The sequence below is a fragment of the Corapipo altera genome, unplaced genomic scaffold, assembly GCF_003945725.1.
Source record: "Corapipo altera isolate COAL_440 unplaced genomic scaffold, ASM394572v1 0, whole genome shotgun sequence".
NCBI classification, from domain to species: Eukaryota; Metazoa; Chordata; class Aves; order Passeriformes; family Pipridae; genus Corapipo; species Corapipo altera.
In genome coordinates, this window is record NW_020884872.1 from 57,671,864 (window position 1) to 57,743,952 (window position 72,089).

At 40.2% G+C, this 72,089-nt stretch overlaps 2 protein-coding genes across 5 annotated transcripts; both read right to left on the reverse strand.

Moving 5' to 3' along the window:
* Positions 1-11,495: 11,495 nt before the first annotated feature.
* Positions 11,496-42,603, reverse strand: COG3 (component of oligomeric golgi complex 3). The gene is made up of 23 exons (XM_027649195.1): positions 42,436-42,603; positions 40,167-40,313; positions 39,561-39,622; positions 37,684-37,849; positions 36,803-36,877; positions 36,597-36,689; positions 36,176-36,301; positions 33,858-33,938; positions 33,607-33,650; positions 33,277-33,403; positions 32,696-32,787; positions 30,047-30,186; positions 28,659-28,819; positions 26,293-26,398; positions 24,416-24,540; positions 22,701-22,790; positions 20,729-20,849; positions 18,341-18,429; positions 18,112-18,246; positions 16,845-16,920; positions 15,385-15,512; positions 14,695-14,793; positions 11,496-13,466 (listed from the first exon to the last, which is right to left on the reverse strand). Exons 1-23 carry the CDS (start codon positions 42,601-42,603, stop codon positions 13,437-13,439), a joined length of 2,481 nt encoding a protein of 826 aa, XP_027504996.1. The 3' UTR covers positions 11,496-13,436.
* A 2,511-nt stretch (positions 42,604-45,114) lies between these two features.
* SLC25A30 (solute carrier family 25 member 30) lies at positions 45,115-57,082 on the reverse strand. Of its 4 annotated transcripts, none has more exons than XM_027649206.1 (11): positions 56,962-57,071; positions 56,304-56,393; positions 54,226-54,304; positions 52,590-52,737; positions 51,852-51,946; positions 51,488-51,573; positions 50,046-50,141; positions 49,054-49,178; positions 48,396-48,531; positions 47,346-47,426; positions 45,115-46,586 (listed from the first exon to the last, which is right to left on the reverse strand). In XM_027649206.1, the coding sequence occupies exons 2-11, from the start codon at positions 56,322-56,324 to the stop codon at positions 46,545-46,547; spliced, it is 909 nt and encodes a 302-aa protein (XP_027505007.1). In that variant the 5' UTR covers positions 56,325-56,393; positions 56,962-57,071; the 3' UTR covers positions 45,115-46,544. The 4 variants fall into 4 exon arrangements, with proteins under 4 accessions (XP_027505007.1, XP_027505014.1, XP_027505032.1 ...); XM_027649213.1 differs by having other exon boundaries at positions 45,559-46,586; positions 56,993-57,075; XM_027649231.1 differs by lacking the exon at positions 56,304-56,393 and having other exon boundaries at positions 45,559-46,586; positions 56,962-57,082.
* Positions 57,083-72,089: the final 15,007 nt, after the last annotated feature.

Consider the following 72,089-nt stretch of genomic DNA (forward strand, 5'->3'; position numbering starts at 1 on the left):
TCAGAGGATCTCGGACTCACTGTAACAGGAGACTGGGAGACACCTTTACTGAAAGGTCTGCTGACCCCATCCTTATTGCGTTTCCAGAGGCTTGCAAGAGGAGCTGAGGTCCCTGTTCTCTCTCTATTATGGATGAACAGCTTTGCCCACTTTCAAGTCATCTCTTTTCCTCCACCTTGGCAGCAAACGCTTTTCTCATTTGAATGGAAGAGCTAGAATTGACAGAAAATCTAAAATAAGAAACATAATTAGCACAAAACTTTTAATCCCCCTTTCTAAGCCATTTCTAAATGTGTTAGTGCTTATTTATTGAACTTGGCTTGACATTTAGACAGTTCTTTTAATGCTAATGGGGTTGATTACGGGGTTGAATCCTACTGCTTTGAGGAAATGGCTGCTCAGTATTCAGAGCTGCCAAGTTCCCCCTGCACAGAAATACACTCTTCGCAGGAAATATGTATTATTCAGCACAAATATATTAAAATGAGGCCATCGCAGGAGTGAGGAGCCTGTGCCAGCGATACTGCACCAACAGCCCATGCACAGAGCATATGGCCATGGAGTGCCAGGGCTCTGCCTTTCTGTGGCTATAAACTCCCTCCAGCATGAGCTGGACAGTGCCAGCCCTCGTGATGGGAACTGGGCTGGGGTTTGCTCTAGTTCATCGTTGTGGCTCTGGTGCTGGGGCCACTCTGAGGAAGAGGAAGCCACCCAGTTTCCCCAGGTTGCAGTCAGGACCTGGGGTTTCCTGCCTTTGCTCACTGGCAGTTCCCACTTAAAACCAAGACTCTCATCTTCCTTCTAGAGACAAACCGAGAAGGGATTCCTCCTTCCTAATAGAAATCTAGGGGTAAGAAATGTGGGTGGGGTTTTTTTTCCCATAACAGTCACTATCAGAGTATTTACTTCCGCGTGTTTAATGGGTCTTTTTGTGCTCCCCCTCCTGCAGATCAATGGTCAGGACAGATGTCTGACCGTCCTCCCGTTTCAATGTGTATTATCAGTACTCCTTCAGAGTTGCTGCAAAATAGCACAAATATCAATAAGAATAGAATTTGAACTTAAATTTACTTTAAATTAGGCTTTATAGGTGAAAATGGTAGGTTTTCAGAAAAGAAGCCTCACCACCACATTACTGAGCATGTGATGTCAACACAAGGATGGCTGGGCAATGCCACAGCCTCCAGAAATGAGACAGGCTCCTAAATGCTGAGAGTGACAAGCCAGCCTGGCTTGACAAGCTTTGCCAACGGCTAGCCAAATGCAATGAGATTACCCTGATCTGGGGAACAGAGATACTTGAGCTCAGGAATTTCCCCCTGGGTGTGATTACCTTATAATAGCCACTATCCCTCATTCTCATTTCTAGCTGTAAAAGAGGTGCAGAGCGAGGTTAACCCTAGTTTGTGTCCATTAGCCAGTAAACTGTCAAGGCATGGTTTTTAAGGCAACCTTGGAAAAGTGCACAGGAACAATAATGTCTCTGTCATTACGGTGGTGAGGTTTCAACCAGAAGAGGCACTTGTATACTGTGTCAGTGTAGCATTCAAGTGTTTGCTTTTAATTTACTGGGGGAAATCTTAGTGAATCACTCAGGTCTGGACCGGCCATTAGAGCCACTGCTGAATTTTCTTTTCCCCTCAATTTCCTGCTGTTCAAAACCAGGCATTCTCTTTCCATGATGCCTTGGAACAATAAATCCAGGGTGATCTAGCTCAGGCTGGAAGAATGTGAGCTGACTGCCATAGAACATCCTTGTTCTGAGACACAGCCACTAACAGGTCACATTTTCACTTCAGAGTGAGATGCATATGAGAGGTCCGCACGGAGCACAAGGTTGCATTCCAGAACAACTTGGCCTCCAGCTGAGGACCTGCAGAGAAGACTTGTCCATGCAAGAGAAGGCTTTTGCTTTGGGAGATAAAGGAAAATGGGATGCATCTGCCTGTGAGTCTTGGTGGAAGACTTGTAACACTGAAAACTGGTCCTGGTGTAGAGCCTTGGTCGCTGAAGAGCCACCAAGCAGCTCTACCTCTGTGATGCAGGGGGCTGAATCAGAAACAGTGACAGGCAATAGCACCAGACACCTCAGGCCATTTTGGCTTAGTGGGAGACATGGTCTGGTGTGAAATGCAGGACATAGGGATAACTGCATAGGGTTAGCCCTCAAGATACACCTGGCCCAGTATTCTACCCTGGATGAGACCCAGCAGATGCTCAGGAAGTAATACAAAAACAGAGCAAACATTTGTTTATACTTCCCAGAATACTCTCCATTTCCCTAGCGGTCTGTGACTCAGGAACACCCTGAACTGTAGATGCCAGCTTTACATTTAATAGCCCTTGATGGATTCCTCTTCCATTGATTAGCTTGCACCCTATTGAAACAACAGAAATTTTAAACATCCACTGTACTCTATGGCAAGGAGTGCAGCAGCTAAAAATCCCCTTTGTTTATTTTGAACTTGTCACTTGATAATTTTCTTTAATGTTCACTCTCTTCCTTTGAAGAGCACTGAATAATATGAACAGCTGTTCCCCAGTCACATCGCTCTTCCTTTCAGAAAACTCGGTCGTATTTCTTCTTCAGTCATTTTATCTTCCAGGATAAAAAGTCTTAATCTATTAAGTCATTCCCTGAATGGAGGCCCTTTTGTGCTTTTGATCATCTTCAATTGCCTTCCTCTATAACTTTTCTATTTCTTCTGTATCATATTTGAGATCAGTGAATCAGGACTGCACAATGGTATTCAAGAGGAGGAAGTCCACAGATTTATACAGTAGCATAATGATTTCCTCTGTTTTGCTCTCTCCTCCTTTCCTAATAATTCCTAGTTTTCTGTTTGCTTTTTTGATTGCTACTGAGTCTTGAGCTGACATTTGCATAGAGTTATCTATTATAACCTGAAGATTTTGCTCCCGAGTGAAAATAGCCAGCTCAGAGCCCATTATTTTGTATGTAAAGTTAGGATTGTCTTTTCCCATGTACATCACTTTACATTTATCTACATCAGATTTCATCTGTGATTTTATTACCCTTTTATTCAGTGCCATGTGGGTCCTTCTGCAACTATTCACAGTCAACCGTTTGCCTCAACCACTCTTAATGTCATCAGCAAACTTCTCCTCTCTCTGCTTGCTGCTATTTTGAGATTATTTATGAATATTTTGAGAGCATAGAACAATGTTTAGGCTCATTTAGCAGCTTCCTCTCTCAAATCTGAAGTGATGTCTCCCAAGGAGAAGGAAGAAATGCAGTTTCCCAAGCTCTTGCTGTGTCACTGGAGAACAGCTGGCATTTCTGGGAATAAATGGCATTGTGCCTAACCAGCACGACTACTTTTCCCCTTGCACAGATAGGATGGGGGGGGGGGGGGGTGACACCACTTGCTGGGATGTGTGTCTTCCCCCACCAGACCAGTGGAAGATGGACTCAAGGACAAAGAGGTGTGCAGAAGAAAAAGAGGCAGAGTGGAAGCAATGGATGACAAAGCTTTTCTCTGAGAAAACCCCTGCACACAAAGCTGTGTTGAATGAATAGGAGGTAACTGGCAACTCTTCCTTGCAAAAAGTGATCTGGGAGTCTGTTGAGCTTGCCCCAGGGAGTTCAATGCCAGAGTCAGGCGAGGAGTCTCTATCCATGGGAGGAGAACATGACGATGATGGAGAGTCACTGCCCTCTGCACAGGCAAGGTGAGACCCAGCTGGTCAGTTAGCAAGAGTACCCAGAGATCACCAGTGATGAGCACTTTTTCAGTGGTGTATTTTCCCCGGTAAGCAGCACCTTGTAGCAGTGCAGGGGTCATTGTTGGGGAGCAACAACAAGGGGCACTTCTTTCTGCTGGGGGCATCCGTGTTTGGGGAAAGAGGCTGGAGAGTTGCTGCTGCTACTTGTAGCCAAGAGGAGTCCAACTGAGCATCACTCCAGCACCAGAGGCGAGTATGAAATTAATTCACCTAGGGAAAAAACAGGAGGGAAAGTCAATTGCTCTGGTGGAGGGTTCCTCATCCCTGTCCAGTGGTGTACCTTGGAGCCACAGGTTCACACAGAATGTTTCCCTCTCCTCCTAGAAATGGGGATGCTTTCCCAGATGGCAGAAGATTTTCTGCATCACCTGAGTTATCCGTGCTTTATTGCTGTTTCCTCTTTTCTCCCATCATTTTGATCCTTTGGGGTTGGACTTGCAAGTGCCATCATATCTTCATGGAAGTAACAGTCCACACTGAAATTTGCCTCCAGTTCTGAGAGGCAGTATGAAGTCCAAGTGCAACTCAGGTCTCCAGGTTGGTTCTGTTTTAAGCCCTTTGGGCAGGGTCTGTCTTCTGGCTCTGCAGGGATCAGCAATGTAAGTGGTGTGCAGCACTTGGTCCCACCAGCCACACAAGCGGAGTTTTGCCTTGAGAGACTGGAGTGGCAGTCAGGGACACAACATGCAGGTGGGGTAAGGCAGGACTCCCAGTCACACATGTGATGAACTGTAAGCAGGATGTCCCAAAAGCTGAGACTCACCTCACCTATGGAAGTGCATACACATGCCTTCCCCTATCACCTGCAGCTCCACTTGACCTAAAGGCAGGAAAACAGGCTCTACTCACTTCCATACCATTCACTTCTCTTACCCTCCAAACCAGGCTGCTCCATCCAAACTGCCTAGCAGGGTCAGATCCAGGCTGCTCAGCTAGAAATCAGGAGGGGAGGTACTCCTGGTCCCAGGCCAAGCCCCAGTCCAAGAGTTTAACAGCACAGGTAAAAGCTTTATAGGATACAACTGCCTTGAATTCATCAGTAGGGACATCACCACTGTGTCCAGCAAGGGATCGTGTGTCCTGGAGTGTCCCCTCAACCCAACTGCCAAGAGAAGCAACTCACCAGTGCTTGTTGTCCCAGCCCTGGTGACCCTGGGAGGGTAAGCAAAGACTGGATTTCTGTCTCATCAGCCAGGGGCTGGATGGGATCCCCCTGACAGCTCAGGCCCCTGCAGCACTCTCTTCCCTCCCTGCCTCCCCTCTCCCCTCCTCAGCCAGACAGCATTGCTGTTTCTGTCAGTGTGCAAGAAAATTACCTGTGATTTATCACACAATCAGTGATTTTGTTGGCTTTTTTATTTTCAATATAGAAGCATGTTATACTGCTCTCCCATACTGAAGTATAGGGTAGGGGTAGCAAATCCTCCTGCCTGGGACTATTTGTCTTTTTAGCCCCATAAAAAGCCTGAAAAATAAAAGCAAAACCAAATCTCTGGTTTGTTGCTTTTTTGTTCCACTCTATCCCTTACAACCAGGAAGGAGATTCTCAGCTATTCTGCAGAGCCAAAATGTACATCTTCAGGTTATATACAAATTAATGCCACAGTTACAGCTGGAGTCATACACTTCATGTGTATGAAATGCAGCTACCTGGGAGCCGCTGCAGACAAGTCTCTCGGGTCCCTGAGACAGACACAGCCTGAGCACAGTCCCTTTCTGCGCGTAAAAATTAGCTGATGCATTAATGATGATCTCTTTGCTTTCCCCTCTCCTAGTTGCTCTTCATTCTTCCCAGAGAAGCAGGTGGTAACACTGCTTATTCCTGTTAGACAGCGTTAAACCCAGCTCCCTTGTAACGCTGGGAGCTAACCCGTAGCAAAGAAATGTTTCCATGTTGTTCGTTGGTACCTTGCAGGATAAATTACTTGTGTGTCTGATGGAAAGAGGGCCCTTAGCAAATTATATCCTCAGAGAGCAGCTACTAACATAGCATAAGAAGACTTGAGCTTTGTATATGAAATGTGAAAACACAGAAGTGAAGGATGAATTTTTCTCAGTTATTTGAAGGGGTTTAATTAAAAAGTAAGCAAACAAACAAATAAAAAAAAATCCTAAACCCAGGCTACGTGGAAAGCACAGAGTGTGATGGTCTGGCAGTGTTCCAGGGCTGGTACCGGTGTAGGGAAAAAAAACCTGGGGCATAGCATCCACATCCTCTATGTTCAGGCAGACAACCCTACCACACTTTCCCCACACCCCTTCCTGCCTCTCACCACCTCGGTTTTGCTCCTGCAGCACTGCCATTCTTCTGAGCCCAGAAGACAATGTTATCCTGATGGACAGATGTTTTTTTCTCCTGTTCCAGAATGGAAGTGGTCAGGTTTAGTATCCAGCAGCAACAACACTTGTGTGGGGGAACACCTGCAGGAATGCCCTGCCTCCAGGTGGGTCACTGTGACCCTCCTCCCTTAGATAACTCCCCTCAGCCTCCTGGACTGGCTACGCAACTCATGCTGCTCTTGTAAGGAAATGAGGTCTACAGAGCTGGCTGTCTCGGGGTGGCTGTCTTAAGGATGGTGGAAGCTGGGGTAACTTCCCCTAGACACTCTCCCATGATAGTTTTCTTCCAAAGCCTACTTTATGTGGGCTTTCTGTGGGCTCACCTTTCCTTGATTGTTTGTCAGCTACACATTGGGCAACAAGGCTGTTTTCATCACATTCACCAAGGAAGGCCTGTTCACCTATTGCATGCAGAACTGCAGGTACCCAGGGCTGAGGACTCCTTCTGGGAGCCATGGTCACAGGGTCTGCTCCCACCCTGATGGCCACCTCTGGTGACTGCAAGCCTGGGGGACACCAGGTCCCAGCTCACACCCAAACAGTCCCAGTGGCATCCCAGGGCTTTAATGCATGCCAAAAGCACCTTCAATTTTTTACACTAGTTTTATTTTTTCCTATGTGAAAGCTCATGAAGAGTACAGCCTACTAGAGTGGTCGTTTCTTCTGTTGTGCACCAAGGTTCCAAGTGCAGGCAGGGTGCACAGCACAAAGGCACTTGGGTATTGCCCCATCGCAATTGCCAGTAACATTTGTCCACAGATGACCTCATATCCCCTGGCATGAGGATTGATCCTGGCATCTACTTTACCAGCTTCCCATGGAGCCCCAAGTGACCATGTTGGAAAAACATGGGCCTGCTATCTGCACAAGGGGAATCCAAAATAGCCAGTCAGTTAGCTTGAGGTTAGCATTGCTTCTGGTTTGTTTTACATCTCCAGAGAGTACTTCTCACTAAAAATGACTTAGGTGACCAATTTCACAGAATCACAGAATCGTTACGGTTGGAAGGGACCCCTGGAGATCATTTAGTCCAACCCCCCCTGCCAAGGCAGGTTTATCTAGAGGAGTCTCCTTCTTGCAGTCTAAGTTGTAATATGAAGTGACTGATGGTTTTAGTAAAAATGGCTAGTGTTTGAGCCATCAAATATTAATTTTTGACACTCCATTCCCAGTCTCCAAAGTTTCACTTCAGAAAGCTAGTGCCTGGGGGAATCAGTAAATCCCATCTCAATTTTACAAGTCCGCCCTGTGCTGAGGCTAATTAATGAACATCCTAAATGTCTAACTGGCTATTGCAAATCATTTTAAATAGCTTTTGCAATAATGCTTCCATCAGACTCCTGCGGTCCTACCATTTGCCTGCAGACATGTTGGTCATCCATCACACAGCAGCCAGGTTTTACAGCCTGACACCAAGGCGATCCCTGGCAGCACTAAGCCATTGCTGATCTGCTGTGGGTCTCTCCTGACCTCACAGGATCACAGGCTTCCCATCAGTGTTAGCCATGTACCAGCTGCTGGCTCACCACTGAGCTGGGGCAGGCTGCTACAACCCACCCAGCCTCCCCCACCACTAAAGGGCAATACTAAGAGACCACTCTGATATTTGTAAAGAGAATATTGTAGTTTTGATGAGAGGAAAAGAGAAAACCAACAGCCTGTCCTACTTATGGACTGGTTCAGGCTTGCCCATGGCAAGCACACTGTAGCACATCATAGCAAAGTTAGATTTGTTTTTTTTTCTTGCTGTTTTTCCAAAGTTGCAGCACAAGGTAATGCTGGGGGAGGCCAAGCTGCTTTTGCAGTCCAGTGAGAATCAACTTCTTCATGCTTAGGCAGGAAAAACTCATTGTAACACATGCTGTGAATGATAAAAATTCCCCAAGTGCCACTGCTAGGGGGATGCTCCAGCACCCAGAATCATCTACGCAGATTGTCATGAGATAGGGAGTATTGATTTGTATTTGTATGCATAAATATGGGCTGTTTTCCCTCACACACTGTCTTTCTCTCTCCTTGGTAGTTTGGCAAGGCCATTTCCCTCACCCAGCCACATGCACGACCATACATGTGTGCACAGAAGACCTATTTTTAGCATAAAGGCTGCCAGGGCAAAAGGAATTCCCATGTCCAAGGACTTTCAGAAGATGTAGATACGCAATAGAAGGAGGGGAACACACACACACAACCCACACTCTGCCCAAGGATATTTTCTGCCCTTCAGGGACTCATTGCTCTCCCAGGGGCCATCCAATCTCTGTGGCATGCAAAAACTCACCAAAAACCAGCCCCAGAAGGGGTTGGTCCCAGAAGTGATTCTTGAATGGAAAACTGGAAGTTTGGTCCAATTGCAGACAAAAAACAGCATTTGGGACCAGGTAGTTGTTGGGTCTAAATTCATCTGTGTGTTTCTCCCCAAGACCACCCTGGACCCATGTACAGGGATCTACCTGGACTTGGCAAGGACCAGTCAGAAGCTCTGGAAGTGGCATGACTTCAGACACCACTCTCACAGTCCTCCTTTGCAGTCCATCACCACGAAACTGAACTGCCAGGTCACCATTAAAACCCTGGCTTAAGGTGAAATTGACTTAGTGTTCCCCAGCCACAGCAATCGTGTCTGCTTCAATGTGGGGTCCCTGCTCAAGGCAAGCACTTGTTGTGGTAGCCCAGTCTGGCCAGCTCCTGTTTGCCAGCTCCTCAGAGAGCAGCTGGGAAACCCCCCAGTGGAGATAAGCTTGGGACTGTTGTCTGGGACTGGTCACAAATTTTCATGCGGAAAAATCACTATTTCTTTCAAAACCAAATTTCCTGCCTGTGTGACTCTTAATGAAATTCCGTCTCAGGAAAGCATTTAGACGAGATTGAAATGCTGTCGCTGAAGGGTAAGAACAACAAGACTCACAAATTCATTTTGAAACACTATTTCTTTTCAAAGCATTAATATTAAATGTCAATACAAGCACAAAGCCTCTGATTTTATCTAAACAGCATTTCACTTAACATGAAACAAGCATCTGGGGAGAGGAACACCAGAATCTTCTGGTATTTGTTGTCACTCAGGTTTCCTACCTCTGACCCTTCCTCAGAGGTGGAAATGCTCTTCTGGTCAGGGCTCAGCTGTGCTCGGTGCCACTGTGACAGTCCCAGCCTACTGGTGTGTAATCCTGTCCTTCACTAGATGCAAACAAAACAGGTCACCACTGAAACACAGTGCTTGGTTGGGGGCTGAGGCCTCAGGGTAAAGGACTTAAGTTGTCTTCCCTGCTGCAGGCACAAACCAAATGATGACTGTCCTCACAGCAATAGTCTGTACGTGGCCACAGATGTATCACCAAGGGAAACAGGCCTCTGCCATAGCTGTTCAGAAAGGTGGCAACTACACACTGCCTCAAGTACACAGGACCACAAAGCACTGGCTACTGCTCTTTGGCCCCCAAAACTCAGACTTCTCAGGACCAATTGCCATGTTAGGTAAGGAGGTCATCTTCCTTGCCCCACTACTTCTGGGCAGCCCACTCCCACCAGAGCAGGCTCATGTCATGAGTTTAGCTCCTCAGTCCCTTTGTACATGTACTGGAAGAGGATCAGCTCCAAAGGGCAGCTGTAAGGGTTAGTGTGCTCCATGGCCATGAAAGGAAAGGGCACCCATGACACATTACATGGATAAGTGAGAAAGGCTGGGTTACAAGAGATGCAGGATACTCTCCCACTTGGCCTCCCCTCAAAGAGTTTAGCATTAACACTTTTCACTTCGCATGGACTTCTCTTTGCAGCTGAAAGACCCAGAAAAAAGTCACCTACTGAAGTGGCCAGAAAGCAAAGACGAGCTCATCCTTCAGTATAAAAAGATTCAGCTCAGGAGCCTGCTGTCCAAAAATCAGACAATGTTGCAATACTTTTGGCAATCCCTTTCTTACTGATATCACTCCTTGTGTTTCATCATCTTCTGTATCTGCATGAAATACTGAAATGAAGGTATCTGTCCTCACAGCAAGCAGTTACATCAGCATATCAGATCAACTCTTCCTTCATCAAGGTGGTAACAGCCACTTTGCGATGAAAATAAAGTTCCTTTTTTCAAGCTCACAGTGCCTATCTGTACATCGAGTCCTTGTAGCACCAAGTTTCTTTCAGCTGACAGCATTTGATGGATCACAGTCTGATCAGTGGGGTTACACAGCGAATGTGCGGTACTCTGAAGCAGATGGCTTCCGTCCTACAGCCAACAAACTGGTAATTTTGGGAACTGGTTGTACCAAATGTGACTGATGAGCCTGCTTTGGCTCTCAGCCAGAGATACCTGGGCTGGTGGAGAGGGGATGGCAACCAGCAGCTTAGGTACAGGGACCAAGGGCAACCCAAGAGAGGAAAGATGAGGTGTCTCTGGGGTTTCCAGGCTCCAGTTCATGGTAGGTGGCACCTCCCATGGCTTAGTGGCAGGGTTGGGCACCTCAGAAAGGGATCAACTGATTTCTTTTTGTTCTATTTAGAGCTCTTTACATCAAAGATCTGATTTGCTCCACAGTGTTGGCTTGGGTCTAGGACCCAGTGAGGATGAAAATGCATGAGAGCAGGAGAAAACAGCAATTGTGGACAGAGTTGGATCTATCCGCAGTCACCAACATGCAGTTGCTTCAGCAGCACAGACGTTTCCATTTCCCCTTTTCGTACCCACATCACTTTGTCAATACCAAACATGCCGTTTTGCTTGAAAAACACATGCCACGGTGTAAGGTTATGCCTCAGGCATCACTGTTGTACAAAAAGAAGGGTGGATGCCCGGCCAGCTGCTTTGGCATTCACCTCATTTATGAGATGCAATCCAAAGGGCCAAAGCTCTTTAGGAGGCTCCAAGCCTCTAGGAAGCTTGTCACATATCACTGCCTCACACCTGTCAGACAGAAGCTGACTTCCACAGGAGGGTTTCTACTTAGGTTAGTTCATTCAAATGATGTTGTCAAAGACAGAGGGTGAAGGGAAGCTTCATGATGACATTACAGAAGACAAACCACAAGTCTCTGGATGATACAATACCAAGGGCCAGAAGAACACTGTGGCAATGAGGAACTATGGGAAGTGAGTAGCCAGGTAAGAACAGTTATCAAATACAGTAATACTTGTGTTTTCTGCCACCAGTTCCCAAGCTTTCTCTTAGTAAAAGCCAATAGCTAAAATATGTTTTTGTATTACAGTTGTGGTTTCTTCCCCTGAACAAAATTGTAAGGAAAGAGACCAATCAGTCACACAAGATTGCTTGTCAGTAAAGAAAATATAAATTTACTTTTATTATAACCATAAAGAGGCATTAATTTAACAATTAGCTGTATATTCAGCACTCAGGTATGTATGTGTGCCAAATAAACCCAGTTCTCTTACTGCTAAAAAAAGAACGCTTCTCAGCAATACACTTGCCTGTGCTTACAGGATGTTTATTGTCTCTGTATTACAGTTATCTTGACAGACAGACCTCAGGATACAGAATAAAGTTTTACTCTTGGACCAAAATAGGAGGCAACATTTTTATTTAAAAAAATTAAAAACAGCAAGTTTCTAGTCAGATAATATAAAGCATCTTAAATTAATCTTTTGAAAGTATTTACACTATTTGTAAACGTAAATATCTGAAACTGTACATGTTTAAACAAATGTTCACTTAGCAAACAGGCTGTATAAACTGATTGCTCTTCTAATCTTTCCACCAGCTGTCTGGGTACTCCAAGAGAGAAAAAGATCCCAACCACAAAAGTGACTACTGCCATGGTTTAGCCTTCATGTCTTTTCTGTACAATGTCTGTATCAAGTCAGTCATAAGTCTGTACAGTGACCATGCAGTCCTTCTGAAAAACTTCATAAAAAACAAATATACATATATTACAATGCACTGGACATTATTTTACAGCCTGTATTTCTACATAAGTAAAAAGAAAGGGCAAGTTTTCTTCCTTGTTAGTTAATTTTTAAGGGGTCATATAAGGTCCTAGGAGTACCATTGATGTACCTCAGCACAACTGCTGCAACACTTCTTGTGGTAGTTTCAAATCCTACCATCTTGTTCTCCATTCATGTAACTTGTAATAGGAAAATTATTAAATCAAAATACCACCAATGTGCCTGGAAATTTCTTCATATTTAGAAGTACAGAACAGGTTTTATAAATAAATAAAAAATCTGCCGTGTTTCTCACTACATTTCTGTTTTGCAGTGCTGACCAATAAGGATTTACACACTGACACACCCTGAAGCTGCTTGAAGTGTTTCAATCTATTAATGCCCAGGCGTTTAGCATTCAGCTTTCTGCACTACTGACCAATAAATGCACACTGAACAGCGTGCATTGTTTAACAGGTATCAAGCACCTATCCTCTGTTTACAATGCTGATTTGACAGCCTTGCATATTCAATTTCAGGCATCCCCACTCCCCCTTACTCCATGGCACAAAGGCTGTGCAAGTTCCAGTCTCGGATCCTGCTTTAAACAATATGAAACCACCATTTGATCTTGGGAAAGGCAAAAATCCAACTCTACCCTAAAACTAAGTACCTGAAAACCTCAATGCTAAGCTTTGCTGTAAAGCATGTGAAAGCACGCAGTTCCCTAGAAACAACAGAACTTATATTGCACAGCTTTCTATTGCAAATTCCAAGGATCTGAGTCCCTTTACGGAGGAAGGTGAGACCCTTTACAGAGGAAGGTTAGTGAAACTTCAGGTCAGACCTCACAGTTCCCAACCACAACAGTATAAGAAAAACAGCACATCCAGTGTTTCAAGAAACACTTCACATGTGGGAAATAAAAAGTTTTCCCAACTAAGAACCTCTGAATTATGTTCAAGCACACGGTGGATTACGAGGATTTTCATGGCAGTTAAAGAAAAACTCAGGGCATGCCTGCTTAAGTCAAATTGTCATACCAATGTGCTTATCTCCCAAGTCTTGCAGATATCTCTTACTGCTCTCATTTGATTCCCTGCACTTTATTTCCAGAGCGTCTTTGAAAGTGCGACTTTCCATTGCATACATCAGCTTATTAAGGGAAAGCAAAAACGGTTTTTTCATTAAAAAGCAAAAAACAAGAGGCTTCAACTTTGAAAACATCTGGATAAGGCAGTAGCTGAGCTTCCATAAGAGTGATCAGCAAAGGCTTTTTTGTTTTGTTTTCTTCTGCCCAATTCTCAAGCCTATGAACAGAAAAACCTTGGGGTTTTTTTCTTTTTTTTCCCTTAGAAGTTTTGATGCAGACTGGACTGCACAGTGGGATCCTTCGTCTACTTCAAGTAAATGTCTTTGTGTTTCCTTCACTGCCTGGCATTCAGCTGAAGCTTATTTCAAGCAGTCTCATTGCTGGGTTACTTAGACATCGATAATAATAAGTTCACCTGAAAGACAAAGGGAAAGTCTATGTTAGACAGAACAGCTAAGTTTCAGAACTGATGTGTTATATTTTAATCTTTAAACAGGATTGCTAGGAAGCACATTAGTCAGGAGAAGACAGCTACAAAACAACCAGCCAAAATTTCCAGTCAAGTGCCTACTCGTAGGTTTTTTAAAATGCAGTTGTTGACCATACTGACTACTTTATTTCACCAGTCACAAGCTACTGTGTCAAATTTTCTAAGATGACTTCATGTGTTGTCAAGAAATTCCAAAAAACAGGCACACTGGCAAAAAATGGTAACATTCATCTCAGATATCTGAAATACATTTGGGATCCTATGCAATACTTGTTTCCTACAGATTACAATATGGTTTCCCATCCAATTCAGTTTGTAGGATAAGTGATCCTAAGGTTTAACAGATAAACGATTAGAGGAAGCCATCTCCTCTAGGATAACCCCACCTCCTTATGGTGCATCAGTCCCACTCTGTGCTCCAAGACAGTTATCACACATTCCTGTGGCCACATTCACTGCAGGAAACATCCTCTAATCCACAAACTAGTTAACCTGTTTCAATATTAGCATCCTGTGATAATCAAGATTCTACCCACTTTCCCTAGACCACTAAGGTCAAAGTGACATTTTCAAAACCTACTTGGTTTCTGCCAGAAAATCCTAACAGAGAGAATTCTTAAATCAAACGATCTCTGAGACTAAAGACTTTTCCTACCACGTAGGGTTACACTTCCATAACAATTGCACATTTTCCCAACGCAATTTACTTGAAATGCACCCTAGTAATTCTTTCTCGTGCTTCCTGAATGCAGAAGTTGCTGCTTTTTATATTTGCCAAAAGCAAGACTGCCTTCAAATGCACAGGCTTTTTTAAGGTGCATTCATTGGCTTTGATATCTCTCTGAAAAGACAATCCCTAGAAACATAAAAACTCTTCTACAATGTTGTACAACTCAGTCCCAGCAACACCAATTATCACTTTGGTAAGAAAATCTATTAGATAGTCTTTAAAAAAAAACCCAAACAAAGCCCTTTTCTAGCTGAGAGTCTAAAGTTCAGATAATGCCCTGAGTTTAATCATCCAGGATTAGGGGGGATAATAAATAAATAAAGATTCTGAACACTGGAAATACTAAAAATGAAAAAAATCAATGTTTAGAAAAGTAATTCACATGAAGGAGCAACTGATAAAACATAAAGTTTCAATATATACCTGTTCCATTGAAGGACAAGCTATGATTTGCAGATCTTCATTACTAAATTCTTCCTTTAACAAAGCATGGAGTTTCTGGAACATTTGCTGAATGTTATTCTTTTAAATGAAAAAAGAAAAAACTCATTATTAAAAAACACAACACTCATCTCAAACATGAACCATAATAAGCACAATGTACATGGAATAGCTACTTATATGACCAGGCAAGGAGAAGTAGTCAAGCTTTAAGAACTTTTCTTCTAAAACAAGTTGTTTTGGGAACAGCTACAAGGAATCCATGTTGGCTGTGAGATAAAAAATTTCAGCCAAGATGTGCTAAACTGAAACACTGAGTCCTAAAGACTTAACCTGGAAGCCTAAAACTCAAGTTTGGTTCTTCTGGTAGTTTATGGTAGGTTTTTCATTAAATCTGTATTATCTTCTCTGCCTCTGGTGCTTCTGCCCAGGCATAACTGACCAAACTGAACTGGTTTGGGCTGGGACAGTGTTAATTTTCTTTACAGTAGCTCATAGGATGCCAAGTGGCAGATGTGCAAAATAAACAGGACCAGTTACTTCCCTGTAGTGTGTGTGTTACATAGGCTGAGTACAACAGAGAGCAGGACAGCTGTTTGGGTTTGGGTTTTTTTTTTAAGCTAAAGATATCATCATGAAACACCTACAGAAAAACATACCAGCAATACTCACCCTGACTGGCTTAAACAAAATTAATTCTGTATCTTTATTGGACAAGTACAAGGACATGCTTCGTAATGTTGACGGCAGCTTTGTTTTTATTGTCTTATAAGTGGAAGAGACCAGATCATTGATCTTTGCTGGAAATAAAAGAAAATATGCTTAATAGGTTAAAATTGAGTTCTGCTAGCTGAAACCTAGACTCCAGAAAATCAACTCCATTTTACTGGGGCTGACCATTACCACAGGTTTGGGTGAAAGAGAGAGAGGAGGCGGCTCAACTGTGCAGTATCAAACCCATCACATGACCACAGCATGCCAGACACTGCAGAAAATGCATCCAACCCATTTCTGCAAGCTACCACATCCTCCTGAGATACCTGAAGTCACAGCCTTCCACTAGCAACAAAGTTCTACACAGGCTTCCCCCCTAGAAAACCTACCTGGAAATAAACAATGGTAGTAAAGAGAATAGAATATCACAAATTCACCTTACTGACCACAGGCCACATCTGCAAGAAGAAATGTCTGCACAGACACCTGGATTTTGAAACAACCAGACAGGAATCCTCTCTCAGACAAGACCTTCTTTCTTTATTGCTAGGAATTTTAATAATTTTACAAAATCATTGCTTAAATGCCAGGGGAAAAATATATTTTGCAGTTTTAAAGTACTGAAGTTAATACCCTCAATTTCTGCCGTATCTAAATTTTTTGCCTAATTCTGCTTCCCAGACAAATGACTCCAAGATACAGCAGAAGCTCTGCTTAGATCTGCTTCTACACACATAATTATCTCCAAACAAACATTAAAAATACTCTTGAAGAAGCAGGAGATATTAAGTAGAAGCTCAAGTTAGACCTTGAGTGTCTGACCCATGGAGCAGCACTGAATTACGTATGAATATGGCTGGATTTGCATCTTAAGAACATGATGCAACAGAAGGTTCCAATGTATGAATTGGAATAATCAGATTTTTGACCCAGAAGCACAACTTTGTAATGTGAAGAGCAAAACAACCCAGGAACATCTAAAACTGTTCCAAATGTTCCTATGAAGCATTCACATTTCAATCCTTAAGAACAGGAAAACAAAGCCAGATTCCATTTTTGCATAGTGACAGGGAAACTGTAAAGAAAGTAGGTACCAAATGTACAGACAATAAAAGCTACAGGGTGGATTCATTCTTTTGTACAAAAGTAAAAGCTTTATCATAATATAATCAAATAATTCCTTAAGCAGATTCCGTATGCAGTTGCAGAAATGCTGTTTACATGCAAGAACAGTCACAGCTTGAGAAATACTCGAGGCATTCATCTACTGCACCAATTAAATACATATTCTAAAGTTTGTCAGTTTTTGATTTAGAGGTGGCTTTAGACATTTAAACTAGCACGCCTCACAGTCCAAGTTATTCTGGCCACTTTTTCAGGTTCCTAATAGTAACATAAATGTAAACCAAAGCAAATACCTGGTTGTGCCCAAGGTTGCTGTGATAGGCTGTAATTGGGACCTCCTTGAGTGGCCATTGTTTTTAAAGCAGCTACCTAAAAAAAGTAAAATCAACAAAATTATGTTTCTTCCAGTTGAATTCACAACAAAGCGACCAAGTGAAAATTGCACAAGTCTCTCAGATACCGTAGTGTACGGAATCTCCCCTGCTCTTTCTCTTCTATGACCTGGCTTAACAACACACAAGGGAAGCAGTGTGACAGAAATGCAATTCAAAATTACAACTGTGATGAATTCTTGAAAGTAAAATTCAAAATGGGATTAAATTTACAAAGACGCTTAGGCACCAAAGGATACAAAACCTCAAAAAAGATTTACATTTAAGCAGCTTAGTCAAACTCCCCAGATTCTCAATGAATCACTGGGATCACTCAGACAATTTATCAGTCTCTCCAGTTACCCATCTATATTTTAGGCATGCCACTGACCCCTACCCCAGCATGACAGGCATCAGTAAATTTAATACTGTAATCTTCCAAATTCTCAAAAATCAGCAGCTGGGATATCTGCTGTCCATGCAATGCTGTAGCCCCAGTTTCTGAGAGGTCATGTCACTTATTCTCAGCACATCAGGATCCACATCACTCTTCATTTTTCAGAATAGATTCTCCTGCATGGTTGTGCTCAACATACCTAGAAATCCTGAGCTCTAGAGCAGGTTCTAGAAAGAGATGTATTGTAAAAAGATATCTTTTTTGTTTCTATCCCCTAAGATGCTTCATCTTTCTGACCAACTTTTATCAGGAATTTCTGTCCCAAGCAGAACTTATAAAGAAAGTCCTGCTCATCAAACACCTCACTGGTGTAAAATACACTGAAAACAGAAAATTTTAACACACTTCATAGCCATACCCTAAGACCTCCCTCAAGAACACACATGACCCAACATCGTTTTTGAAGGCCTACAAATGCAGTCAAGGTAGGAATTTTCCAGCAAACAGAAAAGTTCCTGCCAACCTTCACAAACCTGTTTCAACTCAATGGAACATTAAAGCTTCTTGATCTAAGAGCACAAGGGTTGCTTTTAAAAACAAACTATGTCATGTACCTTTAATGCATTAATCTCAAAAAATGCCTGGAAAATTGTTTTTGGAATTTAAAGGAAAACACATCATCTTCAGCTAATCAGACAGAACTAGCAGCTTCTCCTATACCCAATTTAAATGCTAATTCCCTGGTGCTAACAGTACTTCAGTTAGGTTAACAAACATACAACACATTTGTACCTTTGTCATGAACTCCTCCAGTTGTTCTATAAATTGTTTGGTTTGCTGCTGAATAAACTGCTCACAAGCTGATTTCAGATGACGATCTACATCTTTCTTAGAGTCGATATAATGTTCTCTGATTTCTGGAGTACCCTTGAACAGAGGACAACAATTCTTTTTATTTGCCAGAGATCACCAAACACTTAAATGACACAATTTTTCCTAATGAAATAAGACTCCATATTACCTCCAGTAAGAACTGTATCAAGGCGTTGTTGCTGTTTAGTCTAAAAAATCTTGAAACTGTCTTGGGATTCAGGATTTTAAATGCTGCATCTGTGAATGAGAAAGTCACTCATACCGTACGTCAATGTGATTCATCTCCAGGACTTACAAACTCTAATCATCCAGTCTAAATGATTACAACGGTGACATTAATGATTCCAGTATTGCTAGGAGTGGATGCACAAGTGCACATGCACAGAAGAACACAAAGCTTAATCTTCTATTTTTTAACTGTACCTACGGTAAACCTGAATCCAATAGTTGCACAGTCTAAACAGATAAATACATTACAAGAAACTAACAAGTTACTGATATTAACTGCACTGCTAAGAGGATGTAAAGTGTGCAAGCTCTCCTTGTTACTGTATCTACAAGTGAGAGACTTTTACGTAAGCTATGTAGTTAAGTATTTACAAACAATATGCAGAATTCTGCACAGTTGCCTGGGAAAACCAAGTACAGTTGCATGAAATAACTTAGAACTGGTGCTTTCTTCCTCTGTGCTTAACTGTTTGAGTTAGAACTAAATAACAAAACACCAAGGTTGATAGACACTCATATTTATGTTCTCTACAGAAGTCCCCAGAAGAAAAAGCAACAATGTCTGTAATTAACGCAAGATACTGAAATTACTCCTATAGTGCTAACAGGATGTCGTCAACCTGAAATCTAGTCAAATTGGGAAAAAGAAAATTATCAGTAGTTTCAGTACAGCCTACTGCCCTAGTGTCATTCATTTATCATCCTACACATCCATCTGCTTTTTTATTTTTTTCAAAAGCAATTCTGTGTCCTTCTTGCTGTATAAAACAATGTGAGGGAAACAAGACATAAGAGCTAAAGAAGTGCTGTACAGGGCATTAAATCAAGAGGGAATACCAAATACATAGGCATGTAGGTTTAGCACTGAACTAAGAATCTGCACTCCTTGCAGTTAAGGGAAACCACAGAGAAACATTATTTTTGTTGTCTGAATTATTCCCCAGAAACTTCACAAATTCCAAAGACAGCCCAAGCTCTTGATTAAAAGTCTATAAGCCAGTAAGTGAGAAAGTCCCTTTTCCCACTGCATATTTCAGTTATATGAACCTTACATTTATACTACTTCAAAAAAAATTGGGTGAAAGCATGACTTTTACATTAAGCAGTATTCCTTTGTCTATAAATCCCAAATTAAATCTTAAATCTATGTGCAGAAAGTTTGGCTAGAACACAGTAAACCTGTTAGCCCATTAGCTAATTCGTTATTTTTCTTCTACAACTCATCCCAAATATAAAAGCCCTACTGTTCCATGCTACACCACATTAAGAATTAAGCACAATGTACATCGTTTCAACACCACTGCCACCACCCAATATAAAGAAAGTGTTTTCCATTACTTACCACTACCATCTGCAAAGCATTGGCTGGCACAAAAATTTATTCCATTAAATGAAAATGGAGAACAAACTTGTGTGTCAGCCAGGACAAAACACCAAAAGGATATATTTGCCCTTTAACCTCTAGTCAACTAGAAACTACTCAACAGGTAAGAGGTTTCATTGATGTTCAAGTGCAACAAGTGAAATAGTTAGTGTAAGAATTGCTTGCTTCAGAGTTAAGAGAGCAGCTTATTAGATAGCAGGAGAGAGAAGTTATTTCAGTTGTCTCTTCTGGAATGGAAAGAGAGAAATTTGACATGCTTCCAGTAATTTTTCCCATTATCTTTATAAAATTGGAAAGTGCACAACAGTTCACTTTTGTATTGAGAGCTTTTTTCCTGCATTTTACACAGGAACCATAGTACAATTTCAAAACCATGATCATGGCCACTATTCTTATTTTCACTTCCTAAAACAAACACACTTGCTACATAATACCATTCAACAATACTGTTTACTGAACTTGTAAAAGAAGAAAACCTTTTCAAAACAAAAACCTCACAGAAATGTCTAGGAAATCTTGATTTGTTCTAGGAAAGTTGACTATGTATTGTTAAGTTCACCTGCTAAACAGCAGCAGCAAAAGATATTCCTTTAAAGGGTCAGAAAAGGGAAAAGACATCTCTGTGCAATAGAAATGTTGGTTACTTAGCTGTTCTTAAAAAGGACTGGATAAATAAGTTAGGCCAGCAGCAAAAAGCAGACAAACACATTTCATACAAAAATAAAGAATTTGTTAGATAAATCTTGAATTGTCCTGAGTAAGAGAATGGTTTTGGTTTTTTTTCGGAGAAGCTAAGAACAAAGCAAGAGATTAGAAAAAGCATACAGGTCATTGCAAGTGAACATAAAATAAACCCAGAACTTTTGCTGGCACATTAAGGGAGGACAATCCCACTCCATTCTGTAGCCAGCAACTGTTCAGTACCTCTAGTTTTCTTAAGGTCCAGGGAAATTTCCTTAATGGTGAAATCAGTGTGGAAAGGAGCAATTTGTTCACGAAGAATCAAAAGGTGTTTTATTAAGAAAAGTTGTCCATCAACCTGGGTCTACAGCAGAAGAGAAAGAACATGCATTACATGTAAAAAAATCCCCAAACAATTACATGAAGAGCAAAGTTTCAACATTTCTGCTTTTATTAGTTAACAAGCTTTTTCCATTAGTCTGTAGTGCCATTAACTACGCTCTGGGATCAACAAATCCCACTTCTGTATTATTCCTAATACACTGCACTACAGAAACAGACTTTATTCACATCTCTTAGAAGAATTAGATTATATAGCCATATTACTAAATGTCCCCATTAAGTACAGGTATCCACTATTTGAAAGATACAAACTTATTCTTCTTAAGAGCCAGGAATTATTTAATGTAATTCATGTAATTTATAGTTGAAAAACATAAGGTTCTAAATTTGTTTTAATCACTATGATGACTTAAAAAAAAGACAAACAGCTAATGTTCCTGTAATAACCCTGATTAACTGTGCTATTCTGCAAAGGTCTTACAAGGCATTTTTCTCATGTCATTAAACACAAAACTTAGTTAATTTCTAAGCAGTACAGCAAAGATAGAAAGAATAAAACAAGGCCAAGTTCACACCACCCAGAGGATGTTTTGCACTGCTTGTTATTTTAGCTAAGTGGTTTATAATGCATGCTGGTTTTAATCTTTGAAGTCCATGGCTCATTGAGGTAAAAGGAGGAGGACTCAAGAAATCAAATTTGCTTTTGCAAGCTGGAAGAGAAATTTCCTTGATATAACGTTAAATAAAACAGTAAAGAAGAAATCAGATTTAAACATGCAATTTTAACAAATAAAAATTTCACTAAAAGTAAGTGGTGGAAGGGCTTCTTGAATTGTTTGATTTTGGTTTTTTGGTTTTTTTAATTCTTACATCCACGATTTCACCAGATAATGTTAAATTAACATGCATCAATAACAATGTGGTACAGATCCTAGTTCTGGGCCAACCTATCTAAGGTTCACGGCAGGATAAGTTTCATTCTCCGTAATACTTTTAAGTTAATGCTGAACACAGTGCTGGAATGGATATTTAACTGCAGAATTCTGAATCAATTACTTAGGCAACAGTTATCTGCTCAAACTAAAGGAAACACAGTTTGAATTTCTTTTTAAAGATACTGTTTAACAGGTATTTTTCAAAGGACAGTCAAATACTTCAAAACACCTCTTCACAACTAAAACTTTTCATTACTAAGTATTTACTGCTTATAAAAATCCAACAATTTTAGCCTACTAGGACTTCTTTTTTTTTTTTTTTTTTTAAATTCACTTCCTGGCTGTTAAGAATTATCAAATTAATACAGTATTTGTTTAAAGGAATTGTGACAGGAAAAACTAAAGTTTACTCCAACTACTTAAACTAACACTTTAAGTTAAAACGACTTGTTGAATCTGCATTGAATTCTGAGCAACATAACAGATCAGACCTTGTGATAATATAGCTCTGAGCAAAGAATACTTAGAAAATCTTCCCAGTGAATATAACAGTTAGAAAGATTTTTGAAAATTCAAACAAACAATGAAGGCAGAGAACAAGAGTAACAGACGGTGAAAATAAATATAGGGAGCAGAGTCCTCTAGCAAAAATTTTTCTTTAGACATCACTTCATTGTATTCCCATGAGTTAGAGCAGCCTGTAAACGTGATTGCTACGACCTGTATTTCCCATTTTCAGATAGGCTTGCATGTGAATCATTATCTTTGCTTGGCAATACGTTAACCATAACTAAGAACTGGCAAATCCGTCAGGTCTCTGGGGGCAGAGCAACATGCTTTGACTAAGATTTCAACAGAATTCTGAAAGACTGCTTCATTACTTTAGATACACACAGAGTGGAGGGGAAGGGTTTTGAAAACATACCACAGATTCTGACCTTGTTTTTGCTGATGGAATCAGCAGCTCCCAGCAGCGACTGGATACAGGCAGATAAGGCCTCTTGTGATAATCCCTGAAACACTGCCCTCTGCGGGGAAGAGGAAATCAAACCAACAAAAAAGGTGTTAGCAAAGCTTAGGCAGAATTTAAAGAGTTGCAGTTTGTGAACGATGTGCTTACCAGCATATAAACCTCCAGATCAACAAGCTACAAACATATTGTCTGCATGCAGTAAGACAGGATGGCGTGACACAAAAGGTTGCTACAAGCACTCGGGTTGGATACGGGTGCACTCTCGAGCATGCCCTGCTTACCCTCTAGCTCTGAATCGGCACCCGGGGAGTGACATGGTGAATGACACCTCACGCACTGAGAGCTACCAGCACGAATGATGTTTGCTGGGTAACCTGACCAGACACTTTGTGTGCCAGGGTAACTACCTGTGTTGTGCGTGCAAGGTGTACCCGCAACAGACTCAAGATCATTCGCATGAGTTTAACCTCAAGCAAACTCAAATTACCTCACATTTGCGACAGGTTAGTAAACAAACATGACAGCTGCGATGGCCCAGGTGACACTGAGTAACTCACTAAGCTGTAGCATCTACATCCTATGGCTGAACCAGCTGTAGGAACACAGCTCGCCTCCACCAGCTCTGCAATGCAGTACATGACAGCCCTGACTGCCCCCAGACTTGCCAGTGCCACTCATTCATGACTTCTCCTATCTACAGGGTGCAGGCAAGGGGTACCAGTTCTGCTAAAGTACCTCATGGGAAAAATAAATGATTCTCTGTGCAGACACACTACAAATGAGCCTTGCAAACAACATAAAACCGACCTCATCTCCAAAGGTCTAGCTGACAACAAAGGCAAATACTCATCTATCTTTAATGAGATTGATATTTTAAGCAATAAAGCATTCAGATTTTCCAGTTTCTTTTTAAGCAATAGCATCTTGGTAGCAGTCTCAAATAATACCCATCAAAGGTATTTTGAAATGCACTCTGTATGTATCTAATAAAGATACAAGGCATACAGAAAATTTTCCTCAGAGGCTTATCAGCCTTTTATACTATTAGGTGAGAGACAATAAAACAGATTCTAATGGGCAAGTCTCAAAATATCTGTTAAGTAAACACTGCTTTTGTTTCTGTTAGACATGAAGATTTCTACTGTCTTAAACTATGGAAATGTCCCCTACATTTTGGAACTTGAAAGATGTGCCACAAAAAAAATTTCAGAACATTTCCAAAATATAGAAATAGTAGAGTCACCATTTTTAAGAGCAGAAACATCACCTTGTCTGATGTCCTGCAAAGTACAAAGAAATACATTCACCCAGTAATTTCAGCAATAAAATCATTCTCTGTAATTGACCCAGAACTTTCTATTCTTTCTTGTCCTACTCACTCCTCAACTTTGGTGCAACCAGCATCTTGAACATCAGACAGTGAATTATTTCTATAATAGTAAAAGCAATAGATGTACAAATCAGTGCCATTCTTCTAATTCTACAAGTACAAAATTGTCTTGAAAATGATGACCTACATTTTTCAGTTCTCCTGTTTTACATAAAGATAGCAGCAAAAAGACTAAGAGATAAGGGGCCTGTAATTGTCCATTCCTAATTTATATTAAAATATTTAGACATGGTGCTATACACACTTCATAACTTCACTTAAAAAAAATAGATAAAGAAATTTTTGCATACGTCTATACATCTATACAGTTTGGAGAGACACACTAGAGTCCTTCTGACAGTAGGATACCACATTCCATGCAGATCTGCTGGTGAAATCGTGGTCTGGTGCCTGGGATTAAGGGATTCAGCTGAACCTGTTTAAAAGCAAAATACACACATGAAAAACTTGCTCATCTGTCCTTTCAACCAAAGCAGACTGTAATATCCACTGCACTTATACTGAATATAATAAGTAGTAATATATTGACTATAATAAGCAGTAATAAGACATTTTATTTTACCTAACCAGGTAATTTTTTTTCCTTCTGAGCAGGTCAGTACTAGATTTCTGATGTGAATAGAGCACATGGCTGTAAAAGACATCAATTTGCTCAGCTCAATAACTTTGAAAGAGTTACTTTTACAGGCATGTCTCCAATGACAGGCACTTCCCACTCAGTTGAACAGCTGAAATGATCAATTACTGAAAAAAATGGGTAGAGATCAGAGAATTACAGGAAATGTTCAGGGGAAAAAAACTTCCATTAATTTTACTTTCTACTTTCTGTTCTGCTGGGGATAATCCTACATTGATTAAACAGTTGCAGAAAATACAGGGTCTAAACATCATGTTAATAACTGCAAAAATAATGGCAAAAACCCAATTTTGTCATGAGGTTGTTGCAAACATAAAAAAGTGTTCCTCCTGAATAACTTTCGTAATAATTCTGTATGCTCAAAATGGATTTTCGCAACACCTGACAGACAGAAGTCTGTATTATTTTCATTTTCTCCTTAAATCAAGCTGGGAAACAGTTGAGTCAATAGCATCAGAACTCGGATTTCAATTAGCAACCATTAGAAAAAAGTAAAATGTTTAAAGTTTTACATGATGATGGAAAAAACACTTGTGAAGTGTTTATGTGATCAGTGTGAAAATTGTCTGAAATAATTCAGCAATATCTTTCTACCTTTTGCAACTATAAATTTATTGTCACCTTAATTGGAAAGCCTGTAAGATCTTAGTTGCCAGTTTGAGCTTCCTAGGCTATTTATTAGTCACTTCAACTACTCCTGCAGGCACTGAAATGGGAAGGAGGCACCTTTGAAGGGCAAATAATCCCAATTATCTTAGACACATATCTTCAAGTTACACCTTATAGGTTCCTTCCATTTCCTGAATGCACGAGATTACCAGGACTTGCAAATTCCATACACCTGGCTTGAAGTAAGATGAACTCTTTTCTCAATAGGTTTTGTGGAGTTCAGCCAGAAACAGCCAGAAAGACCCTTGCAGGCCTTCCAAGCCAAAAGCAAGAAAATACCACATAACCAAAAACTATTTGAAAAACAACTGATAAAGAGATGACAAAGATGCTGCTGGTAAAAATGATGTTGTACCATTCTGAACAACAGTTAAAAAAAAAGGAGAAATTCTTAATAGATCTTAGACAATAATTTAAAAATCTGTAACACTCAAATGACTGGCATCAAAACCACCATATTTCATGGAATTTGATTCCAGTGAACTGTAATTTACAGACACATGGGTCACAGAGCACAGCTAAAGCTAAAAGTCAGAAGCATCCCGAAGTACACATCTTGATGGCAGGGCTACTTTGCAATGGAAAACACAAAAGCTCGGTTTCATAAAAAGTATAATAGATGCTGTTGGCTGCAAAAGTAGCTGCTTCACATAATGGACTGCCACCAAAAGAACAAGATTAAGCTGTTTCTCATAAAAAATACAAAGCTAACAACTTTGAGACAAGTTTACCTCTCAAAATCTCTTACGAATTTCTCTAGGAAAATAACCCTTTAAGATACATGCAGGTTTCTCACAAATGGTTCAGGTTAATGTTCACTCCCCACGAGCTTTATGCATTAATCTAAGATGTATTTCATACCAGATTTAACTAAACTGCAGCTCTTGGGATCTTCTAGCTGAACATCTGAAAATGAAGCTTCAGATGGCAGCTTCTTCTGTTCCTCTTTTAAACTCTGTGCAATTTGCTGCAAAGAAAGATACACAATAACATTATAATATTTTTTCTCCTTTATTCAAGCAGCCTTACACTGCTTTGGTTACAACAGAGAAAAGCATACTAAATTGCAAAAGGAGTCAGCTACACTCAGCTCCCAGTGTTTCAAAGACATTTAGAAGAAACAGACAGATGTTTCCAAAACAGCGGCAGAAACACTGAAATGTCAATTAAGATTCACAAAAACAACACAGATCTGTGTAAAGCACTGTTCCTTCCATTTTTCCTTTTTTACTGATCTCTAAATAATAATAACCTATGAAGCTACCTAGAAAGAGAAGCTCAAATTGGGGAACTCAATTCAACATTCACTTGGATTTTATACGGATAATTTTTGTGATGGTTTTATTCCCATAAACGATATGTGCAGATGGCCTGAAAGTACTCTCTAGCTTATTCCCTGCAGGAGTTCAGCCAAAAGTCCTCCTCTAACATTACTCAACATTTCCACACTTCAATATTTTTCACTACTTGGTCTGCTTCAAAGCAACGATAGGCAGCAAGAATGGGCAAAGAACTGCATTAATATTTGAGTAGAACAGCACAAGAAATATTTCTGCCTTGTGCTTTTAACATTTTAATAATTAATTTACTAAGACAGAAGGTCTCTCTGAATAGCAAGGTTTTGAGGTTTAAAAGCAATCAAGTAGCAAAATGAATCTCAAACCAGGCAAAAACTGGAGTCTTATGAGGACATATGAAGAGTAGCATAATTTCTCAATTTGGAATGAACTTTCTAACTGAAGGACCATAGGACCCATGTCGGACAATAAGGCCCCATATGGACCAAGCAGCTGCATTACTTGCCTAAAGAAATTATAGCTAACATGAAGAAGGTCTCACAATAATTTTTCAATCCAATTCTATACACACAATTTTAGCAACACAATAAATAAATAATAAAAGACCCCAAACCAACCAAACAAACCTGTACTCCTAACAGTTACACTGGTAAATCTTCTGATCACTAGTTGTTCTGAATGGAGGGATCCCATTTAATGACATTTTGTGTGGTGGACTTCTCAGTTACTATTTTTGCTCTGTCTTCAAATGCTTATTAGTCCTTAAACTTTCAGTACAAAAGAGCATGTATTCAACAAAGTCACTAGCTTTAGGGTTTGTAAATGCTTTCCTACAACGCCATGCATGTCCCTTGTAATCACCAAAGCATAAACTGTACCATAATAAAAGCTTTAGACATGTATAAAGACAATGTCATAGCAATGTTAAGTTCACTGCCAAGAAGTTCTCTCAAGAACTGAGCACAGTAAGTACAACATTCATTTCTTTCAGCGCACAGCTTTACAGTTATATATATAAAGCTTCTGTGTTTAGATAAGTAATGCTCTGATTCTGAAGTCAAACAACAGCTTCTCTACCAACTGGTCAGCTAGAAATAAGTCCTACAATTTTCTAAGTGCCACCACCTATTCTGGTAGTTAGATGGAAAACAGAATAGAGTAATAAAATCTGGATCTTGCCAGTCCATGTTGGAATTGCCGTTCTCAGTTAACTCAATCCTTTGACAGCTTGGGCCTCTCGTTATAAAGTGAAGGGTAACTGTTACCTGAGGGGGGAATCTTTACTATGCTTTATTGCTTCCATGCAATGCTATCCTTCAGTTGCATATCAAATGCATTTGCTCTAGTCAAAAACTAATTTCAACTTTCTCACTGGCCACTTTTTTATTTCTGTGAGTTAGTTCATTTTGAAATCTTTCATCAATATAGTATTAACTTTTTTAAGTAAGAATAATTAGTTTGATCCATTTAAACAGAAACATTGACTCAAAGCTCTTGGAATGACTACAAAAATGGTTAATACTGATAAGAACCTGAAAAAGGCTACTGGAAATTGTTGCTGACATGTTAAATTATCTGAAGTTGCAAGCAAGTCTCCCCTTACACTGCCTGAACAAGCGTGCACAGATGCCTACCAAACACTAGCAGACCAGTACTTCTGAAAACAAACTTGCAGCTGTGACTGTCTAAAGCTACTCTTCAACTCCAGCTCAACTAGAAAATACATTGGTAATACCTACTAGTTATTAATGTAAATAAAAAAATTTAGGGTCATAATTTAATCAGCAGGTGCCAATTTGATAATGCTAGTAATACTAAATACACCTAGGAACTGGAAAACCCTAGCTGCAAAGCAGCATACTGCAGAACTGTGTACACTGCACATAAAAAGAAAACCAGTCAAGGACAATAAAAAAGCTGATGCTATACCTCCATCATTTCCAACTTGTCAGGATAAGCGAGATCGCCCGGAGCAGGTTTGTAGCCTATGATATCAGTCTGAATGTAAATGTGTGTCCTATAGACAAGACGCTCTTGTACATCTTCTAACATCTGCTTGACACCAGCTGCAAATGCACCCAGTTGTTCAGCTGACAAAGGTGAAGAAAGGCACAAATTTGTTAATTACAAAACCAGCTAATAGAAACAAAACTCTGAAGTATCACGTATAGAAATGTCAAAAACCTGCTTGCTGCAGATGAAGTCAGACTATTTTTGGAACAGCAGCATCCAGACAAATTTGTGACAAACAAGGAATTACTGAACTCCATGATGCAGTTCCTTTAGCTCCCCAAATTTTCATTAGACTGTGAAAATTCAACCTCACGCTGATTACATCAAAGGCCTTCTCAGAATTAAGCATTCTAATTATTTGAGATGTGGGTATACTAACTGGCATTTCAGTGAGAAAAACAAAGCAAGGTGTCTTTGGTTCTATCACAGCCAATGCCTGTGGTGTGACTGTTGGGAGTTGATAACTCTTCTACCTACCAGAACAGATAATTCAAAGCAGTTCACATACAACTTAAGAATTATTGTAGAAGCCCAAATTTAAGCAGTATGAAGACAGTTCTTAAGATTAGCCAAAAGATTATGCCAGCAAGTTTTTCCTCGTTCCCAACAGTGTTACAATTATACTTTCAGGAAAGTAAGCAGTTCTTCATGATTATTGGCACAGCTTCAGCAACACTGTGTGATATATCAGTATGATTTCTGTTTATTGCCAGGTGCAAATTTAAGACTGTGAAAGGTTTCCATTATGCACTGGTCATATTAATACCAGGTAAGGTCACGCCTATGAGACTTTAAGCTCTGAACACGTACACAGCTCCAAAATCTATACCTGCTACTTAACTCCTCTGCTGAAGTTACAATTTCTACCCCAGGAAACATGACATCAAGGAAAATTTAAAAACAAATCAGTTTGCATTCCTTTGTTTTATCATCATTATGCAGAAAGCTCTGCATGGATGATGGATTAGCAGGGCCAAGCAAAGCAATTCATTAGTTTGAAAAGTTAATTTAAATCAATTCTGCATATGCACTGGGTGGATGCTTCCTTGCATTTGTACAATCTAGAGCAAACAGGACTAACATCAGTATAATAATTTAAATGATGCTATACAGACTCCCTAAATACAGACCTTTATTACAAATGAAAAAATATAATTCATTTCACATAAACATGTCAAAGATGAGGTAATGTTAAGATACACTAGAAAGAAAAAAACATCTAGGAATTTTTTTGCCAATGCAATTAAGTAATTTTATCAGTTAAGAAGACACTTAAAAACAGTCAGCTTCCATCTGTGAGTTACCATTGTTCTGTACATGATCTTCAAGCATCTCATTTTTGAGAATCCCGCAGAGTTCAGAAAGCGTCTCCAAGTGAATGACATGGATGATCATTGGCCTCAGGACATCGTACAATGAAAGACACAACTTTTCCAAGAGTTCACTATGAAGTAAAAATAAAACAATACAAAATACTTTCAGGACCCCCCAATACCAAAACAAAATTTTATCACAAGCACGGACTATTTTGTGGCAAAGATTTTTGAAAGGAGGGCGAGAAAACAAAGCAACACAGTGCCATAGAAGATTTTAGAAAGGACTGTTTAAAACACGAACCCATTATTTTCTACAAAGTCTTTTAAAATACACAGGATAACAACTGCTTAAAAATGGTGATACGTATTTTAATTAATTTTAAAATAAAATTAAAAAAAACCAAATAGACAAATAAAACCCCCCCCACACCAACCAACAACTCAACCTGTCACAAAGGGAAGATACTGCAAACTGGTTTACTTTGCTTCTGTGTGAATAAATGCTCCTGCTGAGCTCAGAATCCTAAGCCCAATTTCCCCTTGAGAAAAGATTCATCAGATTCCAAGCACTCAATAGTTTATCAGAACCAGGAGGACATGAAAAAGGGATGCAGGAGGAGAGCTTGGTAATGTTTTCTGTAACAACTACCAACCAGTACACACACTTTCAATCTAATGGAAGTTATGATATCAGTGCAATATGAAACATCAGAAATCCCACTTTATTTTTTTTCTTTCATGTCCAAAGTGATGCATCTCTTGGTTAAAAAACAAGTAGCACCCACTCTAGACATTTTTGCTATTCTCAATGCTCCCTTCACTAATCACAGATTATGCAATAATGCAATTGGCAGTGGCTGAAAATTCAAGTAAATCCCCAGTTAGATTTGCAAATATAAACATCAAGAGCATTTAAATGTGTGATAAAGATGTTGACTTTATTTAACTTTTTTTTTTAATTCACAAAGAATGTCTGTCAATAGGACAAGGACACTTCTGTTCCTCTCAGAGAGGGAACAAAAACGCTCACAAAAGAATACTCACAGAAGAAACATTTTGAATGTCTCTTCCTTTGCATCCCATAGCATTACAAGCAACTTGGTAAAACAGTAACTCTCCATGTTAAAAGCAGAAATAAAGGAGAAAGTTTCACCAGCCTTATTATTAAATACAACACTCAATCTCAGATCTCTAGTCTTGGCTAGATTTTTGGTAAACTCTTATCTGTATACAGACACCTGGCTGTTATGTTTTCAGAGCACCTCAAAACTTCCGAAAAAAACAAGGAGGCTATTTGTTATGCTAAGTGAAACCTAATTAAGTAGTTACTATTTGAAATGTTTTTCTTAAAGTACTTTAGAAGTAGGCAAAAAAGGGAAAACAAGTTCTTAGGAAATGAGGTAACTACTTTCCACCAAGATTCAAAAATAATCAGAAGTCTGTTCTCGTACAGCACTAGTGATGAAATTTCTGTCTGAACATTTTACACTAATTTCAATTAGGGATATTTACTCCAGGATTTGGACTGAGAGAGCTAAACTCTCAAGCCAGTTTAGTTAGGTCAACTCAACTTCTGAGCATGTCCCACATGAGACTAATTTCTCAGGAAAGACTGGTACTACTCTGGCATTGAGGCTTATCTCTAGTGAGGCTTTATGTGGTTTGGTTTTCCTTTACCTTTAGAGGATGGGTAGGGTAATGGGAAATATTTTTTCCAGGTTACACACTTATTCAACTCAAACTGCACTCAATTTAAGACATTATAACACTCAAAACCAGTGTCTTGGTTATATTAATAGAAATACATTATTTATTAAATTCACAGTAAGGGAACATGACCAACACAGATTTCAAAATTAAGTATCATTATTAAAAAATACCAGCAAATTGCAGAAGGGGTGTAATCTATTCAATTGCTCTAATATTGCAGGTGTGTTGTAAAAAAACTTACAATACTTTTATAATGCAATTACTATGTGTAGCAACAACCTATCCCTCTTCTAGATCTAGGCAGAGCAGACACAGATACTGCTCTAGTCAGGTATTCACTACCCAGCCTTCAATTCAGCCCATACACAGGCAACATGCAAATACTCTCTGACAGTAAGGGCAGCTCACTAACTAAATCCTTGATGAAAAATAGCTGGAGTTCATCAGCTTAAATTTTGCACTGAAGCAAATAAAAGCACTTCTGCAACTGGCTGTGCAAACCATTGGCACAGAGGATGTACAAAAAAAGCTGAGAGCTGTAGCACCGTTAACTTCCATAGCTATTTTCAAAGTAGCTGAGTGTCTTTATCTCTTTCAGACCATCTACAGAGCACTTGCACAGATTATTTATGGAGAGTGTAAACTATTAGCTTTGCTTGAAGAAAAAGGAAACAAACTTCTGATGCATAAAGTGAATTAAGTTGGGTTTTTTCCTTGCTGGTTCTTACCAAACCACTGCAACACAGCCCTATCTGCCATATAATATTCTCTGCCATATTCACAGATTTCACAGAATACTCTGAGTTGGAAGGGATCCACAAGGATCATCAAGTCCAGCTCTTCAGTGAATGGTCCATACAAGGATCAATCACAGCATTCTAAATAAATACCACATGTAGTAAAACAAAACCAGCATGTACCACCTACTCCAGTTTTGGTGTTGGTTTTGTGAAGAACTCATTGTAAAGCTGGTGTTCATCCTGGCATACATGGACCATAAAGGCACAACCACTTCGTACCTGTATTCACAGAAATACCAATACTTGATTAATAAATTATTTTTCTTGCATCAGTATTACAAGAGATATTACACATACTATAACTATATATCACATATTATTATTATAATAGCTATGATTAAATTGAAGTTTTGTAAGATTCAAAATTAATGAGATGAACTCTAAAACTACGGACTGAAAAGATGCTACAAGACAAATAAAAGCTCACTGTACAACTTCTGTCCCTTTTTGTTTCTGAAATGTAAGTACCCACATTTTATGCCTTTTTTTTTAATCCTCCCCCCTTTGTGAGGTTTGTAACAGGATGGAGTTTGTACAGAAACAAACCATGTATTGCTTGAAAATATTAGTAAAATTTTAATGATTCAAAACCACAGACAACAGCAACAATTTTGCATGTAAATGACTGAATTAAATAAGTACATTTTACTTGGGGTAGAGGTGATTAAAATATAACAAAAACCACTAACACAAGACTACTTTACCTACCAGAGCACAATGATCTCTGTTGTTCTGACTGGTTAGTTCTGTAACAGTGCTAGCGATACTTGGACCAAGCAAGAGCTCCCTCTGGTCAAGGTAACATTGATGGATTTCATTGAGAACTTGTTGATACCTGTCCAAGAAATTAGAACAGTAGATGCATCCTGAAGATCATTTTCTGGTACACATAAAATGAATTCTAATACCCTCTTTGAAGTCTACATAATTTTGATTTTTGAAACTTTCTTTTAAATGAATATTGTGTTAAACAGTACTTAAAAGTAAATATTTTCCAAACTTAAAATTGTTGAAGACAAATTATGTAGACATACTCACTCTGGCATTTTTTCAGATCTTTGCTCTACTTGTTCAATTAGAGTCTACTCAAAAAAAAAAGGAAAAAGTATTATTAGTACATTATTTTTCTGTAATAATTGGAAAACTGCATGCAGTATTTTTCCATGGACAAATTATACAATCTTTGGATATTCACACTCGCACAATATGCAATCCTAGCATTCGCACTAATAAATTCTAGCTCCATTTTCATAAGTTCCTTTTCAAAAGTTAGTTACCAGCCTACTTACTCTGACTTTGGGAGCAGCTGCTCTGAATTTTACATAAAATAGCGTGAAGGCATTGTCAGAATTTGGCACAGCTGAAGGATCCTGAAAGAAGAAATGAGTAATTGGTTAGACAGCAAACTACTATATTTGGCTTCTAGTATATAATGGCCAAGATAATTAGGCTCTAAAACAGGGTCTTGGTTCTTTATGCTTATACTGCCAGTGGAACAGCTCTTTGCCACCTCCCACCAAGAAAGGCATGCTGGCTTCAGAACTCAAAGTCAGATGGAAGAACAAAACCCAAAACAAAAGTTTCAACCAACAGCCTCTACAGCAAAAGTAACATTTTCAGTAATTATGATATTCTCCACTAGAGACAACAATTGTCTCTGGACCTGCCACAGTAGCACTAATTGTTGGTCCTTACTCTGTAGTACTACAGTGGAACAGAATTTCCCTTTTACCTCCCAGTCCCAGGGCAGAGAAGCTAAGTTTCAGCTTGCATTCAAGCTCCAACTAGAATATCAAGTGTTGAGGCAGCTCCCTGCAGGTCCCCAGCTCAGCTGGGCAGAGCTTGAACTTAGACAAATTTTAGCACTAATGAAGCAGAGCAGAGACCCAATTTAGCCACTAAAGAAGAAGTGTTCTTCCCCTAATCCCTACTGATGACATAGAGAAAAGCACACGGCTGCCTTTTGAAACATGGTGGGGACGGGAAAATGCTTCCACCTTTCCCACCTCCTACTGTCATCCCTGCGAGCAACCTGAGCACCCATTTACAAACACAGACCAAAATCCCCAAACACTCACGTGTGAGTAACAACAAAGAACATCCAGATCTCATCAGTCCCTTTCCAGTCCTGACAAGGCCTCTTGTTTTGTTGCAACACGAAATCTCAACTAAAAACCAGTTTCAGTACTGCACTTCTAGCAGAAGCAGGCACTAGATGCTTCAGAGAAATATGCAGAACATCCACAAAATCCCTATCTATGTGGGAAGAAAGAGGTGATCTGACTCCTACAAGAGATATCCTTCCTGACTTAAAACTCCTAAGCGGCAATTCAAATCCAGAAATCCAGTTACACGTTTCTTTCTGTAAACATGCTTCTTATGAGAGATGTTCAATTCTCTTTAAATTCAGCTCAGTCACAGCAATCCATTGGCATCAAACCAAGCTGTGATACCTTTTTTCATAATAAAACCTAGTTTTGTACCAAACATGAAAGATGTTCAATGCTCGTTAACAAAGATCTTCACTCCAGGAGTATTCTTTCGCAAGTTTGCATGAACACTGTCTAAAATCCCCTTCTTCCAGGTCTGTCAGTTCTCAATTCTAGCATCTTTCAATGTCACTGGTTATCCCTCAGGACACCAAGTTTGCCTGTAATAGGACTGAGCACAAGGAACACAACAGTTATTTGAAGAATCGAAGTGGGTAGAAAGAGACACTCCTCTCTCCTTTCCCCTCTGCCGAAATATTGTAGTACACAACTACCAACACTTTAATGAGACCAAAAAACCTCCCAACTCACCTTTATGCCTAAATCTCACCGGAGTGAGTGAGAAAATACCTAACTTTTCCCTAGAACACTCTAGTATCACTGTCAACATTTTAAAGCAAAACAAAAGACACTGGCAAAACTAGTAGGAACCTGTCACAGTTGTTCCCTGCAGCTACACAAACCACTGCAGAAAAAAAGAAATATTTAGATAACCAAGAGCACCCAAAAAAATTACTGGAATATAACACTGAAACGGTCATGGCACAAACTCAGAGTTGTGCTTGAACAATTCTCATCCTACAGCACCCAGCTCCTGTATACTTTCTCCAAGTATTCTCTGCAACCTCTCTCTGTCTCCAAAGCAATTCATCTCCAAAACACACCCCCACAGTCCCCAATTTCTCTTGTGCACCCTCCTCATTTGGAAACACAGACATCAACGTGCACTTCAGCTGATTCAGAGCTACAGTGAACAAGCTGGTCCAGGGAAGCAAACTGTCTGGCCACCTGGCTGCTGCTGCTCTAACACAGCCATTTATCCATCCCTGGCCTTCACTAAGGTTACTGCTCACCTACCTCAATTCAGCTACTTCACCTTCAAATTCCATGATCTTTTAATTATTACTATTTTGAAATCTTTTGGATCACCAGGTCTTGGTTATTTTCGGCTGAAAATTGGACAACCTACACAAACACTGTAGCACTGACCTATTTTCACAAAAACCTGTTGACACCTTCCACCCCCCCAAAAAAATTTTAAAACAAGAAGAAAACTGTATAGTGTTACAATACACATTTTAGTACAGCTCAAGTTACCATTCCTGATTCACTCTTACCCTTTTCATTAACTGGCTTGTGAGGTTCTGTAGTGTATTCACAGTGTATGTCTTGATAAGGTGCATAGCTTTAGAAAGGCATTGTTTAAACTTGTTCAAATACACAGGATAGTCTTTAAAATTTGGCTGAAAGAAATGAAACAGTTTTAAATAGAAACAGTAAGAGTCAAAAATTTATCAAAACTCCATACACTCTTATAACTAGCTAGAAATGCTAGATTGTACCAACTAAAAGCAATATTTTATAAAAATTAAATGCCATAATAAGCATATTCAGTAAAAATTTCATAAGTTTATAAATCATCATATTTGACTTCTTAGGGTATTTGGCAAAGAGAATTTTTTATAGGAAAAACCCCACAAAAATAGTATGAACACACAGTTTTGAAGATTTAGCTCAAACTAGTAGAGAATGACTTACATGCGATGAAATATATGCAATACAATCATCAAGCTTAGCCAGCATGGGAATGAATCCTTCACTGTTCACAGACAGCGTAGGGGAATTCAATTTCTGTGGAAAACAAGACAAAGTGTCACTGTAATAATCCTTATTGTTAGAGACAAAGTTCAAAAGATCGGTACGCTTTCATTTTCTAAGATGATTAACAGCAAAATATTACTTACAGTGTTTATGTTTTCCAGCTCATTAAAGTAAGAAAGTTTCTGCTGAATGTTTTCAGCCAGGTCAACAAGTTCTGACTATTAAAAAACAATAAATAAAAGAATATCAGCATCCTAGCAAGTAGCTTAAATATATATTTTTATATATGTCAAAATATACATGTAAAATTACTCAACCTCCCTTTCAGCTCTTAGCACACACCACTGTTAAACAGTCCAAGATAACTTGCAACTAATTAAGTACAACAAAAGATGCAGAATACAGCAGTGCTCTCTTGCTCTCTCTTACCAGAGAATGACACACTACTCTCAGTAGTGTATTTAAAAAAATATATTCTACAGGTTTGTCAATATTCCACAGGCACTACTGCATATAAAGAGCAATGCTGCCATCAGTATTAAAGAGAATAGTAGAAATCCTACATTTCAGGATTGGAGTCTTAAAAAATGTTCTCACTTATCCAGTCTTACTAAAAACACACGTTCATTATATCACTGTTGGAGCAGTTCATGACGAGAAAGAAAGTATTTGGGATATAAGCTCACAACTTTAAAAGATTTTTGTCCTTGTGATAACCATCTCAAAATACTTCTGTAAGTGATATGAATTGTTAATCTCAATACAGTTCACACTTGTCAGGCATCAGTTAAAAAAGCTGCCCTCAGCTAGCTATCTTTTTTGATTAAAGCATATACTGACACATACTGAACATTCTGCTGCAGAGCCTGACACCCTAGCTACAGGTGAAGCACACACAAAAAATGAGGTCCAAAGCAGATGGAAGGATTGTAACCACATCTCACAAGTTTTATCAGCCTGAGAAAAAGAAACTTTTGTTTAAGGTGTCTTTTAAGTTCTCAGTAATCCTCCCATCAAAGATTACCTGCTCTTTCAAAAGCTGCTCACAGGCCTCATGCAGTGTTCCTGTCTTTGTGGACACAAAAAGATACTGTTTTTGCAGTGACTCCAGGTGCTGAAGGGCACTGTTCACATCGTCCAAGATAGCATCACACTGCTCCTGAAAGCCAGACAAGTAATCCCTCATCTGTCTAGAAAAAGAGAATCAATAGATAACAGAAGTAAAATTTCCCTTTCTGTATTTGCAAATCCAGCTGCCTGCAGGGACACTGTCACCACCTTTCCCTCTCTAGGAATAAAAGATCACTTGCATCAAACAAGAGTGGACAATAAGCAGATGTTTCATGAACCACAGAAACAACAGAGCTAAAGGGTTTGGAATAGCCACCGTAGTAACTTCATTTCCCTGACACTCCTTACAGCAAGTCTACCTAGAAAGCAGCAGCTTGCACCACAGCAATGTGAATACTGTCTAAGTGGACAACACAAACACAGTTGTTTGCACAGTAGTGCAAGCTACTGTTAGCAGCCAAATCCTACCTGCCTTACTTCCAACAGGGGTGTTAATTTGGGTCTCTTATTCTACACAATTTTCAGTTTCCATTTAGAAATTACTTTTTCTCTCTTAAAGTAGGTGAAATTATCCAGAGGATTCAAAACTTACTGTGAGGACTGAAAGAGGCTTAGATGAAACAGATCTGGTGTCTAATGTCACCAATTTGTCTAAGGCTCAATGCAGACAAAAATTCTAGACGATCACTAAATACCAGGTGAAGCATTCAGCTTAACTAAAGCATCATTTAAAGTGAGTTACTCCTGGATGTCAGCTAAAAATTCTGACCTCTACATTACCCCATACAAAACAGCAAGTAAAACAATTCTCTGTATCCATGTATCCTTTTACTATGTATCCCTTTAGTGTACAACAGGCAAAGAACTTGCTTTACTCCTGCCCCCCTGGCCTCCTGCGGTTACATGTTGACCATCCTACAAACCACTGTGCACCCATGGCAAACCTACGCACTCATGTGCCCTACTAAGAACGTGTCAACTGTCAAAGTGCAAGGCTGCTACTCTTTTTAGGTTCTTCATGATCTAATCATGGGCTTAGTACATGCCTAACCCTCTGCTTTTAAGGGAAGTCATGTGTCCTCAAATGTCAGAGCAAAAGAAGAAGAAACAGCCCAAAGAAAAGCAGAGAAAATCAGAAGAGGAAATAAAGGAGCACCTCTTTGCAGCCAAGGGCAAGTTTGTAAAGTCTCAAAACACAAGCCAGTTTCCAAAAAAGCCATCAGCAGATGTAGCTAAGCCATTCAGTTGTACTTCAGACTCTCAAGGAGTAAATGTCAAAGTCAGGGGGAAGGGGTTCTTCTGAGCCTGATGGGGAAGTCAGTTAGGCAAAAACAGATGAGAATGACAAGCTTCCAAACTGGAGTTGAGCGAAGTGGCAAGGAATGCAGAGAATGCAGATACAGGATCACAGCCATAGTCACTGGTGAGACAAATGGTGAGAACAGAAATGACTACCAGCCACATCTGCTTACACAGTCTCACCCTCAGAGGATGCCATTCCAATGGCAGCAGCAGTTGAAAAAGCACAGGAAAACTCTTAAGATTGTGTTTGTCTACAGCTCTGTCTATAAGCCAAAACTAATTTCCACCTGTCTTAATATACTGGGCAGTTCAGAAGGAAATCTGCGTCCCCTTTAACTACTCTGCCACAAGGGCAATGGCCTTCAGGATGGGAGTGAGGCACACTGCCTTGGAAAGTTTCAGCTGCTCCAACACATTCCCCCATTCCCCACCAGCTGAATCTGAACACGTGCTAACATTAATGGACAAGATGAAGTCCTTCAAGGTTTGAACGGCTTATAGTGAAAGGAACTGAGGAAGAACACGTACCTATACTTGGCACCATCATCTTGATCCATCTGAGTTTGCACCTGAGCAAACCAGGAGAAGAACTAGAAGAGATTTCATGGTGTGAACAATATAGATATCACATGCAATCAATTTTAAAAAAAAATCCAATCTATGATCTATGAAATGAAGATGACCTTTTGTTAAAAACAGAGCTGTTTCAGAACTCAATTATTAATAAAGTAAACAAATTCCTCAATGTAGGTCCCTTCTAACTGAAACATTCTATTCTATTCTTTCACTAAATTAAAATGGGAAAGATTGAATTTCATCTGGTTTTATTTGCACAAGAACAAGGATGTCACACTAGAAAGTGGGGAAGGGGCAGGACGTTCTTCTACATTAAGAGCAACACCACCTTATTGAAGGGGTGCCTTACTCTCACATAGGACTCCACTCCAAATGGGAAAAGTACCTGTCACTTAAAAGCTGAGACTTTAGCAATTTCCCCCCCCCCACGTTCCCCCTTATGTTCTTGAAAACAGCCCTAAAATTTAGCAAACCCACCAAAAGCTAGGTGAGAGACACAGAAACTAACATAATTCTCTGCAGATTACAGCATCTTGGAGGTTATTCAGCATCACTCACCTGCTGTGCTGTTTCAATTCTTTCATCCTCCATCCCCAGTGCTGCAAATCCTTTCAAAAGGACATCCTCTGTAGATTCTGGCACCGCAGCTGACAGCATAACAGGTAGAGACTGGGAAGTCAGGCTGCACAAATCCTCAATTGGAAGCTGCTCACAAAACCCCAAAAGCTTTAGTTAGAGAACTCACAGAGAATTAGTATATGCAGCTCAACTACAACACAATCCAAAGCAACAAGATGAGAAAATTACTGGCATTTACTTTTAAAGAAACAAATGGACATTTATCTATCAACATGATTGTCATAGAATCAGTAAGGCTAGAAAAGATCTCTAAGATTATCAAGTCCAATCATTACAGTAACAACTAGACCACCTATTCATTCAGAAACACCTGACAATTTTAAGTTAAAGTCAGAAAACACTGTACAGCATTTTATGTAAGTACATGTTTGTGTAAGAACAGAAACCGAAGGTACATGTATCTGACACTGATAAGCTACACTTTATTTTCCAGTATAAGTGGTTCTAACCCAGAGAGATGCACTAGAAAAGTATCTGAGAGCATAAGAACTCAGAACTGACACAGAAGTAAAAAAAAAAAAACACCAAACTTATTGTCCATGGTACCTGTCAGCACCATTGCACAGGAATTGTCAGAGTTTTTTACTCAAGGAAAATTCAAGACTTAACACTGCCAGAATTCATTCAGAAGACAAGGAATAGCTCTGCTGAATGGGAATTATTTTTCAGCCACAATTATTTTGTTTAAATGAGAAAAATATGGAAAAAAAAGTAACTTGAGATAAATTGTATTTAATTATGACCAGAGTCTGTTAATTAGCTTACATGAAAGAAATTCAAGAAGACAAATATTGTTATATACGCTTATTTAATGTAATAGCCTCTTTAAATAACATGATGAGCTGGATGTTTTCAATTGCTGAGAACATCAGTAATGTAAAAACAGAAAACACTACTTAAAATACAAATTGGTATCCCTCTAAAAAACTACTTGCTTAGCAAAATATTCACTTCCTGGCAATATTTGTGCAACAAAGAAAGAACAATCACGATTTCAACTATTTGAGAAATGACAGATTGCTGTATGTTGTTCAACTTCCATACACTTTTCTTCCCTGCTTTCTAAAACAGGCAGGATTTCTCTCATGTCTACTACTGAGAAATAGACAAGTCCATCAGACCCTGATTTTCCAGAACAGCTGAGATGCCACTGTCCCAGTCCACTGAAGAACAAAATGTCTTGGCATTGCCATTGTCCTGACTGGCAAATACAGTACCTGCCCTGTTGCGAAGCTGGTTTAGATCCTTAAGAACATCCTATGACAGCAGCATATCCTGCTACAATCATTTTGGATGCCTGCCAGTATTTACTTTTTGCACATATTTACACAAGAAAAGAAACCAGGAAGAATGAAATGAAAGAGCTGCATTTCTGGAAGGAATTGCTTTACACTCGCCCCTTGCTATTTTGAGCTTTCTGACACTTGCCGAGAGCCAACTTTCTTGATTTTATGGCACCGCATCTTGTGCTACGATCCTGCTCACATCGTAATGATGTATCAAAAGTATCAAATACAAAGCCTCTCATGAAAAGTGCAGCTAAGGAATGCAAACATTCTGTTCCACTTCCCTTTGAGACAAAGGAGTATTCACAAATAATCACTTTGTCAGAGTTCGGTATTCTATAACTGAGTGGGAGACCGCGTCCTCTATGGTATTGACAAATTATTACGCTTTTTGCCACTTTTCTTGGCTTTACACCCTCATTGGATCATCTGCAAGTTGTACCAGGAAATAACACTGGCGCCAGCAGCTATGTATTAATGAGGATCAAACTAAGAGGACCAAAAGAACGTAGCTCCACAACTAAAGCTCTCAATTTCAAGAGGAGAAATTTCGATGAAGTGAGGGAAGCAGCGAGGGCAGGCTCAGGGATGCTCAGGGGAAAGCTGCCACCGCTGCCTACAAACCCTGCAAGCCAGGGCGGGCAGTAGGCACGAGGCGCCTCGGGAAGGCAGCAGGAAGAGCAAGCCCTCCCGAGGGAGGGAGGGAGGAGGCCATTGCAATTGCCGGGACAATCCAGAACGCAAAGCGCTGCTGAGCCCCTGAACCTCGGGGAGCGGCGGCCCTGCAGGCCCAGCCGGTCGGGCCGGGCAGGGCCGTCACCGCCGCCCGCCTGGCGACGTGGCACCGCGGCCGCTCCCGCCCTCCCGCCATCCCCCCGGGCCGGCCGGCGCCGCCGCCTCACCTCGGGCGGCACCGGCAGGTTCTCGGCCGCCGCCTTCAGCTCCAGCACCGAGTCGGTCTGGCGGTCGCTGAGCGGCGCGGTGGGCTGCGGGCGGCGGTCCCACAGGCTGAGGAGGTCCCGCACGTCCCTGCCCGCGGGCGGCGGCTCCGCGGGCGGCGGCTCCAACATGATGATGATGATGATGACGCTGCTGCTGCTGCTGCCGCTGCCGCTACTGCTGCCGCTGCCTCCGGCGGCGGGGCCGGGCCGGGCCGGGAGCGGGGCGGAACGCCGGGAGCGGGGCGGCGCTTCCGGGGGAGGCTCGGCGCCGACGCGCGGCGTCGCGCGGCAGTGGCGTCATTAACGGCGGAAGAAGTGAGTCAGGGAGGGGCGGGCGGCCGGGATGGCGCCCCCTGGCGGCGGGGATGACGGGGGGCGGCTGCAGCATCACCACGCGCCCGGGGTCGATCCGCAGGATCATAGGATCACAAAAAGTGTTGGAAAAGCCCTCTGAGGTCATCGAGTCCAACCTAGGGCCGAACATCACCGTGTCAACCAGACCATGGCAATAAGTGCCACGTCCAGTCTTTCCTTAAACACCTGCAAGGATGGTGACTCCACCACCTCCCTGGGGAGCCCATTCCAATGTCTAATCACCCTTTCTCTGAGGAAATTCTTCCTAATGTCCAACCTAAATCTCCCCTGGCGCAGCTTAAGACACTGTCATCTCATCCTGTTGCCTGGGAGAAGAGACCAGCACCCCACTGGCTACAACCTCCTTTCAGGTAGTTGTAGAGAGCAATGAGGTCTCCCATGAGCCTCCTCTTCTCCAGGCTAAACAACCCCAGCTCCCTCAGCCTCTCCTAATACGACTCGTGCTCCAGACACTTCACCAGCTCTGTTGTCCTTCTCTGAACGCACTGCTGAACTTCAATATCCTTCCCGAACTGAGGGGCCCAGAACTGGACACAGTACTCCAGGTGTGGCCTCAACAGTGCCAAGCACAGGAGAAGAATCACTTCCCTGGTCCTGCTGACCACACTGTTTCTGATACAGGCCAGAATGCCACTGGCCTTCTTGGTCATCTGAGCACACTGCTGGCTCATATTCAGCAGCTGTCAACCAGCACCCCCAGGTCCTTTTCTACTGTGCCACTTTCCAGCCACTCTGTCCCCAGCCTGTAGCACTGCATGGGGTTGTGGTGGCCAAAGTGCAGGACCTGGCCTTTGATCTTGTTGAACCTCTGGGCACAGGCAGCCCTGTGGTGCTCCTGGGCAGGGACCATGTCCATGGCTCTACCAGGGATACCCATGGGCAGTCTGGCAGGTGACTCATTCCCTGCATTTCCTGGAGTCTTCTTTCCCAAGGCAGCAGAGGCAGAGAGCCCACAGGACAACCCTGGAAGTCACAATGCCTCCCTGATATTAACAGCTGGGTCTGGCTGCTGCAGCTGTACCAGTGATGCAGTTTAATCTAACATGGCAACTAAAGGCCTCCTGACATGTCCTCCACCGTCAGATTTGTCTCGACTGGTGCCAAACCACTGTCTGCCACCAAGAGGACACCCCTGTGTCTGCCCGTCCCTTCCATGAGCTCCAGCACTTTCCTAGCCTACAACAAGGAACCATCACACCCTTTCCCACACTAGTGGCTCTCCCTTAAGAGTCAGGACAGCACTGAGGCAGTACAGGGGGGGTAGGTGAAGACAGACAGCCCTCCCTTTTGACAGTGCACACACACATCACCACCCAACTTCCTGATTATGAGACTCATTTTCTGCATCACCCCATAACCAGAGGTGCTTTCTCCATTATGTACCAGAACATGCATGCCTGCAGAATTCAATTAACTTCAGAAACATCTTCCCTTATCCTTGGTTTGCTGTTAGCTTTCGTAAACTTAAGTGTTTTTATCATTACACACTAAATCCTAAGGTACATCAGAATTAAAGATCTTGAAAATAGCTTGTGGTCTTCACTGCAGTAGTCACCTTCAGCTGAGATCCTGAACTCCTCTTTCACTGTTTGTATTCCTTTGGTGCTATGCAATTAATTTCAGTCCATCTTGTCCAGTTGTCCCACAGATTACCTGATACAATGCACTCCTACCCTGTCACTCCAAACTGGGATATTCCTCAGCCTCTCGGAACTGGTCCATCACATTTGTCCTACCACACTTGAACTCTAGAAATGCATTTTGGTAAGAAGTGTAATAAATTTATTCTGTTGCTACACAAAATGAAGCTGATTGACCTGTTCCAGACCATGCAGTTTTCATAATAGAGTGGGAAATGTTGTTGCAATTTAACATATGGCGAAGAACAGTGAAAACCTATAGTTAATGGATGTTGTTGAGCCAGTAAGTGAGAGGAACAGCAGCTTTAGTCTGCCTTGGCTAAATAACCAATAGCACCAAACAGTTCGATACCAGCAACAGCTTTCCCTTGTTAATCACCCTGAAGTATTTGAGCCCCACTCCACCCCCCTACCATTTGAAACGCAGAAACTGAAAGCAGCTCAGAGTCATTACATAATGATTTTAACACTTTTAATAAGTTTAAAAATGTCAAACATACTCTTTGCTTATATGGTGTATAAAAATATTTACAAGTGTTTCTATTAAAGCGCAGAAAGTACAGAAACAGTTGTAAGGAAAATCACTGCACATCAGCATACTCATATATATAGAAAACATTGTACCTTTGGAAAGAAAGTGCCTTGTGCATTTAAAAATCCACTTGTGAATTCAAAATTAGTAATTTTAAGTGATTATGATAGTTTTGAAAGCACAATGAAAGTTCTTGAAGTGGAATGCAGGATTCTATGAAAAACATGTAAAAGATTAACACAATGCCACAAAAAATCCAAACCTATGCACCTTGCTTTGCTACCTGCTGTAAACATAGAAGGTTCATCATATGAGTTGCATCTCATCATTCCCTTTCCTGGAATCAAACAGCAGCATTTAATAAGAATGTAACTCTTTAAAGGGCCTGAAGTTTTGATACACACTTGAGCCTAAAGGTAATGTTTTATAAAAGTTGTGGTTGATTTCTGCATAAAGTGTTTCCCTGCATGTAACAGCAACTTGAGCCTCTTTGGTATATGAAAGCACTCAGTAGTTCTGGGTTTGGGTGTCTTTTTAAAGAAGGAAAGCAGTCTTTATAGTAGATCTACTTTGGAGGGGTTAGTTCTTTTCACATAAACACCTACATGACACAGCCTGAACTGCTCGGTGCACCTTTCAGATGACAGGTAACAGCCAGTAACCAGTACAAGTAGTTCTTCCCAACAAAAGAGGCATGGAAAGTTTCGCTGCAAGATCAGCAGATGGGCATGAACTTGTTTGAACTTTATTCACATGTAAATTGCAAGTAGGAATATCTTGAAGAATCGCTTATGCTGAAAATCATCATGATACATCGGAAAAAAAAAAACTTTCTTCAAGCTATGCAAAACTGACAACTGTAGCAACCACACTTGCAAATGAAGCTGGATTATCCCAGCAGATTACACAGACATCTAAGGATTTAGAACACACAAAAGCTCCAAAATCAGAAGCAGATTTTGCACTGCAGTAGGTATTTTGCTGACCTGAAAGCCTGCAAAGATGTCTTGTGACACTTCCAATTAATTAGAAGCTTTAAGCTTTTACACTCAAATCGTATACATTTTTGAAAGCAGGAAAAGCCCAGCTCCTTGGTACTGCCTATCTCTAAGAAAAATAATTTTTTCTTTTCAGAAATCTTTTTCCTTTCCTTACATAAATACAGAAGAAAAAAACCTGTTCTTTGCCTCTTATAAAAAAAACTGTGCATGAGTCTCAAAAGCATCAAGTTGTGTTACAGATCTTCTCATTCAAGAACACTGAAACAGTTGACAGAGAGTATTCCACCATGTTTGGTTCAGTCTAGAAAATAGTGCACATCATCCACTGAATCACACAAGCCATGGTTACAGGAGCCAGTTTGCCTTGAAATCACTTACAGGTTCTTTTCACTCAACAGTCTTGCAGTGACCTCTTCCTTTGGCCAGCAGTTCAGACAATAAAGAGCAAATACACAAGACAACTTGGACATTGCTCTAAAGTCAGACAGTACATTAACAGAATTCAGTATGCAGCTCAGCATGTCAGGCATCCAATTTCTTCAGCTGTTCATATGTCAGGAAGAACTGGGACAGCTGATTGAGGAAAACTGTTTCCTGTTCATGCAGTACAAAATGGTCACTTTATTAAAGGATAGCTGTGTCTGTGTCAAACTGTGTTCCACACTTTTTTCCCTCCTATGCCATGCTGCGGGTTGGCCACTTTTTTACCCAATACTAGGCAAAACAATGAAACTTGCTTTAAGGCTGGTGATGCCAATTACTTTCCTATCTCTATTCCACAGGACTGAGGATGAAGGAGAATACTGCAAAAGCCCCTAGAGGGGCTTTTGTGAGTCTTTCCTATCTTAGCTTTGAGGGGCTATGGGAGGTTCGTTCATGGCAAAGTAACATTAATACCAACCCACCTCCCAGGGCTCTGATCACCTGGCTCTTGAAATAAAACCAAAATTGTGCGAGACTAAGATAAAAAAAAAAGACTGCATTAGTAATTGCCAACAGTTTCCCCAATTCTGGAAATAGTCCCCATTCCTAACTCATCTGGTCAATTTTATTTAAAATGAGGCTCCAAACTAAGGGAATGGACAGATGTGACATTGGAATAACAGAGAATTATTTTGCAAGATTACATTTCAATATTCACTCTGTGTGAAACTGACCAGCAGCAGTTGACAAAAAAACCCCTGTCAACTACACAACTTCCTATTCATAAAAAGGGAATATCTGTGCTGACAGGACACTTTTCACACTGAGTATTCTGTGAAAAACAATACTTGTTGTTGTATGGCTAACTTCATAGTCTGGCACACCTTTGAAAAAGGATACAATGATATTCCAAGGACCAAGTCTTAACCAGTTTGGCCAAAACCCTTTATATAGAGCAAAAAAGCCTTCATTCTTCCATGTCTAGGGAAAAAACAAACAAACAAACAAACAACCATAACAACAGAATAAGAACATACTTATGTAATTCTTTATTAGTGAGAAATCTAGACAGCATCTCAGCTAACAGGGCTATACCAGAAAAGAGAAGGGCTTAGTCCTGTAACCTTCATTTAAACATATTGTATGATGGAACAAAGAAAAATTTCACTAGATAAAACCAAGATTAGTAATGCCTGCAGCATTACCTGGTAGGTAAAGTTGCAGTCTATGTAACTCAGTACCCAACACAAATTATCCAAGTTGCGCTCCTGGACTTCCACCCAAAAAAGAAAAAGCCTTGCAGAGTTCTGCATGTAAGCCTGCAGCTCACATTAGGCATTCCCTTGAAATTTTTCTGTTTGCTTTATGGACTTCAAAAAATTTCGCTGGACAGTGAGACTTGGACTGTTCAGTCAACAGCTGGACAGCAATATCTTACTATCCATTCTTCTCCATGTAAAAACCCACCATGCTCCCACCTCGTACCAAATTTAGAGATTTAAGAAACCATATCAAAGAAATCAAGATCAGAGACTGACCTTGCCTCTGGCTTAACTAGGTTTTCCATCATGCAGTACGCAACAGAGAAAAAAACAACAACCATCTGTCCCAGATCTTGTTCTTCAAGAACTGAAAATTATCATTTCCTATCAGCCTGGCATAGTACAAAGTTTAGTAAGACAGAGTGCTGCTGAGAGCCTTAGTCTCCTCATCCAAGCACCAAAAGGAAGTAAGGGTTGTAGCAGACACTAACTTTTTTCCTGTCTTTCTGTCAACAGTAGATACTTTCCACACCAAGTGCATTACTGCCAGTATATTCCCTTCGAGAATTATGGCAAAAAGCATATCTAAGTTACGAGGATTAATTTCTAGGGAATTGGAAAAATTGAGCTCTACTCCAAAATCATTGATTGATGGCAGCAGTATTTATGTTGATAATGAATTACTTACTTGTAACAAGCAATCCAAAGTGCCCTTGTAGCTTGAGTGTCCCCCATGTTGGCTTCTCTGATTCATCATGCGTGTTCTTACAACATCAACTGGGTTGGATGCAAGGGCTCCAGCTAATCCACAAGCAAAACTTGAGCTAATAAAAGAAAGGTTTAATGACATTCAATCTACCACATTTAAAAGATGCACAAGAATTCCCGTTCCTCAGGAAACATGCAGTAGTAATAGCTGTTTAATCCTTTCAGTTAAAAGTTACATCAGCTAATGGATATGAAAAATTACTTTTCATTGACTATAAAAAGTGGTTTTTTGAAGACCTGCTATACAGCACTTATACAGTATGCTTGAACAGATGTTGTGCCCCTGTGAATAATATCTAACTGGAACTTTGCTAGCAAATTCTAACCTCAGTTTGCACAGCTGAATGATTCAGACCACTCACAAAATAAATTTCCATATTTTGAAAGAAAGTTAAATCCAAGTCCTAAATAAAATTAGCTTCCATGCTACATGCTGCCCTTTGAGATGTTATTATATTAAAAGTTATACACATCAGAAGTGTATTTACATCAAGACTGATGACAGATAAATCAAAATACTCATCCCCATAACAAGAATTAACCAATGATGAACTACACAAACAGTTACACAAACTTACAGGAAGTGAGTATATACTGTGTCTCCCATAAATCCAGACATAATTATGTGCTTCTTCATAAGGTCATACACAGGCAGTTCCACTCCAACAACAATAGCAGCTCTCTGTGCTGTCAGTGATACTCCCTGGCAAAAGAAAGGATATAGTTGAAGTTTGAAGTCAACCTTTGTGCACTATCAGAAAAGTTGAGCCCTTATAATACAAAACAACACCATAAATGTGTGAAGGACATGATTCATTCAAATAAGGTTAATTAATACAAATCTTAGATGCGTGTGCTCCAAACCCACAAATATGAACTAACAGATAAATCATTTTCCCACAAGGAATGGTGATTTCATTTTCTTTATGCTATTTTCTATCTCTTAGAAAATAGTATCTCAATTCTTGCATCCACAGTCAGCTAAAACCCCCAAAACTGCGTTCCTTTGCTGCTAACTGAAAAACTGACGAAGCAAGGAAGACGAACAGAAAACGAGAGATCATGAAACTTTGCAGAGAAAAACACACTAACAGAAAAAACATTTCTATTTCCAGCTATTTCAGAACAATTGTCTATTTTGTGTCTTCAGTTGTTTTATAGTCATTTACTGTAATTGGCACAAGAGCAATCTATGAACTGAATATGAGAATCCTGAGATAGAGGGAACGTTCATTAGTACCTCTGCTTCCAGTGTTCTTCAGTATATGTTTTAAAACAGACAGAACATACAGGTGTCATGCAAAAAGTTGTTGAACTAGTCCTAGAGCCAGTCACCCTACAATTGTTTTCCCTTTTCTTAGTGGCAGCTAATCCTTGAACACAAGGCTGGCAGTAACCCTTCATCTAAAAGCACTGGGACACCAGCAGTGAAGCAGTCATGACAAATGACATACATATTAGCTCCTCCATAATTTAGCTGAGAACGCTGTAGAAATACACAAAATTCAACTGAGCAAGAAAGTGTACTTAAAGTGTAAGATAAAGTTAAAAGAAAAAAAAACAAACTTGCCTTCCATAATCCTTTAGTGCCTTCCTTTTGGTAGATCTGTATGAAGTTGCCCATCATTCCTCCTTGAATCACACTACCTTGGGCTTGCATTCTGATCTGAGATTCATTTGAAGACAAAATTAAAAGGTAAACATTTTTCAAACATACAACCAAGAAAATAGCTTAATACAGTTTTGTTATTAAGTCACAATTTTAAGTAGTAAAGTCAAATTTCTTTTGAATATAAATTAAGAGCTGTCATTATCATAACCATAACATAGTCTTTTGCTTTAACTACCCAAATGCAGCTGCTAATTTTGAACAAGTATGTGGTAGAATTCTTAGCTGCATGAAGTCACTTCTATTTCTGTATGGGTACACTTCATTTAGATTAGACTGACAGATGGGTTTTGCAGGATGCCCTTTACAGTGTTCTCACAGGAACACGTTGAAATGAAAGGTTAAAATGTTAATGTTTCAGCCAGTGAGAACCATGGTCTTTGACCCTATCAATTTCTAAGAAAGCCCTTAGAAACCTGCCAAGTACAAGTTGGCAACAAGCAACTTGGTAAGTGGACAAAATTTTGGGATATAACTAATTGAAGCCATACTTGAAATACAAGCTTATATTTGAAATGCCACTACATAACCACAATAGCACTATGAAGGGTTAAGTTTTCTAGTAGTTTCAGGAGAACAAAGTTTTCTTGACTTTTTTTTTTTTAAGCAGCTATTTAAGTCACAAGCCCCAGTTTTGTAAGATAAATACAATCAACCGTTTCAAGTAACTGACTGGCATTACTTCACAGATTATTCTGAGTTGGAAGGGGCCCACAAGGATCATCGAGTCCAACTCTTAAGTGAATGGCCCATGCAGAGATCAGACCCATACCCTTGGTGTTATATCACAATGCTCTGACCAACTGAACTAAACTGACAGATTTTTAAAGACATGGTCATTTCACCAATTCGCTTTAAATGACTGATGCTGGAACACTATTTCCATGGAATATAGGATTGCAAAGCCTCTCTACAGAGTTAAAGAATCACACAGTCCAAGTAGCACTCACAGGAACTCTTCCCTCTAAATTGATCTTCACCTATTTTGAGCGTTAGAAACATCCTACTGTAAAACAGTGTTACCAAGAAGTACAGATGAAATAGGTAGTGTAGCTTCCACACAAACACTACAGTATGAAAGTCAAAAAGAATTATCGTGTATTATTCTCTCACAAAAAGTTATGTGCATCCAACTACCTCCCCAGCCTTCAGTTTCCTCGTGCATAATTCCAAATAATTAGTATGGACTAGAAGGAGGTTCCAAGAATTCAGGATGTTACTGATTTTTTAAAAGTTAAAAGATGAGAATAAATAGGGCTACAAAACAAATCCTATATTCATCAGGAGATTCTGCATTTCCTCAAGGAGAAAACAAAAACTAAGGACAAACTGTATATAATTACCTTTAAGACATCTGTAGGGTTGGCAATAGACGATGAGATTACTCCAGAAAGAATGCCACACAGAACATTTATCATCAGGGTTTCATCTATTTTGCAAACAAAGAAAAAGAGTTTAGCTGCAGATTTACAAATCTTAAGATGCATCAGGGCAGGATGATGCCTCCCCTCCTGTAACCAGAGAGTGCCAGTTACAGAAGCCTTAAAAACTGCTCTGACAAGTTATCCTTGCCGACTCATTTTGTTGTAACTAGTACCAGGAATGTCTTCTCAGTAGACTTGTTCAAACTGCTACAGTAAGATACCAAATGGAAACAACCAGCTTCAAGCAAGTCAGTCCTCAATGAAATGGAAAATAATCACTCACCTTCTGGACGCTCAACAAACATTCTTTTTAAGCTCTGATAAGTCCCTATTTTTATAGTTCCATATGAAGCTTGCCGTAGCATTGCAGGTGCAATCCTGTAAAAACAAACAAACAGCAATAATGTTTATGCTCAAGATGGAAAAAACTGATCAGCAGACACTTTCTAGAGCAGGAGAGACTGAACACAAGATACCTACCAGAGAAAGGATGGTTCATTTAAATAGACAATTTAAACTCGCTATAGACAAAACAATCTTTGGAGTTTGTTTGTTTGTTTGTTTTAAATAAAGCCTGCAAGAACAGGAATGAACTGTGTACGGATTACTATTAGACCATATGCCTCAACTTGTGATCTATAAAATAGCTGGCAGGCATGTCTGAAAGGTAATTCCCCCACCATCCTACGTGTTTTAAAGAAAAGTATGCTCATCTATATACAAAGGTTAATTCAATTTTTCTTCTGCAAGACGGACCAACCATAGCAGCACTGTAGAGAATAACTGTATGCTTAGCTATTTTTTTCCAAGTAGGTTTTGTTGTTTGTTTGACGAGTTTTTTAAAATACAAAATTCTACTGCAGAGTGCAAACACTGAAGTGATCTTAGCTTGGTCTTTCAACTTCCGGATTAAGGTTAACCAAATACCTTCTAATTCTAAAATCAAAAAATTCACACACTGTGGGCTTATACTTATCAACAGACTGTTCATAAGCCATTGCTGCAAGTCAGTTAATTTTACCCAGAGTATAAGGCTTTCAGTCCTTCTTCTCTGCATATTCTGACAAGTGCATGCATCATTCCACGGTAGCGGATCTCTTTATATTTGGCATCATTAACCTGACCTTGAACCTGGAGACGTGTTTTGGTCAGATCGATGGGGAAAGTACCTGGAAGAAAAATCAGAGAGAAAATTAATTAAGTACTTACCTAACAAAAGAAAGCAAAGAACATCATATATGAAACAGTAACCTTTCTTATATACCAAAATATATAAAAAATACTCCCATGGGAAAGAAGTCTCTTAACAAGACTTTCTTTTAAACAAGTGGTTCATGCTGTATCACCTTGTTTCTTCTAAAAGTTTGTAAGAGGCCTTACCTACTCCCTGTGTTTACATTCTCCATTCACTCTACTTTCAGGCAACATGGTATTGCCCGGTTGTAAACAGCTACACTGAATAGGACACTACAATCACGATCAAGTACAGAGTTTGCATGTGCATTCTACCAACACCTTTGAAAAGCACATCATTGAAAGCAAATAAATTCCACAGGACACGTTATACAGATTCTAAAAAAAAAAAAAAAGCAAGCAAGAGCAGCAGTACCTATTTCTGTTATTGCTTTCCTACAGCTACGTTTCAGTTCACACTCTTCATGCTTCCTTTATGAAAGGGTTCAGAAGTCCTTCCAGAGCTCATCTTTAGGAAAAGGACCACCTCAACATTCAATACTGACCTAAGCACTAACAGGAATCAGGATTAACTACATCTGTTCTAACAAGGTTTACCAGACACACAAAGCTTTTGTGAATTGTATGTCTTCCTTACAAAGCTTTTAGTATTATTGGCCATGTTCAGTCAAGTCAAATAAGAGAAGTTTCAAACTCAAGGTTGCACAAGTTTCATAAGAGAAAGTAGAAATCCTTCCCTTCCCTGGAAACATTCAAAGTCAAACTGGACAAGGCTCTGAGCAACCTGATATAGTTAAAGATATCTCTGCTCAGCACAGGGAGGTTGGACTAGAGGACCTTCCAACCCAAACTATTCTATGATTCTATGAAAAAAAAAAAATAGTAGTTTTATGTGTAATTTTATATTGCATCTACTTTACTTGACAGACTTCCCATGAAAGTCAACCACATGCCCAACTATATTTTCATATTTCTATGAAAATCCACATTTCCTTCATTTTCATGTACATACATTTCAGATATGACTTTATAAGGATGTAGATATTTTAGGTCAGTCTTTAGAGCAGGCCTAAAACATCAGATGCACTGTCTCACTACAGCAATTATTCTATGTTGCTCACAAACTGAATTTAATTGTTCAAATCTAGCTTGTCTATTGTAGCAAAGCAAAAGCTGTATTTACTCATGACCACTACGAACAGATCAAACAAACACCAAATAATAAAATGTAAAGGCAAAATTTTTATAAAAACAAGACTCACAAGGGATGAGGGTTTACAGACACAAGTATTCTCACATGGTAACACAGATCACAGCAAATCTTCAGTCAGTGTTACACAAAAAACCTCCTGTGCTGTAGACCACCATATACTACTGTCACTGATAGTCTCTACTTAAAACAAGCTTGGTTCCATGCTATCTGAATAAAAAAAGTAATGTGAACAGGTAAAGGAAATGCTTACCACATTCTGCAGTGATTGATGCTAAACCTCCATAGATAAAGGGCTTCCAGTTTAGTGCTGGCATTATAGGTTCCTCTTTCTGTGAAATAAGACGATTTTATGCTTCTGTAAGTACATCTCATACATCCTAACACTTAATAAAATTTTGTGCCTGCTCCATTTAAAATGGGCCTTTCAAACCTATTAAGGGTAAAAAATATGTAATACGATTGACAATCAGAAGAAAGTCAGGAATACTGTACAAAGGCATCTAGGTTCAAATCAATGTCTACTATGTACTTAGGCCACCACTCTCCTTACCATGAAAGGTTAAAGCAGTTTGTCTCCTAAGGCATGATGTTAAGGAGCACTGCAGTGAATAGCCTCCAAGCATTTTTACCAAGCTGAACTAGTTTGACTATATCCTGCAATCAAATGGAACTTTTAAGACAGTCATGACAAAACTTCCTTCTTTTCAGTTATCAGCACTAACATGAGCTGAGCTGGTACACTGGGACAGAAATAAGGGTGCACATGCCATTTTGCTTCCATTAAGACCTATTTCTGCTACTGGTGTTGACAATATTTGTTCTTGTGAACATTACATGAAAATACTGTAATCAGGTATATAAAGCATTGTACATAAAAAAGGCTGTTCTAACTTAGAGGTCAGTTCAGTAAATTTGACAATGTGACTACAAATCATAATTAACTATGGCATATGCTCTGCAAGATGTTAAATTATCTTAGAAAAAATAGAAGAACTAGTCCAGCCAATACAAGACTGCCTTTCCCAAAACCAAGCAGGTCTGTCCACAGCTTATTTTTCCCCTTCCTCATAATATAAATACTTTCCCATTTTCTACAATATCTTCCTAAACATTGGATTCTATAGTTATCTTTTACCAATTAATTTTATGGGAAATTTGTACTTGAAAGTACTTCCCTTGGCACTTACATTCCCTGTTATTTTGTTTATTCACCTGTACAGCCCAGCTGGAAAATATCACAAATACACCAGTTACTTTTTGTTAGCCTTTTGTACAGTTGAACCTTCTTTAGTCACTTCCTCTAGAAGTGCCAATAACCCAGTATCTAAATGAAGATTCAGAAGTTGCAGACACTCAGCATGCCTGAGCAGTTTCTGCAGCCCTGGTTTTCCTTTTATCATTCTTTACTTCATGAAGAGTTGCCTGGGTCTTCTGACACACAGTACGATGAAACTCCAAAGCACACAATTTCAAATACTCAACACCTACGTGCACAGAAACCCATCTTACTCTTTAGACCACTGCAAAGAACACTGCTGATGTAAAAAACAGATAAACAAGCAAAAGGCAACTAAGGACACCCTTCCATACTGCCAAAAAAAAGTGCAGTACAGAGGTCAGGACCACAGGCACAGACTATGCCAGCTTTTCCATACAAATGGAGCAGAGCCACATGTGGATGGCACTGTATAGAAGAGAGCCGGTTCTAGCTCCAAGATCTTCATATTCCTGTTCTGCCATGATTAAAGACAGATCATTTAATTAACAGAGACAAAGCCAAACTTGGTTTTCCCACTATCAGCCACACACTGATCTTTGCTTCTGAGAAACTTGTCAAAACTGGCAGTTAACTCCCTCCGCCCCAATATACTAAAACAAAGTTTCATCTATCACAAATACACAACACTGATAAAAGTAAAATATATCCTTTTTCTGTTTGTTTTGTATTTCACTCTGTCTAGGCAGTGAAGGTTACTCACTTTTTCTATGTAATGCTGTGCACTGCCAAATAAAGTTTTCAATTTGTAAATATATTTACTAATATTAGTTGAAGCTTCAATATCCACATAGGATACCCTAATGCAGAAATTTTACAGGGCACTCTTATTTGACGTATCCCAAGGTGAAGGTCAAGGTCTGTACCTCTGAAAGGCTACTAGTCTCCTCCTCTGCCAGTATGGAAAACAAACTATATGAGTCTTTCCACTTCTATCCTACATCCTTCCTTCTAGCTTTCCTTAATTTAGAAAGAAGTAGGAAGAAGAAGGAGAAATTAAAGCAAAGAGGCAGAGCTGATCACAGAGGAAAACAAAAACACAAAAAACACACCAGCCAGTAATTTCGTCCCATGACCTCAGCTGTTTCATTTTCCGTTCATTTTCCGAATTCTTGGTTTGCTTCTTACTCAGAATTTCTTCCCTATACCAATAAAAACAATAAGTATCTCCTTAGAAGAATTCCATATCAGGTGAGTGGCAAACTAGTTAAAAAAAAGGGAAACCAGCCATCATTACAGAAAAAATTAAAGTCTTCAGTTTTACAAAAAGATATTGTCCTTATCAAACATATATTGTTGTTCCCTGAACTTCAGTGATGACAGAACGATACTTGCTGGGTTGAATTAATACAGAGATTCATCCATGTGCTTTCTGCAAAAGTGTCATAAACAAGTCTGCTTGCATTTAACCACAGCGTGACCGTAATAAAACCAAAACCCGAGGTTACATAAACGAATGCATTGCTTAAATAGCTCGAGATTCCCCTGTTGGGGAACAAGCTTGAAAAGCCACGTATCGAATTATACATTGGTTAAAAACATCGTCACCGTATTAAGCGCACGGTGTACTTCAGCTTACAGTAGTTTTAGCTACTTAAAATGGATTCGGCTCTAGAGAGGCAACAAGGACTGCAGAAATAACTACACACAAAAGATGGTCTCCCACCCCACCACGACCTGAGGGGCAGCAGCTGCCGCCTCCCTACTCACCACTGAGGTCTCCTCCACCGCCGCGTCCTGCCGTGCCGATCCCTGCAGCTCCCAAATCCTGATCCAAACCCCGATCCCGCTCCCTGCTTCCGAGGCGGCTTTTGGGGAACGCGGAGCTCCGCCCCGGGGCGGGCTCTCCCGAGAAGCCGAGCTGGCCGGGAGGGGGGAAGGAAGGGTTGCGTGGAAGGGCGTAGTGGGCTAGAAGGGGATGCTGAGCCTACCTGTAAACAAACTTGGGAAAAGATTAACCACCCTGACCTTGCAGTCAGACGTCTCCCCTAGCCGCTGGCTTTGGGAGGCTGCTGGGCTGGCGGGACAGGGTAGCGTTTTCCGCTAGCGTTCCTGCCCCGGAGCCTGGAGCGGCTGTGTCAGGTATTTCAGCGCTCCCGATTAACTAGCAGGTCACTCGCCCCTTAGGGTTTCTCCTCAGCATTAACTACAAGGGCACTGATTTTGCCCCTCGGTTTACGGTCGTATGGGCGCCCGTGCTGCCAGCGACCCCGCAGCTTCCCTGAGTCGGCAAAGGAACCTTTAGCTACCTGCTGTGTAGAGGAACAGAAAGGAACAAGGTGGGCTTAAAGAGCTACTTTCCTCTCTAAAATACCCTGCTGAATGTTTTTGACAAAGCAGATAGACAGGTGATATTATTATTATTTTATTATTATTTTATTATTTTATTATTATTATTGTTATTTTATTATTTTTTAGTTTTGTCCAATTCTAACCATATTTCTTTGCATTACCAATACTGAAATTATGCATTCAGTACATAAGCTTTACATTGTTTTGTAAGTACAAATCCAGTGCCTGTCCAGAAGGAACACAGGGGCTATCCAAAAGGGTGGGTCTCAGCCGCTGTGTAGGTGGCAGTGACCAGCCGATGAAGACTGGACAAGAGCCAGAACTGGTCTGGTTCTGAGCCCAGGACTTCCTAGAAACAGTTGGAATCAGTTCTTTTGCTGCCTCCAAAGGCAGAGTGCTCTGGCAACTCGGTGCTTTCTATTTCTGACTGAAGAGCTACCAGGAGTGCTTGTAGTACCTACCCCCACGGTGCAGCCCTGCTGCCGCTGTCACTCTGCTGCCTTGCAAGTAGATGGCATTCCTACCCCCTGAAAGGTCAAAGCATCCTGTAGTATTGCTCCCTGAGGGGAGCAATAATAAGGCAACTAATCTCAGGGCAAGACTGGCAGCTGAGAAACTTTATTTAAGCTTACTGGCTACTGGAGAAAGGTGATAATACCCATTCACCTCTCACTAAGAAGCTGAATGTGGCCTCGTGTGCAACCCTCAATAAAACATAAAGAATCCAAAATTTGTGTTCCACTATGCTGTAAGTGCTTCATACAATGAAAATAGTTCTCTATAACCATTCAAGTCTATTACAGACCTTCCAAAAATTTTACATTTCAATTGTTAAGGCAGAACTCATGTTCCAATCACAGTGTTGCAAAAGGTAGGCCTCAGAAGGTAGCTACAAACTCACCTCAGAACTGGTATCCCCGTTCAGACCCCCTCCTGAAACTCCTAGTAACTATCAAGTACTTTCCAGGTTTTATATGTACAACAGGTAGGATCTTACTTGAGGTAAAGTTTAAATGGCTCCTTTCTTTCTTTTTGCCCATCATTTGGACCAATTCTAACACTTAGTGATTTTGTGGTTTTGTGCAGCCACTTCAGTTTTCTGACTTCTCAAATTTCTGTCTCCTTTTAAGAAAGGCTTTAATTCCAGTTTGACCTTAAATTGTTCCTGGAGTTTGGCCAGCTCCTTCCACAGGCAGCTGGGTTTTATTATTTCTGATGCAAACCAGTTCCTGTTCACACATTACAGCTTGCACTCTATCACATTTCCTAAGTACCTGCTAGTTCTCAACAGCGTACTTCTGAATACAGAGAAATTCACGTTAACTTTTGTTACTGCTACTGACTTTTGCATGGGTCCTCTGAGTAACGTCTTTTCTTGTATTCTCAACCCAGTTCATACTATGAGATACGTAATGCTTTTATCAACAGCCAGTAGACTATTTTTTGGCAAGCTGCCCTAAGCCTCATACCTGCGTCATATCAGTAGTTGACTTTGGTGCTCAGCATCTTTTCACGTCTCTGAACAATCCGTGTGCTACTGATTACATACTCTTAAAAAGCCAGTTCTTTCCCAATGGGCTGTGTAGAGCTAGGATTTAATTAAATAATTCCCAGACCCCTAACCTTACTGCTCCTGAATTTCCTTACACATTTTTTATGTTTCTTTTTTAAGCAAAAGAATTGCTTAAATTGCTCAAACAATTCTACCAGAGAGTTCTGCTTTTTGTGCGCTGATTCCTGTTTCACTGTTTACATTGCTACTTACAACTGAAAATCATTTCTCTTCTGGTCTCTGCAGTGATGAAGACAGTTTTGCCTGGTGTCCTACTGGTTAGTGAAGTGACAGAAGGTTATGGGCATTGTTCAAACTCCTTGTCATTTTGTCACTAGTTGTAACCACTGGAGAGTTTCCTTTGTCTCTTGGAAACTTTCACAATTATAAGTTACATAATCCACTTGTTTTTTTGTGTCCCACTGGCTGTGTGTTGAAAGCAAGTCTAGGATATGGGAATCAACAGCTCTTTGCCCTGGCACAGCCTTTTCATTTTCAGTGTTTGCACTTTCTGTCTGAGAAAGAGTTCATCATACTCTCAGTCATACAGCAGATGACTTGGAAAAATAAACACTCGATGTGCTATGGGCATGTGTAAAAATAAAAGATGTTAAATAGTCCTTCTATTGTGTTTGTCGGGGGCAAAGCCTCAGCTGGAGTACCACATCCAGCTGTGTGGTGCATTTCAGGAGGGCTGTAAAGAGGAGGATAAGGGTAGGGATACAAAACACAATCTACAAGGAAAGATTGAAAGAAATAGACTTATTTATTAAAAAAAAAAAAGGATAACATAAACTTCAAGACTGAAAGTTATCCATAAAGAGGAAATTAATTATCTGTTCTCCACCACTTATATTAGACATTAGAACAGACTTTCTAGTAGTATGGACAGTGCTAGATGAGACTGTCTGTGGAGCTTGCAGTGCCTTCATAATCACAAGCTTTTAAAAACTGTTAAGCAGTTGTGTTTCAGATGTAGTTTCAGTCTGGGTGATGCAACCCAAGCATTGGGATGGACTCCCAAGGATCTTTCCAGGCCATTTTTCTGTAATTATTCAATGACATTTCCTCCTCCTGCTACTAACATAAGTCATATAGGCATACAATGACAACACAAGTTTCTAACTTCAACTCTGCTGTGCAGAATTCAAGGAGAAAGGAAAGTGAAAGCAGTAGTGGTAAGTGTTATTTTGTAGCCTTTTTAAATTTTTTTCTTTTTTTTTAATACTCTGATTTGGGCTCTGCCATTAGCAAGAGCCAAAGGTCTTTATGGTATCGTTGTTTTGTGGATATATCATGTTATTTGTTTTTAATGGGTAAAAGGTGAAGGAGCAGAGGGCAGTTCCAGCCTTTGAGGGTAAAGAAACTGAGGATAGTTCTGGGCTTTAGGTGGACAAGAGAGTCATACAGCATAAGGCAATTCTAGTAAATGTGAATCTGCAAACCATAAAAAATTTTCTGAAAGTGTTGCAATCTTTCAATAGGTCCTGGGACATTGATTTATCCTGTATTCTGAGACTCCTTACAGAGATAATAATTTCTGTGTATGTTACAGTGTTAGATTTGATGTTATTTGCATGAGGCAAATGAAAAGCTGTTAAAGTTTCTCAGATAGGAAAGCACTATAGAAGGCTTTTCACTACTATAAAATAATTTCCAACCTTAACAGGTCATCTGTTGTCCTCTGGATCCTTGCTAAATAAAGATCAGTCACAGTTGGTTCACAGAGGTTTTTGTCCAACATGGCACTGCAGCTAAACAAGTAGTAACTAGAAGAAACAATGCCAATTTGAATTCTGGTAGATGCCACACAAAGAAAAGCAAACATTTTTCTACATCCTACTAAACAGGCAGAACATGGTGTAAGATACAGCCTAACCTTTTCCATGAGGGAGATGATTCAATGTTGAAGGACAGAGGGGTTGATGTGACACCAAATAACATTTTACATATGGTACATTTTCTGCCATTTTAGGTACTTACCTTACTTGGCCGTACTCAATATCCAGGGGTAGTAGGAAGCATCTGCTGGGGAAACACGTATTTGTTGAAGTATCTGGTGGGGGAAATATATATTTGCACTTAACTATCCTGTGGAAGAGGAGTTGCAATTGAAGTAGTTCTACAGTAACAGAAATGTGACTTATACGATACAATGGACAATGAAATGTGGTGGCAGGTGACCCCAAGACATGTCCTTCACAGTGCAGGATTTAGGTTGGTCAGAACACATAACTCCCTATGTAGGAAAATTTCAAACTTGTAGTGCTGTTACTTTTTAAAGGAGCCTCACTATTCTCTTTCCCGATTCCCAAGTTTTCCCATAGCATCTGCAGAATACTTTGCATTAAATCATTGCCCAAATAATCCAACTTTTCTTCTGTTTACCACAGTCTGGCTTTGGGTAACACAGCTTTTGCTATCAGAATTTGAATACCATTTCCTTCTTTTTAAATTTAAAAATGTAGTTTACAAATTTTTGTTAAATGATGCATTTAAGCAACATCACAATTTTTTTGAAATTAAAAGTTCTGAAAATGCAGGATGCTTTCTGAGAGAGTACTTTCTTGCTTTGCAGGCCTGCTAATCCAAAGCATGACAACACCAGAACTAACACTGTGTTTGACCAAGATGATTGCTGTTAACCTTGAGCAACAGGGGTTATTCTGCACAGCAGGGGAAAACAGCTGTAGGATTTTGTCCTTAAGGTAGTCATCTGTCATGAAAAATACATCTTGAACAAGTCACTCAGGATCTTTAGTTTGCAGTGGGATTCCTTGCTGATGCTGCAAAGCAGCAGTCACAGGTAGGAACTCACATCTCCACTGACTCCTGGTAACAAAGCCTGGCAGAGTGGGAAACTCTGCCTTTGACACTGTCTCCCACAGCATACTCCTGAAAAAGCTGGCATCCCATGGCTTGGACAGGGGCACCCTGTGCTGGGTTAGGAACTGGCTGGAGGGCTGGGCCCAGAGAGTGGTGGTGAACGGGGCTGCATCCAGTTGGCAGCCAGTCACTAGTGGTGTCCCCCAGGGATCAGCGTTGGGCACAGTTATGTTTAATATCTTTAGTGATGATTCTATGATTCTAACTGTTTTCTGTCAGGGGCTGAAGAGGTGTAGACTGCAGTGATAGAGACCCTGGCCTTCTGAGAAACATGGCAGCTGACATGTTCAAACACCTCCCTCCATTTTACAGTCATCCTTCCCTACAGAGGATTCAGTGGATGCCAACTTCTGGAGTCACTCATGACTTGGGTGGCAGCACCAGCAAGCACAGCAATGTGGCCTCATAGCAGTAACAAGGGAATTCTGCAAAATGGTTGATGTTGCAGCTCCCTAGGCTGCTTCCTTCCCTATCGGCGTTTCCCTCTCATTCCCAGACGCAGTTCTGGCTCTTTGCTCAGGCCTGTGATGACTCTTATCTGAATCATGAAATCACTGAATTTACAGAATGCACCCATCAAAACACAAGCTTCTGCCAGCTCATGGAGCTGAATTGGCCTCACACTGAGACCAGCACCAATGTAACAGAAGCAGCAGGAGTGCATGACTTGCAGTGTGTTCAGCCTGTTTGTAAGCATCAAAATATTAGGATGTCTCAACATCTCAGAGGACTTAGCCACAAGTACCTGGCACAGCAAAAATGTTTGAGGGGTTGCGATATTCATCCTGCCTTTAACACCCCATCCTAATGGCCTCCTGTGTGGTTTGCAGTGAGAGCAAGAGGTGGCATTAATCCCCGGACTTTGCTAACAAGTTTTTCTAATCTTCTTCAAGGTCAGAGAACTGAGACAAGGGCCTGACTGCCAGCTGGACCATGTGTAAAACCTCATCCAAGGACTTTGGATGGACTCCTACAGTACAGCTAAAAATGCAGAGATTAATTCATGCCAGAGGTGGGTTGGCCTTGTTTCAGATTTAAGGCCATGGGGATTCCAGTCCTGTTGAATCAAAGAACAAGCCTACAGATTTCCTTGCTTTTCATTTCAAATGCAAAGCCAGGAAGAAGACAGGGAGAAGAGAGACAAAAAAGTACTTAAGAGTAACAGAGATGAACAAGAGGAAATAGTGGAAATGAAGACTGAGACAAGAGACATGAGGAGAACAGGCATATACAAATTGTGCAGAAGCTTTTACTGGTGCTAGACTGTCTGAAATGATGAGAGGTTTTTTTGTAAGTGAAAAGAATAAGTGATCTTTCGAAAACAGATGGTCTGCCAGTTCTGTAATAGTTGCCGTGAGGATTAAGACATTTAGGAAGCTTGTTCCAAAGGAACGCACTACTGGTAAAAGCTACTTCTGACTCTTTCAGCAGTCTGAGAGCCTAAATGTTCCAAGAAAAGTGACTAGAGACTGAGTTGAATTTCCTGGAAGAGGTCTTGAGGGATCTTGGACGGTCACAGCACTGTGCAGTCACATCCCAGGAGACACAGCGTGGCCATCCTTCCAGGCTGCTTAGAAAGCAGGAACTTAGGAGTAGATTACATACTTCCCCCTGGATGGAATTAAAGTTTGTGCGTTTGTAATATCTTTGTGCGTCTGTAAATTTTATAGGAAACTAGGCCAGCTTTTGTAGTTCTGAGACATCCTGGATTTTATGTGATTCCAAAAGACATACATCGATTGTTTTTATTATTTTTATATCTTTTATATTTTTATACAGTCCCTACCTGAAAGGTTTCTATATGTGTATTTGTATGTGTATGAAAATGAGGCAACTATAGAAGCTCCACAACTTTTTTTCTAAATGTATCTCAGTAATATGCAAATGACAGCACTTTTTTTTGATGTTGATTGTCACTGCAGACTCCATTGTAACATTGAATTTTGGAGATTACAAGCAGGGTGCTCTGTACTTCTAAAACCTTGGAGCACAGAAGCAGTTCCAGAAGTAGGGGAACCCCGGAAGATGGCTTTTGATCAGTAAGTGTACAGCATCTGAAAGGAATGGAAGAGGTGAAAGAGTGAGCAATGAAGTGTGCAGTATAGATGATCTTACTCACTCCATACTATCCAGGACATCATAGAGTCATTTAAATGGTGTGGTTAAAGACTAGGTGGGAGAAATCACAGTGGTGTGCAGACTCCTGCAGCTCCACCTGGTTTATCTGACCAGAGCTCATTCAATTAGCTCAGCAAGTCTCTAATCAGCAAAAAAGATCTTAGTTTAACCACTGCCTGCGTCACCACTGCAGAAGGAATTAGCTCCCAAACCGAGCTCATCTGACCATGTTAGCACATCGGAATATGTCAGTCTTTTCAATCTAAATGTTAACACACCTAACTTCCAGGGTTTCAAGTATCACATTAGAGGGCTGAAAAGCCCTCTAAACTTCGCCAGACACTGGCTCCTGGATACCTGCCCAGAAATGGTTCTAAGAATTTACTTGAGCTCTACACTGTGCTGTGATCCTCTACCAACTGTGATAGGAGACAGAGCTGCAGAAGCACTGACACCTTCAAAACTTCCTTTACACATTGCAGGGGGACAGCATTAAGAATGGAATATTTGGCATGCTTTCACAGGTGCAGCACTTCTTATAGCAGGAGATCGGAATCAGGATTCTTACAATGAAAGCTGTTCTGACTGTGCCTCAGATTTTTTTGTTTTGCATTAGAAACAATGAGCAACATTTTTGCATTTTCATAAATGGCATTCTTGGTCAAAATCGGTTTACTCGGAAAGCTCAGCTTTTTATTTTTGTCTTATTAATTCTTCTAAATCCACCGCAAAATACATCAGTTCTCTGAAAAACAATTGTTCAGACAGGCCACAACAGTTTTCCTCCCATACAGTAGTCTCTCTCTCAACAATTTCAGCAACCCTAGAGTGCATTTGCCAGGTTCGGAGATATTTGCCATCTGCTGACAAATGCTGACAAGTATCAGGCGCTAGAGCTTTTCACTGACATTCAGTTCTTTCTCCTTCATTTTCCCTGTTTTGTTTACTTCAAATGCACTGAAAGAACTGGCCATGTAAATGTTAATGAATTACAGGCTCATTAAATGGACCTAGGTTTGCCTCCAAGTTTTAGCTGATTCTTTTAGCCTTGTGAGCAATGTACTATGAAAATTCTTGGAAAGCCAGAAGTTTGATTCTAGAGAGTGGTGGTGGGAGGCTAATTATTATTTTGTAATGTTCTCAGGCCATAACTTTTGGTAGCAAAACAGGGGGAAAAGTCTTGAATGAAATCAAGAGCAAAATATTCTTTCCAGGAGGCCAGTGACTGCTCATGACTAAACCAAGGGTCTGGCCTTCAAACATTAGGTTAGACACAGTAATGTGCACTAGCACTTAAGGTGCTGCTGCAAAAGGTGCAGCTGAATGTAAAAAGTACATGACCTTTTTAGGGTACACCTAAAGACATGCCATGACACTGACTTTAGGTAATGCACTGTAAATACAGAGGTGTGTGTTCCAACATTGCTCTGAGCTCATAGAGGCTTTGCTCTGCTGATTCTAATCGACTGTGGCTGTTACAATGAGGAGTCAGTGGTGGCAAGGCACAATAACAGTCACTCTGAATTTTTGATGACTCAGATTGGCTGGTTTTATTCGTACTAATGCACTGGTCCACCTTGGCTCCAGTATGTGTCAATTTTAAAATCTTCTGAAGTGTAGACTGAAATGTTTTCTGTCATGGAAAGCCACATACACAGATATAGATACTCTCCACCCCACTTGCAAACATGAACTTTAAGAAGTACAGCCAAAAGGGCACTCAGGAGCTCTGTGGGACAGGTAAAAAATTACAATAAATCTCCTCTGTCACAATTGCATCTTAGTTCTTGCTGCCTCTATTTTGAGCCCAGATTTGAATGTCTGAACTTTTCCCCACGTGGCATAGAGCAAGTTTGTGCCAGGTTCCAAAACCAGCTCCAAGAGACTTCTCCTGACCATAGACAAGTGTAGGCAGTGTGACCTTGCTGTGGGATGAGTCTGCACCCACATATTAAAAAATAAGTCTTTTGCTTTCTGCCATGTGCTTCTGTAGTTGCATTAATGGATTCATGGCTAAGTTCCTGCAAGCAATATGAAGAGAAAAAATACAGCACTTGTAAAATAAATGTGTGATCACAAGAATATTAGGAAAAGTAGTGCAAACTAAAGCTGTTTATGTATTTGTACAGAATGCATAAGGTCCTGTAGCAAATTTCTCATCACTTTCAGTAATATAGTACTGTATTTTATACCTACTGTAAATTAATCACAAACATTTGTTAACATAAATCTTGTCTACAGAAAACAAACTTACTTACAGAATACAAAATTACATGCCTTAATACATTCAAGACATTCAACATGTTAATTAATAACAACAGTGGTAATAATGATGATGCATCAGCTAAAATATTATGCCAACTCTGTTCATACACAGACTGTTCTTAGTTTAAAAATGCTCAAATGTACTTCCTTGCAGAGCAAGCACTGAAAAATAAACTGAAAATCATAAAAGAATTTTTCTAAAGTTTTGCAAATCTTCATTGTTTGGTTTCATTTCCTCTTACTATACAGTATTAACATAATGTATAGTAAGACAAACACAAGAATTTGTGTTTGAACTAAGTAAAAATAAAGTCATGGTGTCACTTGCCAGAGCACAAAAAATAAAACACTGAGTTGAAATCACAGCTCTTGTCTTGCAAACTATGTGATTAAAAAAAACACCAACTACAGTCATCTTAATATTACTCCTGTATCACACACCAGACAAAACCTAAACACATGTATTCAACAGTCTTTAGCTCTCAGATGTCTACTGGACATTTGCATTAAAAGACTAAAGTACTTTCTCCATGACTTAAATATGCAAGTCCAGGTGTGCAGTATACACAGTCTGTAGCTTTCATATTTTTCATATAAAAATTATTTATTATATTAGCTAACAGTAGTTAACATTATATGCATATTTATATAATTTTTATTCTTGGACATAGCTGTAAGGATGGTTACATATTGTTGAAATATTGTGAGGATAACACAAGTCTGTCTTTCTCCTCTTTGTGCCTTCCAGTAAATTCACAGCTATTTCTAGTTACAGTTTTTAAGCTAGTAAGTCTTTCATATTTATGATATAAAAGGGCAAATAAAGTACTTCAAAATTCTGAATACAACTGAAATTGCATTGATAGTGAAAAAAGGATGTAATAGTGCCTGCTGCTGTTCACATCTCTGCAGCTGGGCTTGAGCAGCAGGTGCAATGCTTTGTAATAGCCTTCTTCCTCGAGGCTTTAAAAGGATCTCATCCCATAGACTGCACTTCTGAGCTGTTAGCAATGACTCTTCAGGGTATTTCTGTGTGGTCTGTTACTGCACACAGGTACATGTCATGAATAAAGGGACTAAAACCAAAAGATGGAAACTTGAATTGAATGCCAAAAGCAAGACCTAAGCATCACAGGAAGCTTCCACTTCTGCTGAAAATCAGAAAATTACTTTGATTCCTAAATACAGATGTGCAGGTTTAGCCCTGAACACCCTAGAAAGCAGTGTGGCTCCAGCAGGGCTGGGACATGGGACCTCCTGACTGTCAGTCCAAAACCCAGCCCTTTTTCATGCTTCTCTGTCAAAGTTAACATTTTGTAACTTAGGCCAAATGCCACACTGTGAAAACAAACCTTTTAGCTCTTCAAAGACCAAACCACTGCATCAGCATCACTGAAATACTATTATCATGGCAAGATCTCAGGTTCTCACTGTCCATCTTGAATATCCATGATCTCCATAGTTTTGTTTCCCTACCTATGTGAATAACATAATAATTTGTCAGAATCCTTGTGGGAATATTCTGTGATTCTGAAACTGCATTACATCAGAAGAGAAGCTATGAATGAACAAACATATTTGATCAATGTATCTTCCAATCATCATGGTTGTTTTCGGGAATGGAGAATATAATCAGAAATCAAGGATATTCTGAAAAAGAATTTTCCTGGCCCTTAATTAAAATTCAACAATCAGAAGACCCAGCCTTTGTGTTTGTACTTTTTATGTGAAATCCTTTTTTAAAAAAAAGAAGAATTATAAGTAAAAATCACTGCCCTGAGCCTCTGTCTGCCTAGGTCAAACTGCAGGTAGTAGAGACATACAAGTGGTCAGGTTGTTCCTCTGGCAAAGCTGACCCTCAGAGAAGCAGCTTGCTTATAAGTCGGGATTGCATGCATAAACTGAAATGGTGCCTTTTGTGTTCAGCAGCAGCAGAACTGTTCAATGAACTAATGGAGAAATTGCTATTTTTCTGTCTGTGTTTCTCATATGAAGCACGTGAGTGCAGGCCTTGGATGAAAGCCAAGTCTTTAAATAGCACTGGAGACCAGGAGAAATCCAGAGCAGATAATAAACTTAGGTTAATGGAAAGAAAGAAAAATTGTCCCCACTTCCATGTCATTGCTCTTAAGTGCCTGGCTGGAGCTCGATCCTTTGCCTTGCCTCAGAGGAGTTTGAAAGCACAAGCCAATTTCTATCCTGCTAGTTAGGGGCCAACCACAGCTCTGGGCAGCACCAGTACACAATACCCTGCATACTCTCACTGTGTGTGTAACACCCACTGTACCCAAAAGCAGCTTCTCAGCTTCTCTCTTGGATGGTCAGCACAAACCCATTCGTGAATAGTGAGGAAATGCACCAAAAAGACAAGCAGAATAATTTACATGTATTTGCTGTTCAGCACAGTGCATCTGTTGCATGGTTTCCGTATTCATGCCATTCTCAGTGGGGAATCATTTGCTTTGTGCTATAAGAGCATACACTCCCAGAGCTCCCTCTTTTCCCTGTGTTCACTTCCTCCTGTATGTATTAATTATTTCACTGAGATTTCTTCCTGGTTCCATATCCCCATAGAGTAGTAATGATTTGTTCTATCAAGCCTCTCAGTGGGTGGATAAACATTACTAGCCTTATTACTAGCCTCATGCATGGAGAATATGAGACTGGAGGGTTAAGTACGGACTGCCATCACAGAGAAGAGTGGCTGTAAACACCAGTTTTGATGCACAGAATTTCTCTCTTGCCTCCCAGATGCGTTCTGTGCTTCCACCCACACTGTTGAGCTTCTCAAAATTGAAGGACAGCATGACCTTTTAGGAGTAACAACAAAACCAAACCTAACAGGCACTGTATGCATCATGGCCACAGAAGTTTTTATTTTCAAAAGAAAAGTATGTATGCTCAACTTTAGATGTGTATATATGTCTTTTCTACCTCCTGATGCACTTTGTGTGCTTGTACACATGTAACTGTCTGTGGGTTGAGGTGTCCACATATGGCAGAATGTCCCAGATGGAAAATCTGCTGGGATTTAATGCCCAAGGAGCCACAGCTGAAGGAATGCAGGACTAGACCATATTGCAGAACAACTCAAAAATAAGACACAAGGAGGGGGGCCTCTGGCTGCCCAAAAGACAGCGGAGCATGGACGTGATTTCTTGGCACAGCTGAAACAAAGTAGCCTGTCCTCAGGGCACCTCTGTAATCCTTTGCTTACTCAGGGATATCCAACACCTCCTTGGCTGGGCATTTGAGGACAGTCATTAAACACTAAGGAAACTGATGGCAGCTGAAGGACCTGACACATGTGAGAAGGGTTTTACTTGCTCTTTCAAATGCCAAAACCAGGTCAGAACTATGAGACAGCAAAATTAGACCAGGAGAAATCCTCAGGGCAGCAGCTAATGTACTTGGCATAGCTGGGGACTGATGAGGCAGAATGGGCAGTGGTCCTAACTCACCTCAGCACAGTCCCACAGTTCTCCAAAGGTTATTTCAGGCCAGAGAAACAGCCAGAGATGATTCCCTAGCCTCCTTATGATTTCCTTGCTCCCTCATCCTTTCTAGAAATGTCCTTCCCTGAAGGCTGCACGTGATTGACAAGTTAATAAAGGGGATTCAAGTATACAGGAGATCATTTCCAAACCCCTCTCTGCAAAACCTACAAATCTATGCAGAGGAAGGTAACATCTCAGTGCTAAATTTCCTGACCTCCGGCAGTCCTTAGCTGAAGGGTTTCTTCCTGAGCCAGGAGTACTTGATATCCATGTCTGCATTTTTTCCTAATTGCTTTTGCAATATTTGAAACTTTTGGCATCCACAGCATCCTCAAGCAGTATAACTATACATAGGGTGTTAAAAGTAGCCTTTTTTAAAGTCTTCTGAACCTATCACCTCATCATTTTATTGATGTTCCTATAGTTCCCATATGCTGAGAGGTAGGGAATAATTGATTTCTTTTAACTTTCTCAGTGCCGCTGTTAATTTCAAAGACTGCCATCCCACCTACCACCCCAAATATCTCTTTTTAAATTTGATGTGTTCTATTCTGGATTAATATTTGGCTTCTTGCCTCTCTTCTTGGTGCCAGTCCTACTTTTATCATACCTTTTTGACATGGAGAGGCCAGGCTGCACATGGCATTTGACATTTGAGCATACAGCAGTTATATACAAAAAAAAAATTATATATATATATATTTACTCAGAGTGTGTGTGTGTGTGTGTGTGTGTGTGTGTGTGTGTGTGTGTGTATACAGACATATATATGACAGGGATGTTTTTGGTTTTATTTTCTATTCCTTTCTTAAAATTTCATTAACACTTTAGTCTTCTGAGCAGCACTGAGAACAGCTCTTATGTTTTCACAGAAGTATCTATTATCAGTTCAGGCAACTCTGCCCTGAATTGTATTCATTAGCTAAGTGACTTTTTATATGTAAAGCTCCTTTAGAAATACAAAAGATGGGTTTGTTCTTCCATTTTTCGTCTCTCCCTACAGTATCACAGCTATGCAGATAGACTTCCATGTTCCCACTGGCCCAGTGGAGGAACTAAACAATGAGGAACACACTGGTTCATCCTGTGTGAAAGTAGTGACAAATAATACAGTTGGGGGGTTTTAAATAAATATGGAAACCATGTAGCCAAATGTCCATGTAGAATGAGGCACACTGAGCTTCATAAGGATCTGAGCATCAAACAGACCTCTAAATCCACATTAATGCAGGTTATGATCCATTCTATATTTACAACACTCACAGGAGAATTGCAGAATTCTCTGAGTTGGAAGAGACCCACAAGGATCATTGAGTCCAACTCTTAAGTAAATGGCCCATACAGGGATCAAACCCATGCCCTCGGTGTTATTAGCACCAGGCTCTAACCAGCTGAGCTTAACAGGAGGGTCCACGCCCCTTTTCAGTAAATGTTTGTTCTGCAGAGGAGGATGGAAATCTCCAATACCAGGAAATCTGAAAAACAAGGTAGGCAAACATCTCCCCAGAGAAGTGCATGTCTAACTAACCCTCTGATGAAAGAAGACTGGCTTATTGAACTCTCAAGGTCCTTTCCTACCCTTACCTTGAAGTGCTTTAGGTTATCAGCCATCTCACAGATAGATAAATAGATTGGCCCCTCTTTCCTCAAAGCACATTTGCAGGGACAATTTGTACACAGTTTCTTCTACCACCCTTCCATTAAAATTCCCCATTTCATAATGGCTCTTACAGCACTGCCTTACCTTCCTAAAACAATAGAAACCAGAGCAATTCAAAATCACTCAGAAAAATGGGAGATAACTCCTAATCCTCCAATATATCTTTTGTTGCTCACGTCTCTTTTTGATTTTTACAGAAGGGAGGAATATAGTGGACACAAAATCCTTATCAGAAAATAATAAATAACAAATCAGTCTTGGGATCTTTGAAAATGACAGCAGTTTTGTATTTGAAGCTGACGAGTGTTATGACCTCAAGTTAATGGATTTCTGTTTAAGAAGCTGTTTTCCAAAATGCAGTCTTTTAGTCCTGTTGCCTGCTTTCCCCTACAGTATTTTAGAGTGATGCTTTGCACAACTGAGACACCAAAAGGTTCATCTATTCATTTCTTTATAATGAGTATCAAGTCCTGCCATTCTGCTGGAGCATCTGCAGCAAAGTTTGCTTTCTAAATGTAACTCTGTTCCTTATTTATTACCTGCTGGTAGTGTCAGAATTTTAGGGATA

Coding starts and splice junctions, on each gene's coding strand:
- COG3 (XM_027649195.1), bottom strand. CDS start 42,603: ATGTTGGAGCCGCCGCCCGCGGAGCCGCCGCCCGCGGGCAGGGACGTG. Junction 36,690..36,802: donor AGCTGGAAAACATAAACACT/GTAAGTAATATT, acceptor TGTTTTCCACAG/AAATTGAATTCCCCTACGCT. Junction 18,247..18,340: donor TGATACAGTTCTTACTGGAG/GTAATATGGAGT, acceptor CCTCTGTTCAAG/GGTACTCCAGAAATCAGAGA.
- SLC25A30 (XM_027649206.1), bottom strand. CDS start 56,324: ATGGGACGAAATTACTGGCTG. Junction 51,574..51,851: donor GTTTGTTGAGCGTCCAGAAG/GTGAGTGATTAT, acceptor TTTGCAAAATAG/ATGAAACCCTGATGATAAAT. Junction 46,587..47,345: donor TTGGTCCTTGGAATATCATT/GTATCCTTTTTC, acceptor CAGCTGTCCCAG/TTCTTCCTGACATATGAACA.